Consider the following 72089-nt stretch of genomic DNA (forward strand, 5'->3'; position numbering starts at 1 on the left):
CACTGACGGCGGCGGTGCACAAATGCTGCGCAGCTAGCGCCATTCGACGGCCAACACCGCGGTTCCTGGTGTGTCCGCTGTGCCGTGCGTGTGATCATTGCTTGTACAGCCCTCTCGCAGTGTCCGGAGCAAGTATGGTGGGTCTGAAACACCGGTGTCAATGTGTTCTTTTTTCCATTTCCAGCAGTGTATTTGAAAAATTCTACAATATAAATCTTATTAGCTAAACATATAAAGACAGGAAAAAGACAAATACACAAGGGTACATAAACACATAGAGGGATAATACGAAAGGATAGGACAGGGTTTGTTTTACTGCAGTATTTTGCATAGAGATCTCCCTTAGTTCATCATTATTCCCAAGAAGTCCTATCTAAACCTGCTTTCTGTATTCCGTCACATCCTCTTTCAAAAATTGTTTTTCTGCACTGTACACTGCTTTTTTGGCCAATCCATTTTCTTAAATCTTCTCAATGCTTTTCTTCCAATTCATCATAGTTTCTTATATAGTCTCCCCCCTCTTAAACTAACTTAAATCTACTGAGCTCAGATGCTAAACTAAGGGACGAGGCAATGTAGCAGCACAAAACAATTGACACAAACAGCAATAAAAAAAATGGAAATTGGCCAAAAAAAGGCACCAATATTACAACTAATATAAGGCAATGCGCAGCAAACAAGAAAAAATAAATCCGTAGTAAAACTGGCTTAACAGAGTAATACAAAGTGAAATTCAGTAGCACTATGCCTGGCACACAGTAGAAGCAAATGCAACAGCTTATAACTAAACATGACAAAGCTCAAGCAGAAAAAATATTACAGTAAAGACAACAATGCAGAAAAGGGAGATGTCGATTCACATCTCAATGTCTATATAATTAAAGCGGTGCACCACAACTTATTCTACCATAAATTTACCAAGTACTTGAAAAGAAATTTATGTATGCAGTTCCTGTGAAGGGAAGTCTTTTTGTGCTCCTTCGTTTTTTTTAGGAACATCATAATTATTTACTGGATCTGTAGGCATAAAATATCTATATTAGTACATCCATTAAATTTTATTGTGACCAATGCTGCAGTGCAGCTAGAAACTAGATATTAAACAAAATAGGCAAAGCAAGGCGTGAAACATCATTCGCTAGCCCTAAGTCATTTCATAATGCAGTAAACAATCTTCCAACTAGCAAGACAATAGACATGAAATGTTTCTCATCGTTTCATTTCAGTAAATATCATAAATTAAGAACTCTACAGTGTAATCATGTTTTCAAGTTTGAGGGTGTCGTATTTACGATGCTTTCTATAACGGAATGTCAATAGCGAGGATAATGGCCTCTCTCTCTCTCTCTCTTTTTTTTTCCTGTGCCTCTAAAAGGCACACACTAAAGACTTTTTCTCAAGGCGGCTGGCACACCTGGACGCTCACAACGCATTACGTCACGGTCACTTACCTTTCTTACTGAAAAATTTACGACAGCAGTTTCCGATAGAGTGACAGTCTCATATAAAAATATTTTCACAGGTTCACAATTTGCGTTAGAAATCTGTAGAAGACTTTTCACCAGCATAATGATACATTCACGCATATAGACACATTTCATAACACTTAAAGTACGATTCTCGGTTTCCAACATCCTTTTTCACAAACCAGAGTCCCTAACCACTACTCGTTATTCCTTACCTTTATTACATATACACATATTCGTAGACACTTCTTCAATTTTTCATCATAACAGATACGTAGCATAATCAAATAACTCATACAGCAACAGCTTATTGATCATAAACATACCACAACAGCATAATACACATAGTCATCGTAATAATAACATCATAACACCTCAATTAAATTCTCGAAATCGTCGTAGCTTCCTCCAATAATTTCAAAACCTATAAAAAAATTCTCTGCTCATGTCAAAAGTGTCATCTACCTCAAATGTACCTTAAAAATCACGATCCCATACCAAATACGTCATTCAAAGCTCTCATAGTATCACAATGGTTCCGAAAAAATATGAACAGTGCACAAAGTACAGAAAAAAAAACAATTTCGTAAGCGTGAAGTTATCCAACTGTGTAATTACGTAAACATCTGTCACTGATGTAGTACAATAAATGTTTGTTTCTCTCAGTTAAATGATCAGATAGCTGTGTAATTTATGTGTTACCAATGTGTAGAGTTGTATAAGCAAATACCATATTAGCTAGGGCTCCTTGTGCTTGCCAAACACATGGTACACAAAGTAAGCACGTACCCCCCTGAGGATTAATGTAATTATATCCTCAGGTGTTACAGATTCCAGCAATGGAATGAAATGTATCACGGAAAACCTTTTTATCATTCTACTTCAAATATCTTTAAAAATAAATGTTTTAAGTACAAAATTAATCACTCAAATACGTGTACTGTAGTGCTAAACTGTGCATCGTGTTTTAAGATAATCTCTGTGGAAGAATCATAGTTATCGTCCTCCGAAAGCTAAGTTCTGCAGAAGTCAATGTACTTACCTCATGATAAACACAAGTAAAATGCTTTGCGTATAGATATCGTAGTTACTACGCTTATTGCTGTGATGAAGTAAGTACCGTACTGTAACGTATTGTTGTGCTGCAGAAAAGGCTGTCTCATTGTAGCTCTACCACAAAGTTACTACTAAAACATGTTTTCCTTTTCAGAAGAAATCAGAAAAACTGTGCAGATATAAAACAGATACATCGCAAAAGCACAATGTGAATTGTGTCACACATTAGTAGCGTCGTGATATAATCGTGTAGCTATCAAAGAAACCAAACGCTAAGTCATCTTTAATCTCGCAGAAAGTACTTAAAATAAAGAATGTCTTTTCAACTAAACCAAAATGTTGCATTAAAACCTCATTAACAGTATATGTTCTAAGTATGTAAGCCTTACGTAATAGTGCAACTAACAAGCAAGTATGTACAAATAACAACACTGTGTCGTCTGTTCACTATAACAATGCAATCGTAATTTCTGTTTAATAATGTTCCCTAGGTTCTAGACTGGATAGTGAACGTCAAAACATTGTTGCATGTTAACAGTTTCTAAGTTTGACAAAGCATACTAGTAACGTGAAGTGAAAAATTTTATGGCAAAGACAAAGTTAAAAAGCTGATTATATTTCAGTAAACGGTTTTACGTGTGAAATGTGGTGTAAACCTTTACTCTTCCTAGTACGCAGACTGTCAACTGAAAAACGATTATCATGTGGAATACGTTGGTAAGGAACACTGGAATTTTGCTCAAGGTTAGCTTATGTTATTTTTCTCTGAGCCAGCCGGCGCACGCGGCTGCCTGCGGTGCGAGTCATTGTCTGTTTCTTTGTTGGCGCGCGTCGTTATTGGGGTTAGGAGACCTAACTTCTACAAATTCACCTTGTCGAGAGGGCCCTGCTCTGTTTGAATCCCGCCAGTTCTGCTGCAATTCAGGTCTGTCGTTACGATCATATCGTGTGTCGTCATGTCGGTAGATTCCATAGTTTCTTTCTTGTCGGTCACTTGGTGGAGAATTTCTCTCTCAATCGTAACTCCGCGCTGGACCGTTGCGTCTTAAGTTATTCCGTCTCCCTTGACAATAATTCTTTTGGTTTCCATATTGTCTGTTTCTATGATTGTCTCTGTGATAGTCATTACCGCGGAGATGTGATCTTTCCCTGTAATAACTACTACTTTGCCAGCGGTTGTCATACGGGTGGTGTCTGTTTTGGTCACGATTTACGTTGTACGAATAGCCTTGTCGTGTATTATTTCTGTCATCGCGGAATTGTGACAGGTGTGACCTGTAATTGTTGTGCTCCTGTTTTCGCGTTCCGCGATTGTCAGTGTCAATTTCTAATTCTTGTAAGAGCCCCTGAAAAGCTTCAATGTCGTCTTTGCAACGGCCTGCCAAAATAATATGCCGTAAATGTTCAGGCAATTTGATTAAGCAAATGCGGATGAGTTCTGACGGACTGTATGGGTTTGAAAGACACTGATTCTTATGTAACATGTCTTCAAAATATTTCACAAGACTTGAAAAAGATTGTTCGAAATTTTTCGTCATTATGATGCCATGTTTTACTCGGTCTTGTGTGGCTTGAGACCAATATGCTGAGAGGAAGGCATGGTAAAATTCTCCTTCACTGAGGCAATCGTGAATGACCGATCGCATTCTTACAGCTGGTTCATTCTCTAAATAGCTACACATAAATTCTAATCTGTGCTCTAATGACCAGTTGGGGGGGGGGGGGGGAACAATGAGAGAATTGATGAAGCCACGCTTGTGTATGAATGTCGTTGCCAGAATTCTTAAATGTTTTGAATTTACGTGTAGTAATGAACAGCTTATAGTCAAAATCATCGTGTCGGCGGGTCGCATATCGGTCATTGTTACGTCGTTTCGGCGGTTCCATCTCAAAATTCGGTGTACTTTGCCAATTTCTTTCATAATCTCCAAAGTGCCCTGTGTTATTATTTTGTGGCGGTTCCGTATTTTTATGTCCCTCTTCCCGTATTGGTGTGCGAGAGTCCTCTGAAATACGTAATTCTTGTATTACCTGTGTCAGCTGATCTTGTACTTCCCGGATTTCTCTTCGGCGTTGCGTATTAAATTGATTTTGATTTTGTTTGAATTTCCTAATTTGTTCGAACTCTTCTGTGTCATTAAAGACTACCGGTTTTGTGTCATTCAGATTATCATCTACCTTCGTAGATAAATTATTTAGCTGATCCGAAAGTTCAACTACTTTCTCTGATAATGAACTAATGTCCTCCATGTGTCTTTCTGAACCAATTTTCAGAGTATCTACTGTGTCCTTTAAGTTTTCTTGAGTTTTTGCAAGTTGCGTAATCGAATCGGTAGATGCAACTGAGTCAATTTTAGCTTGCAAGGTCTCATGATTTTCATGAACAATTGTTTGCAGTTCTTTTATGGCTGCTTCGTGATTCTGTAATGCGTTTTCATGCCGCGAAAAAATAGGTTGAAAATGCTCACAAATTTGTGTTTTTACGTCATTACAGATTTTTTGACATTTCGATTCAATGTTATGTAACTCAGTAGTTAAATTTTCACGTGTTTGTTCAAGTGTGGTGTCTAACTTCCGAAGATTTTGTTGCATTGTGTCCAACTGTTGCTGTGTTTGTCTCTGATTTTTTTCCATTGTGTCTAACTTTTGAAGGTTTTGTTCCATTGTGTCTAACTTTTGAAGATTTTGTTCCATTGTGTCTAACTTTTGAAGCTTTTGTCCCGTTTGTTTCTGATTTTGTTCCATTTGTTGCATTAATTGCAATAATAATGTATTAGTGTCTGGAATCTTTTTTCTATGCTTTTTGGCAGTGCATTTTCACTGGCAACATTTACATTTTGATAGGCAGAAAATGTGTCTTGACTTATTTGAGAAAACGGTGAGGACGCAAAACCTGAATGTACAGTATTTGCAAGGTTGTGTCCTGTCATTCCCGATTCCTGAGGCGAGCTGTTGCCGACCGATCGATCGATAATGCTTCCCTGTTCACTACCTGTTTCACTGTCTACACCATTACTTGACGCCCGCTCCATTTCCCTATGCATAGTTACCAAATTACTACTTAGAATGTCTGGTAATTCATTACACAGTGGTGCTGGTAAGCTACGCTCGTCGTCACTATTATTTCTTAGTTTACTTTGGAGCCTAGTGTTACGTTTGTCACACGCCATTATTGTCACAATATTTCACACAACAACACAGAAAAACACAATTTGAAGAGCAAAAATAAGAGAACACATTAACATAGCACTGAAAATAATATGTAGTTAATTGCAAGCGCAGCTGCGAAATACTTGGTGCAAATCTACATGCATGCCACAACTGTTTTACTGTACAACAATGAAAGACTACAACTACAAAGGAGATTCTCTCTAGAATTACGCGCTAGCAATAAACAAAATCTACACTTATTACACAAACTACAAATCAGAAGATTCCAGTGAGGTATCCTTGGCTAAGGGATGACATATGAAACGTCCCCATAGAAAAATTATACGTGACTGTGCTTAAACTGACACACAATATTTTTAGCGCAACGGAATCTGACTTTCAAAAATCCCTACGAAAGAATGGCCCTGACTAACAATAACCTATACGTTTCACAAATCACTTACCTCACAAAAATCTTCGTTACTCAAGCTACTGCAATACAGCGAGCGCCACTACCGTCAGCTAAATAAAAGATTCAAACTACTGAAGGCAATAACTACTGATAGGCATAGTTAGCAAATGAAAGATTTTAATAGAGAACAAGCAATGTATTTACCTTAATAGTCATAATATATATATATATCAGTTCGTGACACCAATTCTTACAAATTTCAAAACTCAGCCATCTCTCTCCCCACGTCCACAACTGCTGGCGGCTCACCTCCAACTGCGCAACGCTACGCGCTGTTAGCATCCAGCTGCCGCTGCCCAACACTACAATGGCGAGTATTACAACAATGCCAACCAGCCACAGACTGCACACGGCACAGCCAGTGATTTTCATACAGAGCGCTACGTGGCGGCGGCGTTACCAATAAAAAAACTTAATCAGCCTACTTACAAGAGGACCGCCAAATTAAATATAAAAATATAATCAACATTATCCATCATAAACTAAAATCCTATGATCAGCTCGCGTGTGTAAACATCTTAGGCGCCAGCTCTTACAGCCAATGACAACCACGTCTGCGGCAGCCGTCCGCTTATCGAATTACAGCCAAGTGATATTCATGGACCATGATTGCCCAAATAGAAGCCTTCGAGCAGAAACTTACACCCCCTGTACCACATGGAAAAAAAGTTTAATGGTGAGAGGAAGAACATTTTCATAAAATCTCAAAACGCATACTTGTGTTATACGACATACATCCCTTATATAAACTAGTGGCACAACAATTGCCGAGTCCTACTTATGCTATCCGCATACTGGAGAATACTGAATTTTTGAGAAACGAAAACAAAAATCTCGCATTTCTTGTTTGACTCATAAGTAAGGAGAAAGATGCTTTTCAAGATGAATCCCGAAACGCCACAGTTGAGGGCTCAAACTGAGATTCATAAAATTGCGAAACCCATCCATCCTATTATCAGTGCTTGTTCAAGCCCAAATTACTATGTGAATAGATTTTGTCACAGTAAACTGAAAGAATATTATACTTTTAAGTAGACATTTAGTGTTTGTAATAGCGTTGAGATGTTAGCCTTCTACAAAATATTAGGGTGCCCAAGGGGACTGTGTTAGCCTCATTTGATATAGTTAATTTGTGTACGAACATCCAGGTCAATGCGACACTGGAGATTATCCACAAAAACTTGCTAAGGTATGGTGAGATGGTTTATAACAGAGTACCTGAGTTTATGGTGTTGTCACGACTGACCTTGTCATTTCATTATTTCACATTTAATGGTAAGACTTATGTGCAACAAGATGGCCTTGCTATGGGGTCAAGTCTCTCAGGCCTTTTATCAGAGATTTTTATGAATTTTCTAGAGGTAAAGCTGTTGAGCTCTCAGAGCGATTTGCTAAATGACATTGAAATTTACAGGAGATATGTTGATCACAAAATTATTTTAATTAATGGGGTGTTGGACAGGATAGATCAGGTAGCTAGCCAGTTTAATAGTATGCAAGGGAAACTTAAGTTCACAGTAGAGGTATAAGTTGAAAATTTCCTCAGCAATCTCGATCTAAAAATTATTAACAATAGGAATGGGTTGGAAATAGGCATATTTGGGAAACCAACGACAACAGACGTAATAATTGTGGTGGATTCATGCCACCCCCCCCCCCCCCGCAGCACTTAAAAGGGCGTTCTTTTCGTCCATGTGTAACAACCTGTTGTTGTTGTTGTCGTCTTCAGTCCTGAGACTGGTTTGATGCAGCTCTCCATGCTACTCTATCTTGTGCAAGCTTCTTCATATCCCAGTACCTCCTGCAAATTACATCCTTCTGAATCTGCTTAGCGTAGTCATCTCTTGGTCTCCCTCTACGATTTTTACCCTCCATGCTGCCCTCCAATACTAAATTGGTGATCCCTTGATACCTCAGAACATGTACTACCAACCGATCCCTTCCTCTGGTGAAGTTGTGCCACAAACTTCTCTTCTCCCCAATCCCGTTCAATACTTCCTCATTAGTTATGTGATCTACCCATCTAATCTTCATCATTCTTCTGTAGCACCACATTTCGAAAGCTTCTATTCTCGTCTTGTCCAAACTATTTGTCGTCCAAGTTTCACTTCCATACATGGCTACACTCCATACAAATACTTTCAGAAATGACTTCCTAACACTTAAAACTATACTCGATGTTAACAAATTTCTCTTCTTCAGAAACACTTTCTTTGCCATTGCCAGTCTACATTTTATATCCTCTCTACTTCGACTATCATCAGTTATTTTGCTCCCCAAATAGCAAAACTTCTTTTCTACTTTAAGTGTCTCATTTCCTAATCTAATTTTCTCAGCATCACCCGATTTAATTTGACTGCATCAGATTTTCCTCGTTTTGCCTTTGTTGATGTTCATCTTATATCCTCCTTTCAAGACACTGTCCATTCCGTTCAACTGCTCTTCCAAGTCCTTTGCTGTCTCTGACAGAATTACGATCTCATCGGCGAACCTCAACATTTTTATTTCTTCTCCATGGATTTTAATACCAACTCCGAATTTTTCTTTTGTTTCCTTCACTGCTTGCTCAATATATAGATTGACTAACATCGGGGAAAGACTTCAACCCTGTCTCACTCCCTTCTCAACCACTGCTTCCCTTTCATGTCCCTCGACTCTTATAACTACCATCTGGTTTCTGTACAAATTGTAAATAGCCTTTCGCTCCCTTTATTTTACCCCTGCCGCCTTCAGAATTTGAAAGAGAGTATTCCAGTCAACATTGTCAAAAGCTTTCTGTAAGTCTACAAATGCTAGAAACGTAGGTTTACCCTATCCTTTATCTAGCTTCTAAGGTAAGTCGTAGAGACAGTATTGCCTCACGTGTTCCAACATTTCTACGGAATCCAAACTGATCTTCCCCGAGGTCGGCTTCTACTAGTTTTTCCATTCGTCTGTAAAGAATTCGCGTTACTATTTTGCTGCTGTGACATATTAAACTGATAGTTCGGTAATTTTCACATCTGTCAACACCTGCTTTCTTTGGTATTGGAATTATTACATTCTTTTTGAAGTCCGAGGGTATTTCGCCTTTCTCATACATCTTGCTCACCAGATGGTAGAGTTTTGTCAGGACTGGCTCTCCCAAGGCCGTCAGTAGTTCCAATGGAATGTTGTCTACTCTGGGTGCCTTGTTTCGACTCAGGTCTTTCAGTGCTCTGTCAAACTCTTCACGCAGTATCGTATCTCCCGTTTCATCTTCATCTACATCCTCTTCCATTTCCCTCTATATACTCATTCCACCCCTCTGCTTTCCCTTCTTTGCTTAGAACTGGGTTTCCATCTGAGACCTTGATGTTCATACAAGTGGTGCTCTTATCTCCAAAGGTCTCTTTAATTTTCCTGTAGGCAGTATTTACCTTATCCCTAGTCAGATAAGCCTCTACATCCTTGCATTTGTCCTCTAGCCATCCCTGCTTAGCCACTTTGCACTTCCTGTCGATCGCATTTTTGAGACGTCTGTATTCCTTTTTGCCTTGTTCATTACTGAATTTTTATATTTTCTCCTTTCATCAATTAAATTCAATATTTCTTCAGTTACCCAAGGATTTCTACTAGCCCTCGTCTTTTTACCTACTTGATCCTCTGCTGCCTTCACTACTTCATCCCTCAAAGCTACCCATTCTTCTTCTACTGTCTTTCTTTCTCCCATTCCCGCCAATTGTTCCCTTATGCTCTCCCTGAAACACTCTACAATCTCTGGTTCTTTCAGTCTATCCAGGTCCCATCTCCTTAATTTAGCACCTTTTTGTAGTTTCTTCAGTTTTAATCTACAGTTCATAACAAATAGATTGTGGTCAGAGTCCACATCTGCCCCTGAAAATGTCTTACAATTTAAAACCTGGTTCCTAAATCTCTGCCTTACCATTATATAATCTACCTCAATCTGTCAGTATCTCCAGGATTCTTCCATGTATACAGCCACCTGTACAGATTTAATTTTATGAAAGAAGCCACTGATAGGGAGATTGAAATGAGTATAAGTATAGGACGAGCTAACGGGTACTCGGAAAAAAATTATACTACAGTTTGGAGCTAAAGTTCTTAGCAAGACCCGGCAGCCGGGCAGCCAAAAATTAAATAACAAGTTGGAGTCAATGGAACATGTTTGACCAAGTTGCCAAAAAATAACTAGAACCTTCAGGAAGGCTGGCGTTCGCGTTGGCTTCTGTACAAGAAAGAGTTTGGGAGACATATTACGACATAAGGAAGATGGGAAAACAGATAAGTTTAAGCAATCCAGTGTATACGAAATTAGATGTGGAGGATGTGTTGCTCAGACATACTTTGGCCAGACGGGTAGGGATTTTGCGACAAGGTTTAGAGAACATAACTATACTAATAACAGTGGGCTGGGCTGCCATATGAGTGAGACTAGCCAAAATCTGGCCCCAATAGAAGATAGCCTAAGAATTCTGCATCTAGAACCAAAAGGGTAGATTTTTGATGACCTTCAAGATCTGGAGGTATATGCGCTTATACAGCACGGTGCCAATCCACTCTTTAATTAATAAGCTTCGGGTGGGAACAACTGGTTTCTTGGCTTGTTTGAACGGATTCTATTTTGAGTTTGGTACCTGTTACCCCTCATAAGAAGTTATGATAGTGTAATTTCTAGGAGCTGGCTGTCGTCTGTGCAGGTACCGTTATGATGGGCTAGGTTTTTTGCTGAGTGGTTGGATAGTTTAACGTCATATGGGGAAAGTTAGATGGGTAGATAGGTTGGCATATACGGATTTGTTCACCACCGCATCGTTTGGGTAGTTCTTGGTGACACAATGGTTTATTTCATTGAATTGAGACTTTGAAGTTTTAACACTTTTAATGTTTTTTTTTTTTTTTTAATCTAGAGCTCTCCATTATCCGGATAGCATATGTAGGACTCCGTCTTCAATTATTTTCTTGACGTATTCCAATCTCTGTCTTCCTCTACAGTTTTTGCCCTCTACAGCTCCCTCTAGTACCATGGAAGTCATTCCCTCATGTCTTAGCAGATGTCCTATCATCCTGTCCCTTCTCCATATCAGTGTTTTCCACATATTCCTTTCCTCTCCGATTCTGCGTAGAACCTCCTCATTCCTTACCTTATAAGTCCACCTAATTTTCAACATTCGTCTATAGCACCACATCTCAAATGCTTCGATTCTCTTCTGTTCCGCTTTTCCCACAGTCCATGTTTCACTACCATACAATGCTGTACTCCAGACGTACATCCTCAAAAATTTCTTCCTCAAATTAAGGCCGGTATTTGATATTAGTAGACTTCTCTTGGCCAGAAATGCCTTTTTTGCCATGGCGAGTCTGCTTTTGATGTCTTCCTTGTTCCGACCGTCATTGGTTATTTTACCTCCTAGGTAGCAGAATTCCTTAACTTCATTGACTTCCTGACCATCAATCCAGATGTTAAGTTTCTCGCTGTTCTCATTTCTACTACTTCTCATTACCTTCGTCTTTCTCCGATTTACTCTCAAACCATACTGAGTACTCATTAGACTGTTCATTCCGTTCAGCAGATCATTTAATTCTTCTTCACTTCCACTCAGGACAGCAATGTCATCAGCGAATCGTATCATTGATATCCTTTCATCTTGTATTTTAATTCCACTCCTGAAGCTTTCCTTTATTTCTATATTTCTATCACTGCTTCCTCTATGTACAGATTGAAGAGTAGGGGCGAAAGGCTACAGCCTTGTCTTACACCCTTATTAACGCGAGCACTTCGTTCTTGATCGTCCACTCTTATTATTCCCTCTTGGTTGTTGTACATATTGTATATGACCCGTCTCTCCCTATAGCTTACCCCTACTTTTGTCAGTATTTCGAACAGCTTGCACCATTTTATATTGTCGAACGCTTTTTCCAGGTCGACAAACCTATGAAGGTGTCTTGATTTTTCTTTAGCCTTGCTTCCATTATTAGCCGTAACGTCAGAATTGCCTCTCTCGTGCCTTTACTTTTCCTAAAGCCAGACTGATCGTCACCTAGCGCATTCTCAATTTTCTTTTCCATTCTTCTGTATATTATTCTTGTAAGCAGCTGTTAAGCTGATAGTGCGATAATTCTCGCACTTGTTAGCTCTTGCCGTCTTGGGAGTTGTGCGGATGATACTTTTCCGAAAGTCGGATGGCATGTCGCCAGACTCATATATTCTACACACCAACGTGAATAGTCGTTTTGTTGCCACTTCCCCTAATGATTTTAGAAATTCTGATGGAATGTTATCTATCCCTTCTGCCTTATTTGACCGTAAATCCTCCAAAGCTCTTTTAAATTCCGATTCTAATACTGGATCCCCTATCTCTTCTAAATCGACTCCTGTTTCTTCTTCTATCACATCAGTCAAATCTTCACCCTCATAGAGGCTTCCAATGTATTCCTTCCACCTATCTGCTCTCTCCTCTGCATTTAACAGTGGAAGTCCCGTTGCACTCTTAATGTTACCACCGTTGCTTTTAATGTCACCAAAGGTTGTTTTGACTTTCCTGTAAGCGACTTGTATTTCTGTATTCCTGATTTTCCCGGAACATATTTGTACTTCCTCCTTTCATCAATCAACTGAAGTATTTCTTCTGTTACCCATGGTTTCTTCGCAGCTACCTTCTTTGTACCTGTGTTTTCCTTCCCAACTTCTGTGATGGCCCTTATTAGAGATGTCCATTCCTCTTCAACTGTACTGCCTACTGCGCTATTCCTTATTGCTGTACCTATAGAACTTCAAACGTATGTCGTCATTCCTTAGAACTTCCGTATCCCACTTCTTTGCGTATTGATTCTTCCTGACTAATGTCTTGAACTTCAGCCTACTCTTCATCACTACTATATTGTGATCTGAGTCTATATCTGCTCCTGGGTACGCCTTACAATCCAATATCTGATTTCGGAATCTCTGTCTGACCATCATGTAATCTAATTGAAATCTTCCCGTATCTCCCGGCCTTTTCCAAGTATACCTCCTCCTCTTGTGATTCTTGAACAGGGTATTCGCTATTACCAGCTGAAACTTGTTACAGAACTCAATTAATCTTTCTCCTCTTTCATTCCTTGTCCAAAGCCCATATTCTCCTGTAACCTTTTCTTCTACTCCTTACCCTACAACTGCATTCCAGTCGCCCATGACTATTAGATTTTCGTCCCCCTTTACATACTGCATTACCCTTTCAATATCCTCATACACTTTCTCTGTCTGTTCATCTTCAGCTTGCGACGTCGGCATGTATAACTGAACTATCGTTTTCGGTGTTGGTCTGCTGTCGATTTTGATTAGAACAACCCGGTCACTGAACTGTTCACAGTAACACACCCTCTGCCCTACCTTCCTATTCATAATGAATCCTACACCTGTTATACCATTTTCTGCTGCTGTTGATATTGCCCGTTACTCATCTGACCAGAAATCCTTGTCATCCTTCCATTTCACTTCACTGACCCCTACTATATCTAGATTGAGCCTTTGCATTTCCCTTTTCAGATTTTCTAGTTTCCCTACCACGTTCAAGCTTCTGACATTCCTCGCCCCGACTCGTAGAACGTTATCCTTTCGTTGATTATTCAATCTTTTTCTGATGGTAACCTCCCCCTTGGCAGTCCCCTCCCGGAGATCCGAATGGGGGACTATTCCGGAATCTTTTGCCAATGGAGTGGTTCCCATTGCCTTCTGCATCCTCATGTCGTTGATCATTGCTGATTCATCCGCCTTTAGGGGCAATTTCCCACCCCTAGGACAATAGAGTGTCCAGAACCTCTATCCGCTCCTCCGCCCTCTTTGACAAGGCCGTTGGCAGAATGAGGCTGACTTCTTATGCAGGAAGTCTTCGGCCGCCAATGCTGATAATTTATCAAACTTTAGGAACTGAAGAGGATCGAACCCGGGACCGAAGACGTTTTGATTATGAATCAAACACGATACCCCTAGACCACGGGTACCCTTCCATGGAGTAGAGGGGTGTAAGTTGCTGTTTGAAGGCTTCTATTTGTGCAGTCATGGCCCATGAATATCACTTGGTTGTAATTCGATAGGCGGATGGCTGCCGCCGACGTGGCTGCCGTTGGCTTTAACAGATGGCGCCTAAGATGTTTGCGCACGCGATGTGGTCACAGGGTTTTAGTTTATGATTTATAATGTTGGTTAAATTTAGTTTGGTGGTATTGTTTCAGAAATTTGGGAGGTTGAAAGGTATATTCATGAAGGATTCCTCCACATTATTTGTTTTATTTAGACATATGGTTTGAGTTGTAGTTAGTGCCAATACTGGCTATAGGTGTGGTATGGCAATGTTGAAATTTTGGAGTTATTAAAAATGTTTTTAAAATATCCTTTATTGATAACGTGTACGGAAGTAACATTCCGGTTGCTAGTTGTAATTAAACCCTGTTAGATGAGTATACTATTATTAAATTGCATGTGAACGGATGGAGCACATGACCATGCAGCGCCGCCTAACGAGGGCGCTTCGCTGCTAGTTGGCTGTTTTGCGTCAGTATACGCTCTGCTTCAAGATTGCTTGTGTCGCTGTTAATGTCATATGTTACTGGACACTCTCTTTGAGCTGTCAAGACTATACACCTGCTTGATTAGGCACGAGTTGAAGTTTGTGGTACGTAACTCGTATGACCCGATGTCATTTCCTGTAACGTTGAGACGTGTTGAGTGTGCTGTTCACTTATGGTTTGTACATTTTTCTAAGAGATATCTGAAGATGGGTGTAATCCCGAAACGCTTAACATGTTATAATAAAAGAGTGAATCGAACATGTCATGACTTTATAGCGACTGTATAGCATTGCTGGCCAATCATTAACGTAAAAATGATCGCAGCTCTCAGACAGGATTTTATGTCCTGTATTTCAGGTTTACTTACGATTTTTAATAATAAATATATAGTGAACGCTGTGCATAATGTCAAAGAGGGTAGCCTACGCCACTGTATTACAAAAACGTTACAGTTTTTCCTAGTAATTCGTTGAGTAAAGTAATGACTGATTAATTAGAAATATTGATCTTAGAATAAGATTCCTGAACACCCAGGGAATTACTATTAATTTTAGACAATAGGTTCTACTACAACCTCTAGAACACGGTGTTTTCTATAAATCCGCAGAGCACTAGTAACTGAAAAATCTATGTTAACTTCGGTGGAAGCATTTAGAGTTAACAGGAGATCTATTCCAATGTTGTACATTTAAACAGAAAAGTCATGAACAAAATCTGTTCAAACAAAAGCATCGTTAACTCGTTACAAATAAAATAAAGAGGACGACAAAATTTTCCTGCTTCTACTGGGTGGTGTACAACTGCAGCCGAGCTTCCTCTTCCTCTGCTGTGATATCCAATATTAGATTATTGGAGTGTTTCAGCTAGAGAAAGAATAACAAACGGAATTCAGTTATCAGAGAAGACTGAAACGTCGTTTCGGGCTGCCCATTTTCCCACGAAAGTTAGTTCGAGATCACGTCAGGATGTACTTGCAAAATACAGTGGAGCGACGACTACATGACTTAAGCGGAAGCTGCACTTCAGTGACAGATGGGAGACTCAGCAAATTTTGGTGCTTACTTCAAAAGCTATTTTTTTATTGACCACTAGAATTTAAGACGTCGTAGCCAGAATTTTTAAACATACGTTAGGCTTTATATACAGGCCACCATCCTGACTGAAATTAATACATACGTTTAAATAGTAAGTACCAAGCTATAAATCAACTGCAACTAGTCACGTGCAATATTGTAAAGTGACGCATGCTCTGAAATGTTCACATTAAACAAATCACGACAACAGTGTATTGTATAAGAGGATCAGTATTAGTATTTAAGATTTATATCTGAATATTGACACTTTATGAGGAATTTTTATAGCACCAAACAAAAATATGAGGTCCAAATGAATATGATTGCCAAATCATTTGCACCGATATGAGTGTAAAGGTAGTGCTTGGAAAGTAGTACTGGCTATCAAATTCAAGTATTGGACATCATTTTTAGCGTTATTCAAATCCAGTCTAATTTCTATGCTGTAAGTACATTGATTTAAACTTACATTAGAGATGGTAGAAATGAAGCATATTTTAAAGTAACATTGAAAGTTTTGTGCCATTACTAACGCACATTTATGGGACAAATTAAATGTCCGATGATCGTTTCACGGTAACAGAATAATAAGCTTTTGATAGCAGGTCAATCGAAAACGATATCACTGTACGTTATCTTCAGGGAGTACGCATCTAGAGTTTCTTGATGTACTCCAAGGTACAATGATTACCAGAGTTGTATCGACGTCTGAGGGTGGAAATGCTTAGCTCCAAAATCGGTAACATAACATAAATATCACAAATGCCGATAGTTGAGTGGTATGTTCCAAACGCAAGTTAACATGTAGTGTGTCCGCAAGCAATATTCGTTAAGTCTTATTTTAATGAACGAACAGAAACCAGACACTAACGAAGTACGTGCTGAAGTACGCAGTCAGCAGCTTAATTAATTATTATTCTCTCTGCCCCCCTGACAAAATAAGCTTACAATTGTATGTTAAAAGCGCAGAATTGTGGACATTGAACAGCAATTATTTATTTATTTCAGCGATTTTCGACTTCAAAGCTCACGAGCAGTTTGGAACTACCGTCATCAAACAGGATACTATGCTGATGAATAATACAGAAAAGGTATTACACGTGATGATCGAGGAGCAAAAGCAGAGTAAATGTCATATTTGTTCTATGGTTTATACATCTTCTCCACAATATGTGAAATTCTTCATATATGCTACTAAACATACAATTTCGCTTATGTATTTCCAAGCATATTACTATTGACAATGTGTAAATAGCCTGTTTATGTGTCTGTATGCTGTCAGCTCGATAGACTGCATTAATAAGTCTGACAGCGCTGTGTCCACTCCGTAAGAGACTCTGTGGCTGGTCGGACTAGCAATTGGAAATTAACAGTCAGCAGTGATGGAAGTTGGGAGTGAGTAGTCAGCAGTGATGGAGGTTAGAGATCAATAATTAGCAGTATTGGAGGTTTGCAGTACTAGGGCGAGCGGACGGTCTTAGTGTATATCTGTCATTGAGATTTATTACTAATGATTATATAATTTATGAACTGGTTGGCACATTATTAAGTTAAATACATTGTTTTCTCTGCAACAGGATCTTTCATTTACAAACCAGAAGCCTGTCAGTAGTTAGAGTCTTCAGTAGTTAGAATCTTTTATTTAGCTGGCAGTTTTGGTGCTTGCGACATTGCTGTAGTTTGGGTAATGAAGATTTTTATGAGGTAAGTGACTTATGAAATATATAGGTTATTGTCAGGATTTCTTCCTATTCAGGGCCATTCTTTTGTATAAATTATTTGAAGTCACGTTATTATTTTTAAAGCAGTCAGATCTCGTTGTCCTTGAATATTGTGAGTAATTAATGAACAGGAAAAGTTTGAGTTCTGTTACTCAGGGCAGATTCTGTAGGTTAGATATGAAATGATAAAGAATAGTAAAGAGACAGTATACAAAAATACACTCAGCAGTTTAAGTAAAAATTTAAATGAAGACGTTTCAAGTGATATACTTTAGTCTGTTTCTTGATAAACGTCCATATGTAATAAATTTTCAAGGTATACGATAGTCCTCTTAAGCTCTATTAATTTTGTTTTAATGAGATTGTTAGTGTCACATAATGTCAGCCATTTCTCTGTCGGACTACACGTAGATATTCTCTTCTGTTGAGTGTAAATATTTGCCTGTTTCCTGTTCCTGCTCTTCTGTGTCATCCCGTCACGCACCCTGGCTCTTTTAACAGTTGCTTTATCTCAGTGTTTTCTATTATGTGCTTTCCCATAAGCATTTTCAGTTATTTTGCTACAGCAATGTCCAATAAGATATTACCTTGTTCTTGTACCTCACTCTTCATGTGTCGTATCGATTTCTGTGACGTTTACAAGTGTTTTATCATCTACGTTTGTGAGGAGGCCTGTAGGGATGGACGCTGGCCTGCTGTGGATATGTCAGCACCTGGATAGCCGGCCACATACGAGACGTACCGGTAATGGTTGAATTACCACCTCATACATGAAGTTAATTAAACTATAGTAGCAGTGAGAAAAACTTAACGACGAAAGTAACTTTTGTATTCAGTGTCATTGCTAAGTAACATAGCTCTATTAAACTTGGACCATAAGTGGAAAGAATTGGTACGATACGGTACAGAATGTAACCGAAACAGATATGTAATGATACCAAGAGAAATAACACTTTTCATCAAAGACATTAAGTACACTTAAGTCACAGTGATTTACGATGATCCCCTGGAATTACAACCTGGGGAACATCGCTCTTAATAGGCTACGTGGTCACTAGGGACGCCAGTAAGCGCGCCCATGCTGGCCACAGTGTTCAAAGGTGTTGTTACACAAGGGCGTTCCATTTCTCCTCCAGTGTGGTTGACAACTGCTGAATGGTCGTTGTGCTTGAGGAAGTGCTGCCACATGTCTCCTCATCGCAGCCTATATGCGCTCAACGGGACAGCTGTCAGGGGAACAGGCAGGCCAGATCATTCGCCGAATATCCTCTCGTTCGATGCGGCAGCACATTTTCTTCCAGAAAACTGTGACCAGGACCCGAGAAAAGACGCAAGTGGGTAAGTAGTACAATTTCAAAATAACATGATCTTTGAGTGTGCCGAGTTCAAAATCTGGAGGTTGGTACACCCCTGCAATATTATGCTTCCCTATACAGTAACACCTGTACCACAAAAACAATCTTGTTCGACAATTTTCTTGGGTGCATACGCGTTCTCACCTCTCTCCATGTTAAGGTTAGGAGGCGTACCCAGCGATGTTTCCTCGGAACACCTGGAGGTTTAAATACAGTTTCGAAGGGGTGCGGAAGAGGCATGTTTCTATTTCACTTGTGGTGCACACAACAGGTCAATGTTGCCAGAGAGTCGAAAGACTGGGCCAAATAAGGAGTGAACATCATTTGTATCTCTATCCTTAGTAACGCTCCTTACTGAAAGTAACTTTACTAATTAAGGCAATAGGACCTTGCCATACTAAAACTGAACCATCCAGTTAAGCGAAACAATTTATCAAAATTATTGATAATCCATAAAACAATTATTGATAATCGATTAAACAATTTCTATAAGTACAAAGTTGTGAATGCCTCAAGTAACATTTGTTCATAACAAAAACAACATAATAAGAAAACAGTCTTAGAAATAGGTGGTTATAAAAGTCTTTAGAATGCGATTGGCTAAAATACAACGAATAATTCAGGTTTACCTAAAAGAAGTTCATTAAAAGGAAATAAAAAGAATTAAAACTGCTAGTTACGAAACCACCACGCTTCTGGCAATGTGGTCAATACGGATAGCGACGAAATTACTTAGGTCAGGCCCGATATGCCGCTCACCACAATCGTCATTTTCTAAGCAGCCGTGGTACACTGCCTGATGGGCAAAGAATGATGTTTCAAGTAAAATGAGTGAAAACTTCAACGTATTTAACTGTGCCAGCGTAGAAAAAAAGAGATGATAACAGGACAATAAAACCACCCTCAGTTATACGAGATTGTAAAGAAGTTCGGAGTCTAACCGAGATTAAACTTCAGATCACGCCACGAGGCAGAAACGGTAAACATTTAAGAGTCACACAGGACGGAAAGCATAGGTGGAAAAGAGCACACGAATCGTTCGTCGATGAACCTCACCTACGTCAAATGCATAACCCACCAATATGAATGCAAATATACACTCCTGGAAATTGAAATAAGAACACCGTGAATTCATTGTCCCAGGAAGGGGAAACTTTATTGATACATTCCTGGGGTCAGATACATCACATGATCACACTGACAGAACCACAGGCACATAGACACAGGCAACAGAGCATGCACAATGTCGGCACTAGTACAGTGTATATCCACCTTTCGCAGCAATGCACGCTGCTATTCTCCCATGGAGACGATCGTAGAGATGCTGGATGTAGTCCTGTGGAACGGCTTGCCATGCCATTTCCACCTGGCGCCTCAGTTAGACCAGCGTTCGTGCTGGACGTGCAGACCGCGTGAGACGATGCCGGGTGTTGGCCCTGTGTGCCTCGGTCGTATGCAGTCCTGATTGTGGCGCTCACCTGCACGGCGCCAAACACGCATCCGACCATCATTGGCACCAAGGCAGAAGCGACTGTCATCGCTGAAGACGACACGTCTCCATTCGTCCCTCCATTCACGCCTGTCGCGACACCACTGGAGGCGGGCTGCACGATGTTGGGGCGTGAGCGGAAGACGGCCTAACGGTGTGCGGGACCGTAGCCCAGCTTCATGGAGACGGTTGCGAATGGTCCTCGCCGATACCCCAGGAGCAACAGTGTCCCTAATTTGCTGGGAAGTGGCGGTGCGGTCCCCTACGGCACTGCGTAGGATCCTACGGTCTTGGCGTGCATCCGTGCGTCGCTGCGGTCCGGTCCCAGGTCGACGGGCACGTGCACCTTCCGCCGACCACTGGCGACAACATCGATGTACTGTGGAGACCTCACGCCCCACGTGTTGAGCAATTCGGCGGTACGTCCACCCGGCCTCCCGCATGCCCACTATACGCCCTCGCTCAACGTCCGTCAACTGCACATACGGTTCACGTCCACGCTGTCGCGGCATGCTACCAGTGTTAAAGACTGCGATGGAGCTCCGTATGCCACGGCAAACTGGCTGACACTGACGGCGGCGGTGCATAAATGCTGCGCAGCTAGCGCCATTCGACGGCCAACACCGCGGTTCCTGGTGTGTCCGCTGTGCCGTGCGTGTGATCATTGCTTGTACAGCCCTCTCGCAGTGTCCGGAGCAAGTATGGTGGGTCTGACACACCGGTGTGAATGTGTTCTTTTTTCCATTTCTAGGAGTGTATTTTTCGCCGTAAGACGCAGAAGCGTGCTTGCTCCATATAACCACAGAAAGAGATTTTGGCGATTTAGTTCACAACGTACCGGACATAAAATTAGCGTGTACAGCACACAGTTTGAATGGTATTTCATAATCGTGTAATTATTGCTCCCAATTTCTGTTTCAGGAAGTTACACAGTATACGAACAGATGATACCAGCATTAACGAGGTACTCTATGGCCAGGCCATTTCAGAATTTTAACAAGTAAATAAGGCAGGAGGAGAACATCCGGAGTTCATTACAGCAATATCTTACGACATTTAAAGAAAGATACAGAGAAAAGTACAAGTTTCCCGCAAGAGCAGCGAATCTTGCTAATATAAATCTCGTGATTGTTTGGTCAGCGCTACTATCTGAGAGATTAAAATACTATATCGACCTTAAAATGAATATGAAATTGATTAATATCGCAATTACTGAAGTCAAAATGCATACGAGGTGGATAGGCATAATAAAAACATAGAGACAGAAATAGCCGTTAATTGTAAGAAAGATTTTTCTAGGTAACAACGCTTAGCCCAGAAGAATGGGGGCACATAGGCACCGTAAATAACCTGAATAAGAACTTCCCACAGGAGACACGAATTGTAACTAAGCCACACAGAATTGTGCAAAATTATGGTTACATCTGCAGGATTTAATAATTTTTCGGAAATAATCGGATCATAGAAATAAAAAAGAAAGGCATTTAATGTATCACGAGCCAAAATAAAAAGGAGATTGGGGCATCCACCTTCTTTGTGTCGGTGACAGGTTAAAAATAGGCTGAAAGTGATGAATCCATCTTTACCAGGACTGTGTTCATAATTAAGCTACATAAGAGTGGTCAACCTCTGAAGCCGATATTGAACAGCAGGTCATCTCCGAATTTTAGAGTTGTTGAGATGTACAACGACTAAATAAAAATGGTGTACGCCTTCCAAAAATCCTTCAGTGTTAAGAACAGCTACGGCTTTGCAGCATTTGCAAGTGAAATTGAAATCCCGGGAGAAGCAATGCTACCACCATTTGACAACGTAAACCTTCATACAAGTTAATGATTCCTTTCGAGTTATTAGTGAAAATTCATTGAAGTATCAGAAGATTACGACAGAAAAATCCGTTGAATTAATAGAACTTCTGGAATTAGTGCTGCATTTTAACGGCTTTAAGTTTATGTATCTTCAGATAGACAGGTTAGTAAGGGGCAGTAGTTAACCTGGGACGATAGCTGAGGTTTTTATAGATGATCTGGACAGACTATTCTTTCTAGCGAACCAGGACATAGAACAGAAAATAGTGTCTTATATGAGATAGGGGCAGTAGTTAATCTGGGACAATGGTTGAGGTTTTTATAAATGATCTGGACAGCGTATTCTTTCTAGCGAACCAGGACATAGAACCGAAAATCGTGTGTTATATGAGACAGGGGCAGTAGTTAATCTGGGACAATAGCTGAGGTTTTTATAAATGATCGGGAGAGCCTATTCTTTCTACCGAACCAGGACATAGAACAGAAAATCGTGTGTTAAATGAGATAACTGGATAACATTACTTTATTTTACAGAGATAATGTCGACGAAATACAGAAAATCGATAGGAAGATTAAGACCATGCACCCTAAAATTTGCTTGCCAAGATAGAAGATGATAAAAGCGCACGGTCTCCGGACCTTGTAATTACTAACAATGATGGGAAGTGGAAAACACATTATTACAGGAAACTAGCCAACACTGATGTCATAATAAACGCGCAATGAAGTCATCCCCAAAGGTATGTGTTCTTCAGGCCTATGGTACATAGAAACACGAATAGTGACATCGTCAAGATGTAGAAGAAAATCAGAGGAAAGCAGTCGACCAATGATGTGTGAGAGTAATAAATTAAACCAGAGGCAGCCTGGGAAATACGTTATGCCGCAAAATTGGAAATAAACTCTACGACTAATGTGACTCAGACATGTACAAAATAAACTGCAACGATTGTTGCAAGTCCTATACAGGACAAACAAGGAAGACGTTCATGACACAGTTTAGGAATCATTCCTACGATGGGCGCGATTAGGCCGTGACGACGCACTTACGTGTAGAGAAGCGTAAGTTAGGCCAGATCAGTGAAAGTATGGGATCTTTGTATAGTAACCCGAACAGACGTCCTCTGGACATATTGGATGATCTAGAAATTTTCATCCAACAAGTTAAGATTCACGGACAGAGAGTTTAGCTCTAAGTGTTTTTACTAGGGTGAGTCAACTCAAAAAATTAAATCTTTAATAACAAATTGAAATTTCTAGCCGTTATCCTATAAGTTGATACGCGTCGTACAAACTGTGTGCAGAATGGCCTGTAGGTGGCAGAATAGTGCAGATGGACACATACCATCGCAGTATCAGAATTAATACGGCCGCCCACTTGCGACTGGCACCAGGGAAGAACAGCGTTCTGTTGTTCGGTTTTTGCGTAGTGAGGTGTGAAACCTACTGAAATTCATCGACGAATGAAGGTTCAGTACGGTGATGCATGTATGTCACAGCAGACAAGAAGATGCTCCTCGTCCAGGTGAGGCACAGCCAGTTGTTATTCCACAGAACATTGCAGCAGTTGAAGACATAGTGAAGTAAAACCGCCGAGTGACACTGAATGACACTGCAGCATGTTAAAAGATTAGTCATGGTTCAGCACACAACATTGTGCATGATGTGCTCCAGTTTCACAAAGTGTCTGCAAGATGGGTGCCACAGCAGCTGACTCCTGAAATGAGAGAATGACGTGTTGATGCTTGTAAAGAACTTCTTCGACGCTTTGAAGGAGTAGGTGATGGCTTCCTTGCAAGAATCGTTACTGGGGATGAAACCTAGGTTCACCTCCACCAACCGGAAACGAAGACAGCGACCAAGAAATGGCACCATTCCTCATCACGAAAACCAAAGAAGTTTAGAACAGAACCAGCAGCAGGGAAGGTTATGCTAACTCTCTTTTGGGACGAGAAAGGCGTCAATTTGGAGCATTACATTCCTAGGGGGACCACTGTCACCAGTGCATCATCTCCTAAAAAATCATCAGCGGCCTGCAATAGAATCAAATCGACGTGGATTAAGTCCACAGGTGTCCTTTTGCAACATGACAATGCAAGGCCCTACACTGCCCGTACAACAGTTGCAACAATCACTGACCTGAATTTTGAGTGTCTTCCTCATCCACCATACTCACCAGAATTTGCCCCAAGTGATTTCCATATGTTTGTACCACTCAAAGACGCAATGAGAGGACAAAAGTTCTGTTCTGATGAAGGGGTACGCCACGCGGTGCATGAGTGGTTGCGCGGACTAGCAAAAGAATTGTTTTCTAAAGGAATTTATGTACTTTGTAAGCGCTGGAGGACTTGCATTGAGGGTGGGGGCGATTATATTGAAAAGTTATACAGCTTTGTACCACTTCTGCACAATGAATAATTTTTAAAAAATATTTAAGGTTTTTATTTGACTCACCCTCCTATTTATTTATTTACTTTTTAGAGAATTGATAGTGTGACGTCTGATGACTCTGGCGCACACTCCCGCTGTTGAGTGGGTCGCTGATCCTGTCACATCTGGTGGGCTAGTGCTATCGCAGGATGCGCAGCAAATGGCCTGCCTCCGGAGGCAAGTTGATTGTTCTCCCGCAAGTCAGTTATATGGTAATCAAATTGTTCCATATTTTGGTAATAAATTTTACATGCGTACATATTTCAGTGTATCCTTTGGCAGAGTTTTAGTTCATAAAGCTCAATTCCTTATTACTCACGTGTAATTATAACAGCAAATACTAGTATTGTAATCGCATATTTCTGCTAATGTGAAACTTATTTAATATTAAAGTTTCTTGCAGCTGTTGTAATGTGTTATTATGAAATTCAATAATACTTGTTGTGAAGTTCAGCTGAGCTCCAAATGGACTAAGTATTCCCACCAGAAACGTTAATGTTGTTAGAATCTAAATATATACGGATGTTAATATCGTTTTATAATTTGCCTTTGTATCTTTGTAATTCAAACTATGTCTTCTTATAAATCCAAGGGGAAGGGAAAAAGACTAATAATGAAATTAGTGTAAAATTTCAAGTAATATCCCCTACGATAACACCAGCTGTCGACTAGACCTGACATCTTTGTATAAATTTTTAAACCATGTTAGCTGACGCCAAGATTACATATTGATTTTAATATTTACACAGAACCTTATTTCGCTAGTTCAAAGTTTCTGATGACTGAAACCTTCAAAATATTTTTAATTTTTTTTACATTTTTGATGCTTGTTGCTGGATAACAAACACCTGTCACTGTTTACGTTCCTTTCGTCTTAACTGCTGATATCTGATTATGGCAGATGCAAAACGTCGCAATAAATAATGGCATTTTGTTTAGAGATCTGTAAGGTTTGTCATAAAATATCCATGATGACTGCGGATTCATACGAGTATTTACTAACTTTATTAGTAAAAAAAATTAATTACATTTATTGTGTCTTTCAGGGCTGCAGAAAAATCTGGAGAGATCTACAGAGTTTACCCTTAATCAAGGCGAGATGACACCAAGAGGTAACTTAATCATTAGGTACAGGGCAGTTGTAACATGAACTATTCTAAACAGAACCGTCAGCAACACCACTGTCACTCCCTTCACTATGCGTGAACATTATTACAATGTACAGAAGTCGAAGTGTGATATTTAATACCGAGATTCCTGACTCAATGGATTACGTAACAGTAACCAAAAATTATAAATTATGCTTCTTATGTCATTTGAGAAGATAATGGCTGACGTAATCTGTAAATATATGTACAGGTCTACTATCCTGAGATGTAAGTTAAAGTCAGTCATAGGAATTACGGAAACTATAATCTGGCGTCCACCCTTCGAACCTTTTAAGGGTAAATGACAAATGGCCTTCTCGCTCGCCAGGACGCTACCACCCTTCTCAGAAATCTGGACAGAACTCTTACAAGTAAGTGATTAATACTGATCACTGAAACTAGATTACTTGTACATGGCGTAGCTAACTCGTACATAACAGAAGTGAGAATAACCATCAAGACTACTCGAAACGAATAAATTGTTCCCATGAATCGTTAAGGAATTATAGCAATTGGGCTGCATTGGGGTGCAACCTACATGAGTCCATTTCGGTCAAAAATGAACTGTTACCCATGATTTTAGTGAAATTGCGAAGCTTGTACAAATTTGTTGGAACAATACGCAACTATTTTCAAACCTACATATACTTATTTTCAGAATGAATCCTTCACTCTGTATGTAATCTACTTTGAAACTTCTGGGCGAGTTAGAACCGTGTGCCAGACAGTGTCTCAAAGCCGAAACCTTGCCTATCTCAGGCAGGGGTTTTAACGACTGAGCCACACATACGCGGCTCATGATTTGCCCGTAAAGTTTCTGAATTCGAGTCCCGGTCTGGCACTAATTTTTAGGCATATATTGTTGTTAAGTTTGGGACTTAACGGATGTCGCATAAAAAGTGACGAGTGTCGAGAAGTGGGCCTACAGCCATACGTGCAGTTCGATAGCTGCAAAACATATTAAAGACAATAGAATCTTCTCGGTTTTCGAGCTGCATCAATTCCAATTAAATTCTCGAGCTTTCGATGGCTAGCTCCGCCATCATCGTCAGGAATAAGACACTGTCTGCAGCGACTGGCAGCATTTCCCTCTTATATACCTACGACTACGGCCGCTGGCACACATCAAAGAGGGCCGAAACGATGCGTGCGCGCTGTGTGAGTTGGGCACCCCTTAACAGCTCTGGCCAGCTACGGGACACAGTGGGTGGTGCTAGAGGCAGGAGCGACGTTTGAAACCGCCATTCCCGCCTCCCTACAAGCGTTAAGCGTCCGCCGTGGCTTCCTTTCGACTCCTGACGACGATGGAGGAACTAGCCATCGAAAGCTCGAGAATTTTATTCGAATTGATGCGACCTGAAAACCGAGAAGATTTTATTTAGTCATACCAACGTGAAAGACTCCGAGGACACATGTCAATGAGAACACTACATTCAGCACGGCAGTTTATATGATGCCGTCAATTAGTTATACACCGCTTGTGTAAGAGTTGCCTATATTGTACCGGTTCATAATATGAACCACTGCTGTACATATCGTTTGCGCTAACCGATGTTTAGTGACGCCAATGCTAACTACGTGCTCCTAGGATAGATACCGTCAGTTATGAGTTATGTGTGTCGTTTTCATCTGACTTTTCAAGCAAGTAGACAAGACAATAACTGTTATACGTAAGTGGCAACATAATGATTTGTTTCTGGGTGAATATACCAGAAATAGTGTTAGTTTTCAGACAGTCAACGATCTGTCTTTTTAGCCATTAATTTGTAGGAAACTGATAAAGAGAAATCTCTGATGTCTTCTATAATATACCGTTACAGGTTTCGATATTGCACCCATAAAATTCCAGGATCTCACTCATAGCATTATAAAATTGTTTAGCATTATTTGCACAACGTTATGTTTGGAAATGATGTAGTGAATTTTCGGATGTCTTCTTTACCCGAAGTTATTACTTAAATAAATATATATGTTAATATAAACTTATTATGGAACTTGAAGCATAAATAAATTGCTGTTAGCTGGGACATTGCATGTAAATGGGGATCGTTGGTTAAATGATTATGCACACATATGAAATATGCCTGCGCCAAAAACTGAGAGTACTGCTGATAACAAAAACGAGCACGTAAACTAGAAAGTAAAAATTTTGGTTCGTAGTAAATTTTTTTGCAACTAAGTTAAAAATGCATGGGAAAGAACGTGTTGTTAAATTTGAAGAAACGATATTGGCGTTCCCAGTTCGGGTCTATATGATAGGTAACGCTTATAAATTTCGTTTCTTATTTTTGAAATAACAAGAAAACTATGATATTTCGTGACTATCTAAAATGTATAAGCAATACAGGTATAAAGATGATTTAAATACTTTGATCATAAACCATAATAGTTACGTAACTAACTTTCAGCTCATAGTGACCCAACACAAACACGATTACTCTAATGTCCAATATTTCGTTTTATTTTTCTGTAATGTTTCGTGGTAACAATGATTTTTGTCGTTCAGACTTCGTGTGAATCTCCAATGACGCCCCTTCTTCATTTAAATTAATTTTCATATTTCTTCCTTTTTCCAAGAAACAGTTTGGAATTCTCAGTTATTTGAATCTGTATTGTTTCCGCTCAATTTTAATTGCGAGTTGACGACAATTAGATCACTGGCTGATATTCGATTTGGAAGAGTTAATAAACTATCCAACATATGAAGGAACGATTTCCAAAATTGAAGATCATGGAATTAATGCATCTAAAAGCATCTGATGATAATGAGAACAGTTCACAGCCCGTACAAGTTAGTGTACAATCTTTCCTCCTGCCTTTGGAAATATAGAGTGACAGCTACACACACCAGCACAGCATGGCCACCTATAAACTTCAAATATCATCAAGAGTACGCTAGGAGGTACTAGGTAAGCAACCAGTACAACAAGTGACGTAAAACATTTATTTGATATCGTGTTTTGTAGAGCGCTTCTAAATTAAAAATACTGAGTGGAAGAATATTCTTCTGGAAACTTGGAAAGCCGCTAATAGCATAGCACATAGCATCAAGGAAGCATTTCCCAAGAACAGAACCTTTTCTGAGAATGGTCATATGCATCCAAAATTCTTAAGGTGCAATGACTTTATTAGAATTAGTGACAATAACAAGATATATTAAAATGCATGCTATAAGCTGAGTACAGAAAGCAACACCAATAAAAAAACGCATATTGTATGGGAAATGTAATAAAGATGTTTTCAAAACACATATCACCTACATGTGTCCAAACTATAATGAGTAACAATAAAAGTTAGAAAATAAATGTTACTGTTCTCAAAAATAATTCTTTGTAATGAAAACTCTTGTTTTGTATTTATGATTTCATCGATATTTGTGTGATTACTTGTGTCACAAGTGCAATTAGTAAAGTAAAAATAAAGTACTAGAAGAAAAATAACGCAATGCTTTCTAAGAAGAGCTCCATACTGAAAATTGTCTGTTGTAGCAAATTAACCAGATTTACCAAATTTTCTTAAATTGAGGGGTGAATATTATTATTATTATGATTTCAAGAATTCTAAAAATTAATGTTCTGATTATTATTATTATTATTATTATCACTATTTTCAAAAATATATTGGTATATAACAATTTCATCAACTATGTGAAAAATGTGTTTGTATATATTTCTGGAGTACTTTAATGTCATGTCGTAACGACCTGAAAAGGAAATTTGTAGAGCAAAAGTGAGCAGAACAACAGGGTTAAGCACGTTGGACGTAAAAAAACCTGCGTTCTGTATTGACGAAAGGGACGGTTTGTCAGTGTAGAAGAAGCCATGGCAACAAAGAAACATCTCCGAATCCGAAGGAAATAGTAAAAGCACTTAACGAAACATCCAAGCCGTCATTAAATTATTCATTTGTGTGGCCATGTTATCCGTGGTTGCTTTACAATTCTTGAGGGTATTTTAGTTCTGTCGTTGCAACTACAATAAATGCGTGTTTTTTTTCACCAGACGCGTTCCACTTCTTTGAGATAAAGCATAATCAGTGGTGGTGATAGAATTATGAGAACAAACAGAAAACAGATATGTACGAAAAATTATGCAGTGCAAAATATAAAAAAATGAATAGCGCTGCAGATAAACTAAAACTTAGACCACAACTATCATTTTCTAAAGAAGAAAAACATCAGCGATGTTCTAGCAGACGGTGTTTTCCTATGTAGGCGAGGAATGAAGTGGAGATCACCACCAATGATGATGGTTTACCTCAGAGAAGCGAAACACGAATGTGAAAAAGCACCCGTTGTTCGTATTTGCAACGACAGAGCGAAAATACCCTGAAGAAAAAACATCCAAGGCCTAGCAAAGAAGTCTATGAGCTGAGGAAGAGTACATGCTAAATAAAGAAAAAAAGAAGGGACAGAGAGGAGAAGGAATTTAGAACTACAGCTCCATTTGTGTAAGGGAAGTGTTTTGGAGACTCTGATGGAAGGTAACCACTTAAATCGATTCGTAAAACAGAGGAATGGAAAAGTGAGCTATACGTGGAAGACCGAATGGAAGACATGTTCAGATACACAAAATGTTCACTTATGCAGAGTGTGCAGGGCTCAGGAAAGGAGGGAAAAGTTATATTGCAATGACTGCGAATAGTGATATCAGAACTAAAGTAGGGAACATATTTGTAAACTTTGAGTAGTAGATACCTTTAAAATGAGGGACATAGTTTACAGAAGTGTACAATTTCTGCATCCACTGGTATAAACTACGAAGTCAGATTCTTAATATGTACTACTTGCAGCTGTTTCGGAAACTAAGGGTAATGTGTTTACTTTTCGCTGAATTTCCAGTCTTAAAATCGGATACCATGAACAAATCCGGAATTTAAGGATACCATTGGCTAAATATTTCTGTAGCTTACTGTTTGGGCTACAATAAGAAAATCTCAAAAGAGCAACAATTTAGACAACTCTCTCCTGTAGCTTATCACATGCTCTTTACATCAGAATTTAATGTGAAATGGCAACTGATGTTTATACAGACCACAATATTTCACGATTGTATTTCACTCCTGGAAATTGAAATAAGAACACCGTGAATTCATTGTCCCAGGAAGGGGAAACTTTATTGACACATTCCTGGAGTCAAATACATCACATGATCACACTGACAACCACAGGCACATAGACACAGGCTACAGAGCATGCACAATGTCGGCACTAATACAGTGTATATCCACCTTTCGCAGCAATGCAGGCTGCTATTCTCCCATGGAGACGATCGTAGAGATGCTGGATGTAGTCCTGTGGAACGGCTTGCCATGGCATTTCCACCTGGCGCCTCATTTGGACCAGCGTTCGTGCTGGACGTACAGACCTAGTGAGACGACGCTTCATCCAGTCCCAAACATGCTCAATGGGGGACAGATCCGGAGATCTTGCTGGCCAGGGTAGTTGACTTACACCTTGTAGAGAACGTTGGGTGGTACAGGATACATGCGGACGTGCATTGTCCTGTTGGAACAGCAAGTTCCCTTGCCGGTCTAGGAATGGTAGAACGATGGGTTCGATGACGGTTTGGATGTACCGTGCACTATTCAGTGTCCCCTCGACGATCACCAGAGGTGTACGGTCAGTGTAGGAGATCGCTCCCCACACCATGATGCCGGGTGTTGGACTTGTGTGCCTCGGTCGTATGCAGTCCTGATTGTGGCGCTCACCTGCACGGCGCCAAACACGCATCCGACCATCATTGGCACCAAGGCAGAAGCGACTGTCATCGCTGAAGACGACACGTCTCCATTCGTCCCTCCATTCACACCTGTCGCGACACCACTGGAGGCGGGCTGCACGATGTTGGGGCGTGAGCGGAAGACGGCCTAAAGGTGTGCGAGACCGTAGCCCAGCTTCATGGAGACGGTTGCGAATGGTCCTCGCCGATACCCCAGGAGCAACAGTGTCCCTAATTTGCTGGGAAGCGGCGGTGCGGTACCCTACGGCAGTGCGTAGGATCCTACGGTCTTGGCGTGCATCCGTGCGTCGCTGCGGTCCAGTCCCAGGTCGACGGGCACGTGCACCTTCCGCCGACCACTGGCGACAACATCAATGTACTGTGGAGACCTCACGCCCCACGTGTTGAGCAATTCGGCGGTACGTCCACCCGGCCTCCCGCATGCCCACTATACGCCCTCGCTCAAAGTCCGTCAACTGCACATACGGTTCACGTCCACGCTCTCGCGGCATGCTACCAGTATTAAACACTGCGATGGAGCTCCGTATGCCACGGCAAACGGGCTGACACTGACGGCGGCGGTGCACAAATGCTGCACAGCTAGTGCCATTCGACGGCCAACACAGCAGTTCCTGGTGTGTCCGCTGTGCCGGGCTTGTGATCATTGCTTGTACAGCCCTCTCGCAGTGTCCGGAGCAAGTATGGTGTCAATGTGTCAATGTGTTCTTTTTTCCATTTCCAGGAGTGTATTTATGTTAGATTCCTTAGATTTTTTTTGAGAACTCGTCGTTTAGGACTGGTTTACACACGAAGTCCCTCAATCGACAAAACTAGAGAAAAAATACACTGACGGAAAGAAACGTGACACCAAAATATAATTATTATAGAGTAATAACATTTCGGAAATGCATTTGTCTAGGTAACATATTTAGTGATGAACATTGGATGATCACATGTTAATGTAAGCGCCGGATAGGCCATTGCAAATGTGAAATACTAGTACATTAGGAAAAAGTGATATCACCAGAAAGTTGAATACAAGTTTGCAAACTTGCTTGTATTGTATTGTACAGATGCTGAGTTTCAGTTTGTGGGATAGAGCTCTAGGCCTGTGTCACTTTTTCGGTCAATAAACCGACAGTTAAAGTTAGTTGTGGATGACGCTGGAGTTATCGTCCGATGATGTGCCATATGCACTCTATTGGAGACAGATCTGATGATCGAGCAGGCGAAGGCAACATGTTGAGATTCTGCAGATGATGTTACGCTGTGACATACGTATGTGAGCGAGCTTTATACAATTGGAAAACATCCCCTGGAATGCTCTCCCTGGACGTGAATACAACATGTCGAATCACCAGATTAATGTTCAGATTTGCAGGCGTGAGATAACCACGCGAGTGCTCCTGCGGTCATACGAAATCGCACCCGGACCTTATCTCCAGGTGTATGTCCAGTGTGCCTAGCACGCAGACGGGTTGGTTTGCAAGCCCTCAAAGGGTCTCCTCGTAGAAAACTGAAGATCATCTCCGATACAGAGGCAGAACCGGCTGTCATCAGAGAAAACAACAGACCTCCACCCTGTCCTCCAACGACACCTCTGAGGTCGCAAATGGCGTGGTTTATGGTCAGTGGAATGAGTGCTAGAGGGCTTCCGGCTCAAAGCTGACTTGAAGTTCGTTGTGTCCTTGTGGTGCCAGCAGCTGCCCTTATTGGTGCTGTAGAGGCAGTACAATGCGACAGAGCCATACTCCGAAGACAGTCGTCTTCCGTTTCGATAGTGCCACATGGGTGTTCGGAGTCCGGTCTTCTTGCGACCGTACATTCTCGCGACCTTCCAGCAGTCCTGTACCGTGGCTACATTCCTGCCAAGTCTTTCTGCAATATCACAGGAGGAACAGTCAGCTTCTATTGGATCCATTACACGATCTTGTTTTAACCGAGTGAGGTGTTGATAATGAGCTCATTGTTGCCTTAAAGGCACTCTAGACTAACATCAACCCACCACGTCCAGTCTCAAAGGTAACTAACGCTCACGACCGTCACAACGTGTGTTTAAAGCAAACCTGATAAAAATGCGTCTTTATAGTGGCACAACTAGTGCCACTCTTTGATTGGCACGAAGTCTGAATAGACATCATATCTGAGATTTAGAAACACGCCTACCAACTTTCGTTTACGTCGCACAACTCCTTCTTGCTGTTGCGATTTTTTTCCGCCAATGAAAATGTAAACAAATCCGCTACTGGGGGGTACGAGCGAAGCAGTAAGCTGTCACCGTGCAGCGACGAGTCCCTGATCGTCGTTTAGGCCTGTACAACATGCGCCAATTCAGCTGCACTGACAAGCAGCAAGCCAGCAGCCCTGCTGTTGACAGACAACATCGGCTGCTCCCTGTGCAAATGACGCCGGCCTGGGACCTCTAATCAGCATTGCCGACCAACGCAGCGTGCGGCTCTGCCACAGAGAGTGCAGCCCCTCACAGCCACCAGCAGTAAAAGCTCGCCCATTGTTAACACCTTATGAACAATGTTTTTAAGAGGGGAGCACATCTTTCTGGCGGAATGTGTGTCTGAGCTATGTGTAGGATACTGGTGTACCTGTAGAAAGTTAATTTGAAACACATTTCAAAAATTTATCCAGAAAGTCAGAGTGTGAATCAGCGTAACCACCGTTGCCTTATTTTATGTAAGATACGATACATTTTACCATCAGTTAGCTGAAGCCTTCTGCTCGAAAAGTAACTGGAACATAACCACATCCAATACAGAAGAAACGAATGAGGTTCCACTTCTCGGCAAGAAACAATTTACTAGGCGCTGAGCACTAGCAGTGTTGATTATGGGTAGCTTAGCTGTTTTCACAGCAGGCGGTTCGTGGAAGCAAAGGGATTCCTAGACCCCCGCTTTCCTCAAATGCACCGCTTTCGCCTAGCAACAGCTATACCCAACTCAAGATCTCGATTGTAAATTCCGCCGAGTGTGGAGTTCATCTCCTGACAGACCAAGGAGATCGGATGATGGATCGTTCGGTGACAGGCAGCGGAACTTCGATGTTTCACCATATGTCTGTCGCTCATATAAATAAGTTCAACGTAAAAAAGATAGTCAGAACGCTACCTTCTAACTGATCAATAATGCTGACTATTTTGCGATACATACAGAGGTGCGTCTTGTCTTTTGACTAGTGTGAAACGCTGCAAAAAATTACGAAGAAATATAGAAACACGACAACGCTCGTCCTCGACACAAGTGTACAGCACGGTAGTTGTTGCAGTTTTCAGAACGAGCTTTGTGTCAGATCGCCAACGGCCTTGCCGCAGTGGTAATAACGGTTAGCGTCAGATCACCGAAGTTAAGCGCTGTCGGGCTAGGCTATCTCTCGGATTGGTGTTGGCAAACGGGGTGCATTCAGCCCTTGTTAGGCAAACTGAGGCGCTACTTGATTGAAAACTAGCGGCTCCGGTCTTGGAAACTGACATTCGGCCGGGAGAGCGGTGTGCTGACCGCATGCCGCACCGTATCCGTATCCAGTGACGCCTATAAGCCGAGGATGGCCCAGCGGCCGGCAGTACCGTTGGGCCTTCTGGCCTGTTCGAGAGGAGTTTTTTGTGTTATATCTCGTCCAAACTCTCTGTAATACACTTTCAGTCTTTTTTTCAGTAGATTTTCATTAAAGGCAGGGTAGTAAAGCTGGAGGAATATTTGTAGGACGTTCAAACAAATAAGTTACGTTTACAAAATGTAGTGAGATTGATAGTCATTGAATTGAAAAACGGCAAAAAATATCTCCCACACGTAAATCACCCAAATACTAAGGTGTGTAGCACGTCAAAAGTATATCTCATCGCTTCATCTCTTTCATTTCAAGTAAGATTTGTATATATTTGAAATTTGAAGCTTGTGTTGAGAGGTGAGTCCATTCAAGCAATACGATTAAGAAGTGAGGTGAAATGTTCACTAAAATTGTGATAAGATTTCGTAGGTAAAAGCTACACTGCAGGCGGCAAGACGCTGACTTTCTTCCACAATGACCCATTCTCACCCTCGGGGTGGACTATGTGCAGCAATGTTTTGCCAACAGTGAAGGAGAAGAAGGTCGGTATTCTAAAAGCCAGCGTAGTACACTTTTCCACACAAGCAGAGAACAAAAGAACTTGTATCAACCATGTCTGTCTTTCGTAGCAAATGTTAAAAGCGTTTGAACCTGTCTGAAATTTGATCAGGATATCATACTTCTTCCGATGATGTTAATGAAAAACTAATGATCTTGTAACCAGAACAAATATACACTTCTCTCCAAATATTACTTTAAATTTTAGTTTTGATGATTAATGTTTTCCACTATAGTCAAGAGGCAGTATTTCCCCATGAGCAAGGAATCAGTACTGACTCACTTCGAGAACTCTCCTCCTGAAAGTGAGTAACTCTGGCTTCTAATACAGGTCACCGGTTCTGAAGGGAAGAATTTTGAAAATAAGTCTGCTAATTAAACTTGGAACTGTCAATGAATTTACAGTTAAATAAATACACTTTTTACATCTAGTACCAGAATGAAACTAACAACATCTTAAATGCCTCACTTGTCAAACATTACGTTACGAAAGTTGCAAGCAAAAATAAAGTTAGTTATTGCCATCAAACTGAATTTATTAAGGTCTTGAGAATTTTAGTAAATTAATTTAATGGAATGCTTTTAAGCACGTATTGTATACTGCAAACTATCCAAGTTACGGGTCTAGACTTTCTTGAGGTAATTAAGCTCGCAAACCTTGGACGAAATACGTTACTTTCCCATTTACATAGTAGTAAAATTAATATAGGATAAAGCAAAATAAAAGATAGTTGCTTAAAATAAGTTTCTAACTCGTTTCCGAATTAACTATTAATTACCTGTTAATGTATGCAAAAGCGCTTTTCATCACCGTTTATGTTGACCCAAGTTCTGCTTTCCTTTAAGATATTAGTAAATTGTAATTAGTAAATTGTCTGTAGCTTGGATTGTCAAAAACTGAGCAGATGAGAATATAGTGCACAAATGTTTCTGCAGATTCTTCATGTCTCGTATTATTTAGATAGGCCAGATATACTATCTTCTTGAATAATTCACTAAGAATATAGTGTATTTCTAGCAGTATGGTATTTTATCATGGGAAGTCTTACATATGCCGATTCATTATTTCAGAAGAACTAGTTATCGCCATCCTCCATAAAATGCACAAAATATAAAAAGCTTGAAGATTTATGAACCAAACTCAATCACTGCTAGATCTGGCTACCTTTCTCACTTCAGTCTATCAGCTGTACACATCGCTCCATAGTTTAGGCCTTCTGAAAATACAGACGTGGCCAATCTCCCAACCCTAGATCAACACTGTACCTTCGGTCAATCTACTGCTCATTCTTCCTGTAGAATGACAAGTAACGAAATTTGGCACTCCTCAGATCTAATGGTCTTCACATTTCATTCACTGAATACAATTCCTTTCATAATACTGAGTTATAGGATCGTCAGGAAGACACAGTTTATACGAGTATGATTTTTTTAAAATCATTAAGTGTAAAATAATGTAGTACTGAGTCAAACATGGGCATTATACGGCTAACCGGTTGCAGATATCTGTTTGGTACACTGACCTAGGTTTCTACACCTATTAAAGGTGCCTTCGTCAAAATAAATTTCGAGGAACCCTATAAAATAATACATAGAAAATTAAGTATAACAAATAAATACATTAACCAAGATGACAGTTGTCATGACGTGCAAGGGTTACTTAAGTAGCAGCACATTGCGAGAAAGCAATGGTCAGAATTTAGAGCAGCTATGCTCAAGTCAAAACTAAAATAAAGACACATTACAGACCTGTCACGTATGCCTACGTAGGAACGACACCTGACTGCTCGGCCAAGTGGTTTACATGTCTGACACGAATACAAGTTGGGCCACCTATCGGGCCCGGGCAGTGAAATATACACATTTGAAACAGTATAATAGAAATATCTGAAAAAACGACAGATAATTTCACAAACATATTAAAAAGGAGAAGAGCGTAATTTATTTTTGAAAATATACAGTATGACGTATAACAGCCATGTATTAGGCTTTACAGAGATTACTACCACGTGAAGGACAGAATAATAGAGAAAATTGATACAGACAGCTGTACAATGCAAAAAATGTCCACATGAAGGTCGCTGTAGTACTAGACAACTATAAGATTCGAAGAAAACGCTGCTTCGGACCTAGAGGCAGGAAACATATTTAAAAAATCGAGGAATCCAAATTCGGCGAATAATAGATTAAAACTACTGAATTTTTTTACGTTATTGTAACTTTCCATTGAGGATGAGACCATTGTTCTTGGAAGCCTATTACATTTCTTTCCTCCATGTAAAATGGAAAGTTCTCCAATGCTTTTCGGTTTGTGACCTGAAGCTAGCAGATTATAACCAAGAGTGGAATTATGTACATTAGTGCCCCTTTTTCTCAACTAAATCTTCTTTGTACCTGGCACTTAAAGATTTTCCAGTTTGTCCTATATAATGAACGGATCACGTATCCCACATAATTTTATACATTCCTGAACTGTGTATAGAAACAGATGTGGACTTGAGAATGTGAATGAGATATTTTTGCAATTTACTGATTGCGTAAAATGTAACTTTATAGTTTGCAATAAGAAGACGTCTGTCGTTGTCAATAGCAATACTGGGGTCTAAGTAATTAATCTGACTATCGATATTGCTTAATTCACAAGTGAAATTGATTTATTCATGAAGACTTTTGAAAATTTGAAACAGTTGCTGAATTCATTTCCAGGAACCACTGTATATGATCAACATGTCATCCACATACCGACTACATTAGAAAATACCCATTTCAGCAGCAAAAAAAAAAGTTACAGAAAAATATCTCTGCTAGGGAACCGATGAAAATTTCGGCAACGATGCCTGCCTTTGGGTTACCCATTGCCAGACCTTCAGGCCGATGGTAAAGTTTGCCATTGAAAATGAAATAATTGTATTTTACTTTTGGTCTTAGCAAACGAACTAGGTAAGTGATTTGCTCGTCAGAAATACCTTTCTTAGAAATACGCAGGTTTCTTTCAACGACATTAATGGTCGTGTGAACACGTATGTTGGTATAACGGTTAGTAATATGTAATTAAAACTATTTTGTATGTTAATCACACTGCAGATTTTTGTTTTTACTAATACATTTTGGCTATTGACAACAGAGTAATTATATGTGAAACAAAGATTTTTGTATTTTATCGTGAAGCATTTCTGTTATAAAGTTTGAAATGGCACATGTCACAGTCCGCGACCGATAGGCGGTGCGACTTGTATGCTATTCGTGGTAATAATATAAGCCACCGGGCCGATTAGTCAGATGTTGTTCCTAGCTGGGAATATGTGACAAGGCTGGAATGTGTTTTTATTTTATCTTTACTTGAGCATAGCTGCTCTAAATTCTGGTCATTGCTTACTCACTATGTAATATTACGTACGTGCCCTTGCTACTCGTACATCATGACAGTTGTCACCTTAGTTAATGTGTTTCTCCGTCACGCTTAATTTTCTATGTATTATTTCATAAGGATTCTCTAAATTTCTTTCTCATGAAGACACACTTAGTAGGTGTCGAATACTAGGTCAATGTACTGAATAGTTATTTGCAAACGGTTTTCTTGCCTATTTGAAAGTTGCTGAGAAAAGCCATGTTCAAAACTGTAATATTTCTTTCGGCTCAGATATCTAAGGCTGTGTCAAGTACAAAGACATAACAAAACAATATTGTTCATCACAGGCATGGCTATTAATTCGAATAAGCATTGTGAAGAAAACGGACTTTTGCAGAGTTGCGTTAAATCCTGTTTTGACATCAGACACTGCATAAAGAACTCCAAAACTTTTCAGTTCCTAGTTCCTAATATTAAAATTGAAATTAGTGCTTTACACAAGAAAAAGTACAGAGTGAATCAAGATACCTATGTTATCTTGAGCTCAATAAAAATTTTCATTTCATTTTTAAATTGATTCATTTTCGGATTTTGGTAATGACGAAGTAGATAACTACAAGAAGTGTATTACAAAAAGGCACGAGAAGAAACTGGTTAATCTTAAGAGTATTTACCTTTAAAGGATCCTGTTGTTAGTAGGTTTCAAAAGAATGAACAAAAAAATTTCAAGAGAATTCTGAATAAGACTGAAATATATTTATTTTATTTCTGACTTGAGCAGAGCTTCTCTGAATTGCTTTCTAGCAATGTAGTTTTACGTAAGTAACCCCTGTACGTAATGACAGCTGTCATCTTGATTAATGTTTTTTTTTCTTACTTAGGTTTCTATGCATTATCTTATAGGGTTTTTCAGAATTTCATTTTGGTGTGGCTACCTTAATAGGTGTAGAAACCTAGGTCAGTGTATCAAACAGTTATTTGCATGTGGTTGGCTGTTTATTTCCTATGTTTAAAAATTATGTAAGGTTGTACGGAGGTATGTTTCAAACTGTGACAGAGTGTTTAATTACTAATCACAATACCCTTTTCTCATTATTTGTAACAGCACTTTCCCAATATTCCTCTTTAAATAATCACTAATAAGTTAGATAAAAAATTGACAACCCTCAACGGAAATGTAAAAGTATCGTTGCTCCGCTAAAGACAGTCGCAACAAAAAGCTCTCAAATCTGTAAATTGCAGCCGCAGTATCATCAGTATCATTATCAAAATCAGTGTCATGAACATTGCGTGTATTCAGATTGTTCCGTCCCTGTTTCTTTCGATGTCTCTTTGTGTTAGTAGCATTGATGCAGACAAGCCGGAATTTCTGAAAAGGCAAAAACTTACTCTCGGTAACTTACTCGCAATCTATCGGAATGAGAATGTGATCAATCTGAAATAGGGACGCATATAGTCGTTTTGTACCTGGTTATCTCCCTTACATCTACCCTTAGGGTCTGAAATAAAACACAGTAAATACCTCGACACAAATTTCACTGTTTATATTGCAACGACAGAAAATCGCTGAGCATACGTATTTCATCCCTCGCTAAATGGCTATCAGTTCTCAAGCGCAGACTCCCTACTACACTGATGTGAACCACAGTTGCTTCTAACATGTTTACTTGTTTGAGTACATAAGTCTCTAAATAATATTAAATCCAAGAAACCCACCAAAACCTAAATACTTCATTCTCTTACACTTCAGGATGAGGTGATTTTATTTTACATCAGCACGTATTCTGACTCTCCACTCACACAAAACTAAACCTATATCTCACAGTCGGTATCTCAGACATATAAATGAACATATATAATATACTGGCCAAGTTTTATCTCAGAGAACAATTTTTTTTTTGTCCGCACAGGTAGCGGCTGCTGCTCTTCTTATGTTCATTTAAAAATTGTCAATAGTTTATGTACTCGAAATTACATTCGTTTACAGATACAACTGAGAACTAGTTGACCTTCAGCAAAAGAATACCATTTGTCATGCTTTGTTCTTTAACGAATCTTTTCAATGTAGTTTAGCAATAATCTACTGTCCATAGCAATCTTTTCAAATGCTTACTGTCTTCCGCTTGGAATGTAACTGTTTTTTGTACTATAGACTGCACTGTGCCATCGATCGGTGAAGACAATTTTTCTCCTTTTTCCCGAATGCATGTATCTTTTCAAGATTTTGTGAAAGCATCTTCGCATCTATCCAGAGTATGCGAACGCTTCATAGGTAGCAAATTTCCAATTTCGAATTGGGCTTTGTATCTTTCTTGCCATACAGGCGGTGTCTTATTCCTAGATTAATAGGACAAGCAGATAATAAGATAAAAGCAAGCAAGCTCAGAGCTTATTTCCAATAATTTTTTATTACAGCGATGCTGTCCTGCATGGTTTTTCTCAGCCCCCGGGAACTTTTTACGAATGCCTGTGTTCGCTGTATCTGTGAAGTTCGAAACTTTTATCGTATTTCACCACCATGTGAACAGCTATCCATACTGCGAGAAAACAAGCGTGGGGACTTCCGTACTCTCTGTCTTCTCCACTGTCTTATCAATGTGCACGATTCATCATATCCCTCCTCTACTTTAATGCTCCACATGACACAAACATCGGTTCTCATCAGAGCAAAACCTTTTCTATACAACTTCATAGTTAAGCAACTTTCTCGAAGTCCCTCTCAGTAGCAGGAATCCAACTCTAGAATAACTACATGCATTATATTAGGGAAATGAATAACCTTGGCAGCTTCAGAAGACAGTAAATGACACATGTGCTAAAGCATCAATAATGATTACCGTAGCCCTGTACGCATTCGTTACTCTACTATATCTTCCTTTCCAACCAAATCTTTCTCATTTCCCATTATCCCTAGCAGCTCCAGTCTCCTTAAATTTTCTCTCCACAGAAATCACTATATCGGAAAATATTTATTTTGTACAATTGTAAATTCTGTTTATACCTGCCTTACAAGTACTGTTGTCATTGTCAATATTTTTATTATTATCATTACAACTATTATCACTGCTAGTGGCATCAGAAGCATTAGCACAACTACTTCGGCTATTGACTTTATTAGTTCATAGTCAGTATTATTTACTCACGTAACCTCTATACCCACTGAAATTAGTTTAATATTATTTGTTATATTAAAATGGATTCATCGCTAAAGTCAGTCACCAGTTTTAGGTAACTAGGAGATACCCTTCAGTCACAGGGAACATTATTCACACACCACATAAACTACAGAGCCAGCGCCGCAACGAGGGCCATAAATGATATCAAGTTGATAGGCAAACTCTCTCTGGAAACAGTCTTACCACTGTTTGAACTCAAAGTTGAACCTGTTGCAATTTACGGATCTGGAAACATATGGATTCATCTGAAGAAGACTGATCTCGAAAACATAGAGAAGCTGAAGACTACTTACTTAAAAAACATGCTATATCTCACGAATAAACACACTCTCGCGGCATGTGAATGAATTGGCCCGGCAACCCTTATTTATAAAAGAGCTGCAACTGAAGCACTTGCTTCCAGTGACGACAGCCCACCAGGTCTTATTGACTGAACTGGATGAGAAGAAGCCTAAGATATGGAATGATTTCTATGATATAGACGCCATGAGAAGCTGTGAATGGACCCAGACACGATACAAACTCCACCACGAATTGACAGGACTCTCCGCGAATGGATTTCACCACAAACTGTGAATTACCCAGAGTTTTCACGAGCCCAGCACTGTATATGTGCGAGGTCTGGCGACCAGTGAGAGAGATATGACGTGTTAATCTGAAATAAGAGAACAGAATGGCTGGTGAAATACTGTTGTGACTAAGATTTATAATAGTGAATAGAGAATAATTCCTGTACTTCACCCACTAAATGGCCAGTTTGGCTGCAATAAATCTATTATTATAATATTAAAATTGTGTTTCTTAGGTAAATCTGATGTAAGAAGATACTATACGTGTGAAATCTTGGTCCAGTGTAAGAGATGGCCTAACAGCCCTGATCAGATCCGGTTATATAAATAAATGATCCTTGATAATATATGTTCCACGTTTTACGGGAATAGTGGAAAATGCAGAAACAGAGGCGTGCACGGGGATTTGCACCACGGCCCTCGTTAATGCACCATCTCGCTAAATAACAGTAGGAGAGTCCCTAAGGATGACTGCCATTCATGCTGGCGATAATTCAGAGTGGTAATACCTGTTAGCAGATGCCGCTATTACAGTGAAAACAATGAGAATGAGCAGTTGGGTTGGGTTGGGTTGTTTGGGGAAGGAGACCAAACAGCGAGGTCATCGGTCTCATCGGATTAGGGAAGGACGGGGAAGGAAGTCAGCCGTGCCCTTTGAAAGGAACCATCCCGGCATTTGCCTGGAGTGATTTAGGGAAATCACGGAAAACCTAAATCAGGATGGCCGGACGCGGAATTGAACGGTCGTCCTTCCGAATGCGAGTCCAGTGTGCTAACCACTGCGCAACCTCGCTCGGTAAATGAGCAGTTATCAGTCAACATAATTCAATATTACATTCACTCATTCGTAACTAGAAATGATTTTTTCGAAGTGAGAACATTGACTCAATATCAACTGAAGTATGAAATGTGGAAAGTGGGCCGGACGGGGTGGTGGAGCGGTCGCACGTTCGAATCCTTCCTAGGGCATGGATGTTTGTGATGTCCTTAGGTTAGTTAGGAATAAGTAGGTCTAAGGTCTAAGGAACTGATGACCTCAACAGCTAAGTCCCATAGTGCTCAGAACCATTTGTACCATTTGTGGAAACTGGCATCATATATCATACGCGATCAAATTATACAGTTTAGTCCACAACACTTAAAAATATGCTAACTATACGTTAGTGCCTCGTTGTCAATCAAGAATTAAAATTAGTCTAAGAATTAAGATTAGTCTTAATTTACTTTCCTAAAGAATTGCGTATCCTTGACCGTAGTATTTATTCTGGAGGAGCCACTGTGCGTTGTCCTGATCTTTTCCTAGGACAGTTTTACGCACTGCGACAGTATTACGGCTTAGGAGAGCAGCTGGCACGAGTGTGGACTGTAGCCCTAATGGGGGAGTGAGGTAACCGGATAAGGTGAGCTCCTGCGCCGTCATGCAATTAGGCAGCCTCTCGGCTTCCGTTTCCAGCCTTATTGGCTTTCGGAGTAACTTGCGTATTTTTCCAGCTAACACTCTGAAAATGTTATCTCTCTACTACCACTGCATGTAATCTGACTGAGGATCAACTTGCGTTCATTGCTTTACCCAGAATACAGCGATTTTAAGTTAACCTGGAGATTTCTTAAGATAATCTCGGGAATTGCGAAGTACTGTGTGCTTCCCAGTACAACGAGAAAATGAAATAAAACTTTGAAACCAGTGAGACATGTATAGTAGTGATGAAATAGGACTCAAAATCGGGCAATGAGGGTGCTTAAATCCCCTTTCAGCCATCTTGACTCAGGTATAGTGTCCACAAAATAACTTAGCCCGTTTCTTCTCTGATGGTATGGAAGCGGAGCGACACCTATAGAGGCTATAGCTTGCGAGTCTCCAAATTATAGTGATAGTCAGTTACGCCACTGTGACTAATAATTTAATAAGTCAGTAATCCATCGCTATAGCACCAAAAAATGAAGTTAGCACATAAATAACTGAGATGGCCGCTTAAAAAGCACGGAACACATAGAGCAGTCGACAGCAAACTAGTGCTGCTGTCCCTTCCTAGAAAATTGAACGACTTGTTCAGTTCTGAATATTGAATATAAAATTCATCGCAGAAGCGCCATCTAACTCTAAAGAAAATTTTTGTGTTAACTTTAAACGATAATTTCTTTAAAAATGTGATTATGGTGGAATAATTCATTAAAAACAATAAATATTTTTCGAAGGTATTAAATTATAAAGTAAATGATTAGAGTAAAATATTTTCAATGGGGGCACATAAAGTAGCCCCTCCCCTTCCCCCTCAACCGATGGTCTTGTGAGGACTAAATCACTAGATTTCACAATAAGTAAAATCAGTTATAGGTCTGCCCCATATGCTGGTAGTTCTGACTCAATAATGGCAGGCTTTACTGTTGTAAATTAGCTGCGTTAGTCCTGTGAACACCCACGTTTTTCGTCATCTCAAGGCATTTTATTGCAAGTTTCGAGTGGTCCGTATGAATGTAGGAGGAAAAAAGCTATATTTCAAACAGACCAAGGGTGTGGAGATTATACGTCGTATGTCACTGAGTATGATCACAGCTGCGTTAACGAACGACAGAATGTATTTCTCAGCTACAAAGAGCATTCAGGTAGACCATCCACTTCAAAAACTACATCGAAAGCGAGACAGCTACGTGAATGATGCGTGATGACCGTTTCACCCTAGTTGATGAAACTGCAAACGAGTTCAACATAAAAAGCTGTTAAGCATGTGAAACTGTCTAAGAATCTCTAAGTTTTCGCAACGTTAATTGTATACCAAGTCAGCTAACATAAAAAGGCAAACAAAATGTTGAGAAATGCTTAACGCAAATTCTTCTCAGTCCATATTCTGTACTCATCTCACTGTTCATTCCATCCACCAGATCGTTTTATTCTTGCCACAGTCACGAAGGATAACAGTGTCATGAGAGAATCTTACATTATTGTGTGGGTCAAGAGCGTTAATGGAATCGTTCACTCATAGGCCTGGAAGAGGAGATACTTCCTCACTGGGAGGTAACTTTAGAGGTGGTGGTAGCTGGAATCTCTTAGGGAGTCATTATTGAAATGTTGGAAATTTGTGGTAAGGTCTTATGGGACCAGACTGCTGAGATCAGCGGTCACTAAGCCTACACACTACTTAATGTAACTGAAACTAACTTACGCTATGACCGAGGGAGGACTCGAACCTCCAAAGGGGAGTGCCGCACAGACCTTGACAAGGTGTCTCAAAGCGCACGGCTGCCCCGTGCGGCCATTATTGAAACATTTCTGTTCACAGTAGTCCTTTATTCAATTTAGTACAGAGTCACGATTACAGAAGAGAGGTGGTTGTTCCCACTCGATGACGTCAGTCAGCAGCTGAAACCTCGGGAGTCAGCTCAGCACACCTTCGCAACCAAATGCAGTGGCATCAGCAGGGATGCCACCGAAGTGAGACAGACATAGCTCCTCACAGCTTGACTAATTCGTGATAGCCGTGTACCACACTGGGATAGGATTGGAAAAGGGCACAGATCATCCCCGTTTTCAAGAAGGGAGAACTATAGACCTATATCTCTAACGTCGATCAGTTGTAGAATTTTGGAACACGTATTATGTTCGAGTATAATGACTTTTCTGGAGACTAGAAATCTAGTCTGTAGGAATCAGCACGGGTATCGAAAAAGACGGTCGTGTGAAACCCAGTTGGCGCTATCCGTCCACGAGACTCAGAGGGCCATAGACACATTTCTTGACTTCCGCAAGGCGTTTGACACAGTTCTCCACAGTCGTTTAATGAACAAAGTAAGAGCATACGGACTATCAGACCAATTGTGTGATTGAATTGAGGAGTTCGTAGATAACAGAACACAGCATGTCATTCTCAATGGAGAGAAGTCTTCCGAAGTAAGAGTGATTTCAGGTGTGCTGCAGAGGAGTGTCATAGGACCGTTGCTATTCACAATATACATAAATGACCTGGTGGATGACATCGGAAGATCACTGAGGCTTTTTTAGATGATGCTGTGGTGTATCGAGAGGTTGCAACAATGTAAAACTGTACTGAAATGCAGGAGGATCTGCAGCGAATTGACGCATGGTGCAGGGAATGACAATTGAATCTCAATGTAGACAAGTGTAATGTGCTGCGAATACATAGAAAGATAGATCCCTTATCATTTAGCTACAAAATAGCAGGTCAGCAACTGAAAGCAATTAATTCCATAAATTATCTGGGAGTACGCATTAGCAGTGATTTAAAATGGAATGATCATATAAAGTTGATCGTCGGTAAAGCAGATGCCAAACTGTAATTCATTGGAAGAATCCTAAGGAAATGCAATCCGAAAACAAAGCAAGTAGGTTACAGTACGCTTGTTCGCCCACTGCTTGAATACTGCTCAACAGTGTGGGATCCGTACCAGATAGGGTTGATAGAAGAGATAGAGAAGATCCAATGGAGAGCAGAGCGCTTCGTTACAGTATCATTTGGTAATCGCGAAAGCGTTACGGAGATGATAGATAAACTCCATACCTGCACCGAAGAGTCAAGGAGTATATTGCTCCCTCCTACGTATATCTCGCGAAGAGACCATGAGGATAAAATCAGAGAGACTAGAGCCCACACAGAAGCATACCGACAATCCTTCTTTCCACGAACAATACGAGACTGGAATAGAAGGGAGAACCGATAGAGGTACTCAGGGTACCCTCCGCCACACACCGTCAGGTGGCTTGTGGAGTATGGATGTAGATGTAGATGTAATCTGTAACATCCTGCACATTGGAATTCGAAGTCCTTTGGTTGCACTGGATGGTGATCAGCGGCGACAAAGGGCCTCAGCATTCGGTGTAAAACAATAGAAAGGCCAGGCTGCCTCTATCCCAGGCTTCAACATACGTCCCACCAAGGACGTGACCATTGGCAGGAGATAACTGTGCGAAGGCACCAAGTGTAGCGCACCCAGGGGATGGGGCACCCATAGAACAGTTCTTGCTTTGACCGTGCGCCCTGTCCACGCCACGTACCTGGTACTCCCGCGGCGGTCGTATTTTTTCTGCTCCACTCAGCTCCTGGCGTGGCTGATATTAAGTATATAAATGTGCAAGCAGGTTCAGGGGAGCCCCTCAACATGAAACACAACACTGCCCAACTTCTGGTATGAATAATTATATTCTGAGCCGGTAAGAAACTCGCAGATTCCACTGTTTACACTCTAATTTGTAAGTGTTGGTACCAATGAACATTCTTGCTGATTTCATTAGAGGTCATAATTATCATTCCGTTATTACTGTAAAGCACTCCTGACTATTTTAATGTCTGTCGCTATTGTACTTCACGCCATCACATGTATTTCATAGTCTTACTCTGGCAGAACCTTCGGCGATAGATAAACAGACAATAATAATGATTATCTGTCAGTTATCACTTTGACGAGCGTACGCGTAACCGACACTACGCGGGTGATTATTGATGATACGGAAACGCGATGACCTTACGCATGTTCTCACGCTCGCAACAAGTTAGTGGCGCTTGATTACTCTCCTTTGTCGTAAACTATTTTACTGATTTACTTAGTTCATTCTGGGAGACCGAACACGACGTGATGGTTGATGTTGTACTATACGGCACGCAACGAGTGGATACTCAAATACCTTGTCGGCGGCACTGTTCATTTCTAAGTACTTCTTTACGCACTTTTCACTGAACCCACTTGGCGTATCTCGTTATTTCACAATAATAGCACTTGCAGCCACACATGAACTTCCATAATAATGCCTTTTCCATGCAAGCTACTCACAACACAACATAGCAGCTCCGTGTCCCGTGCTCGACTCCGAGAAAATGCAGCCGCTCGCAAAGATATGATACAACCAAGCCAGCGATATGACAATACGCTTACACAAATAATCTCATCACGGTCCCCGGCTCAGGCGGTAGCCTGTTGCTGCTGGAGATGAAACGCTTAGTAGGTGACTAGATACTTCATCTGGCACAGCAATGGCCTTTACATCGAACTCCGCAGCTGGTGGAGATGCCGGTGCTCGAAGTTATGTACACTCCTCCATATAGTCATGTACAGAGGAGGTCGGCGAGCACCTAAAAATATCTGAGAGTGATCTCAGGGTGTAATTACGAGAGTCTGATGACCATTACTTCTCCAGCATTGCCACCACTACCTCGGAAGAGACAGCAGGCAATATAGGTTGGTTGTCGCTATCGGACCTGCTTTTCTTGTACAAGTATAGTTTACATCTTAAGGAACCATAGCTGAGGTTCACCTTCAGATGATGGCTAGCTTCTTCCACTTCACCAGCTTGCTGGATTAGCACTCTTTTGCTCTTGTGAAATAAGCTTGAGCATGATGCCGTCTTCCCGCTGTATGACGTTGTGTCACTGAGCATCACAAGAGTAGTTCATGGAGGTCGATGGAGTCACTATGCAGCTCTCCTCGTTCCTTGAATAAATCTGGTCTATGAAATGGGAATTGTCTACATTTCTCAACAAGAATAACTTATCACATGGCTCACATATTCCCATACATACAACTTTCACGCCTTCTTACTCTGTCCCTTGTCATTTGCTACAATCAGTCCAGTCCATTGGCAACTTTTGAACTTGGAGCGCGACAAGTCGGGCAGTTTCCGTTTGAGGTAAACATACGTTACACGAAGCAAGGTCGAAATGACTGTGGTATCTGAAATCGTGACACTCGTCGTCACAATCTCAATGAGCTGTTCAGCGTGGCTCTGGTGGAATATTTTCTTAGCCGTAGTATGAATTTTCTGTGGAGATATCAGTTTATCCATAGAGTTTTAGTCTATTATTTAAGTGGGTTAGGTTCTGAATAGGCAACACATCATTTAAGCCACTAAATGAGCGCTGGGTCTGATTCATCATAGTAGTCAGGGTGATAGTAACTGGAGAACAGAGTGTAGTCGCTGCTATATCACAGGTTGTACCTTTGATTACTATCCCAGTACCTTGAAAGTGCACCCTCCGCACAGCAATGATTCAAACTGCTACATAATAATTAACAATCTGCGTCTCTGAAGCAAATCTGTAGTTATGTCCAATCCATTCCAATCCCTTGGAAGTAACGGTTGGTTGTCTAAAAGTTTCTGTTACATCCTGCCACATCTATTTTACCTAAGAGTAACTGTACTTCATATGCTTGCATGTTGGTCTGGACCATCTAGGTTGGGCATAACATATTCCTTCCTTCCCCCTTTCTCAAGGACAGATGTACATGACTCATCAAAACACAGGGCACCCCTTGCAATAGCATGCAACTATTGATATTACACTATGAATGTGAAATAGATCAGCCTGCACTAACAAATTATAATAACCCAACAAATTAGGGAAATAATATAGTCATAACATGTGCAATGACAAAGCTGTCTCGTGTACCCCATGAGACTCGATACTCAATGGTGCGACCTGACTGCACGTGGAGTTTCACAGTGTGATAGATTCTTTGTCCTTTCTCCCCATATTATCTACCACCTCCATTGTAGGTAACTTGAGGAAATGTGTCTATGGAATACGTAAAAGGTTTAATACATCCAGTGTGCACAATGGAACTTCACATCAGTAAATGCACCTTCAAATTCATATGCTTTGGTATCTAACTTGGCATGGCCCCAGTAGCACTTAGGAAAGTTCTTCATTTTGCTCTTAGGTGTATAGGAACTTGGTGGCATAACCAGTTGCCCAACCCTACGCTCAGGTAACTCAATAATATATTGTCCCATTATTTTCCTCAATCTGAGGACGTTAGAATTTGTTTTTTCCACATCTTTTTGAAGATCCTTTGACGTTTTTGAAATATTTCATATTCATTCCTTATTTTTAGCAATTTTTGGTTTAGTAACTTCGAAAGATAGTGGTATCTTTCTACTATAAGTCCCCTTGGTTGGAAATAGTCCACTATAGTGCAGTTTTGAGTTGTAAGTAGTTACAAGGTTGGACAGATACATATTCCAGTCCATTTAGTGTCTATTCACATAACAACGTTGAATTGATAATACGGTGAATTCTCTCAGCTCTGTCGTTTGCCTGAGGGTGGCAGGGACTAGTTCTTAGCTTCTACATTCACAACAGATAATATAATTGCTTAATTAATTCAGATATGAAGTTGGTGCTCCCATCCATAATTACTGCATCAGCTACGCCCAATTTCCATAACTTATTCTTGACCATTGCTTCTGCTACTATACACAATTGATCATTCAGGACGACAACCATCTCAATGAAACGTGAAAAGTGGTTTATGATAGTTAACACGTATTTATTACCAAACATGTCCATCCGAAACATTTCAAATGGCTTACACGCGCTTTGTAATTCATCAGTGACTCAAATAAGGAACTGTGGTTGTGTTTTCAATAACTCTCAGCCTGCATCAGCAGCCAGTGCTCGCTGCCACTCCACATGGTTTCGCTAAGCACTTTTATGACCCAGATTTTCCAGTTCAACCTCTCTACATCCCCACCCTTTATTGCATTATAATTCGAGTCAATTTATTTTTTTTATTTCCTTAATGTCTATGATAATGTGGCTCATTACTATCTACATCCTGACTCAAAACACAAGGCACTGAAATGGTGTTCTTGGCACAAGACAAGATACACTCTTTTTCAATCCCTCAAATATTGTTTGACAGTCAGCCGTCCACTGAAATTCCTAATACCTCTTCAACAAATGCATTTAAGGTTTAGTAGCAATGGCAAATCCTTCGACTAATTTTGTGTAGTAGTTATGTAGCCCTCTACATGATTGTAGTAATTTCTCAGTTTGTGGTCACAAAAAACCAAAGACTGCACATACCATTCTTGGGTCAGTCTCCATACCATCATGGCTAATTTCATGGTATAAGTGGTACACTTCTGCCAATACAAAGTAAATTTTTCAGTAATTAATTAAGGACACTAAAAGCAATCGCTTAAACACTTCTTGTAACTTCTTCATGTGCTACTTCACATCCGCAAAGAAAGCGATAATATAATGTGAGTAGACCACACACTGGCATCTTTTTAATCCTCTCAGCACTTAATCTAACAATCGATGAAAAGAGGTCAGAACACTCTAAAGTCACAAGTATTGGTAATGCTCCCACGGGACTGTAAATGCTGCCTTCAGTCGGTCCTCTGTCACTATTTCTAAATGATGATAACTACTTTGCAGATCCGTTGTTGAAGAATATTGGAATTGACATTGATTGTTCAGTTTTTCGTGATATTTGGTACTGGATACGCGTACGTCACAATTTTGGTATTAAAGTAGTGGTAGGGGCACAACAATCTGTATTTCCTCGTTGTTTTCGATGATTTTTTGGGCATAATGACAATGGTTGCTTTGTAGGGTCTATGACATTCAGTAATTCCTTCATGCATTAGCTGAACGGTTGCAGCTGACGACACTTGAACCTCCTAATAGACAGATGGATCATCCCCCATTGCGATCCTATGTTGCACGATGTGTCACTAGTAGTCATCCACTAGTGCTCAACAAATCTGCAAACTTGCAAACTATATCAACAGTGTCAGGATGGTTACCCTCTCACTCCCTTTCACAAGTTGTAATCTTTCACGTAAGGCTGATGGAATGATATTTTGTTAATGGCAAAGCTCCGTACAAGACATAAAGCTGATTATCAACAGCCACTTGAGCAAAACCATTCTGTAAACACCAAAGTGATCCACAGTAACTAGAATAATGTGTTGTTCATTCATTTACTGCAGGCAAACCAATTTTCTACATATAAAACTACATGATGTACTGGAATCGTCATTGTGCTTCAGTGGGTCTGTAATACACAATATCACTCGGTATGTCAATACATAGGCTTCCACAAGGAGGATATCCTGCCTCTTTCTGCCGTTTATGATGTGAATTGAATCTTTCTGACCACATGTGCATTTTCCCAGTTTCCAGCTTGGGTTCGCTGGTTGGTGGTGAGTGTTTAATGTCCCGTCAACAACGACGTCATTAGAGACGGAGCGCAAGCTCGGGTTAGGGAAGGATTGGGAAGGAAATGGGCCGTGCCCTTTCAAAGGAACCACCCCGGCATTTGCCTGAAACGATTTAGGGAAATCACGGAAAACCTAAATCAGGATGGCTGCTTCCAGCTTGGTGCTAGGACAACCTTGTGCCACCATATCATTTGCTGGGGTCTCTCGCAATTGGAAAAGTGTTCCACTGAGTTCGACAATATGCTGCAAAAGATCGGGTTTTGCATGAATCCTCCTCAAGATACCCAACCTTACGATCGTATTTTACTCTTCAGCAAACATGCGGCAACAGTTCCAAATGTTCCAGAAAATTCCTCGCCCCACCACAACATTTTAGGTATGTTGATCACAATTATGCCGTTTCATTGTCACCATACTTATACCGTACATTACAATGTGTGAAATTCTTTCTCCACCGAAGAGGGCCAGACTTACGACAAACACTAGAGGTCATGTGCACCAGAAAGAAACATTCCACCTCTGCATACGTCTTTGTAGCTTTAAATTTCACTAGGAACGCCGTTCAGCTGTTGCGGGATTGCCGTTTGTGTTTAAAGACGTTCTCCGACGCTTTCACATTCCTACACTCCCGCCTACAAACCTACCTGCTGCCATATCATTACATAGCACTTTGGTTGACGGGAAAGTGGCCCGCAGACTGTGTAAGACACAGTTCCTCACTGTCTGACTAAGTAGTAGTCACATTGTACCACATCAGGATTGACAGTGATAGAACTATATCCAGCACAGCCGAAATAGAGAATGTGTACCCATACAGGATGGTGATCAGCGATGACGGAGGCCCTCCCCAGTCTCGGATATTCGTCCCAGTATAGAGGTTGCCCCAGCAGCAGGTAGTTGATTAGCCGAGACAAAGGGGGTCAGAAGGTCTCGTCTGCATATGGTCCCAAAGTTCAGGCGGTTGTTATTGCTACTGGAGACAAAGTCTTTGGTAGGTGACAAGGTATTTCATCTGGTGCTACAGTGGCCTCCCCCTCGAACTCAGCAGCTGATGTTGATGGCAGTGGTTGTCATCATGTGCACACCTCGATGCCATCGTGTACAGCATCTGATAAACATTTGAGGTTGAGGCTCTGATTTTGGGGAGTATTTATCAGAGTCTACTGACCAGTACTTCCCCCCACAGAAGCACCCCGGCCTGAAAAGAGACAGCAGGCTGTCGTGGCTGCGTGTCGCCGTTGGGTGACTTATTCTTTACTGCTTTTCTTGTTTTTCAGCTCCTGCAGGGGTCTTACTGGACCTGTAGTGTTGCCAAACTCTCCTTTCAGAGACACAGGCTAGCATCTCCTCTTCCTAATTTTCTGAAACAGGGTTCTTTCATTCTGTTATATCCTCTTGTGAAACAGTTCCAGGACTTTAGGCTGACGCTCGCTTCCCTCTGCCTGACGTCGAGTTACTGAACTTCACAAGAGCAGTTCATCACTCCCAATGGAGACATAGAGCAAGTTGTTATCCTTTCAGTCTAATTTTAATCCCAGTTCTGAAATTTTCTTGTATGTTCTTAACTGGTTCTTCGACCCAGATGTTGAACAATAGGGGAGAAATACTTGCCTTGCGACCTCTACACCGGGGATATCTATTTTAAAATTTCATTCTTATTAGTTTCCTTTGGTTCTTGTACATACTGTACTTAAGAACTTAAGAAAATAAATTACACTAGTTGTCCCACATTCAGACCATTGCACAAGAGTGAGTGAGAAGAGAGTACATGGCTTGCGATCCTCAACTGCATTTCAGATAACAGGTTGATCACAGTGTGCCACTGAAGTGCAGTGACAAGTGAAAAAGTAACCCATAGCTGAAGTACGAGGGTCAGTAAGATTCGTGGTGGAAGTCTAAATTGTACACAGAATCACCGTGAAATTGTGGTAGTATATAGATGTAATATATCCTTTCACTCTGGTGTGAATTTGTGTGATTTTAAGTGTAAACAAGAAACTAAAACGTTAATGAAGGAAGGACACATCAGATTGCCAACAAGAGTGGAGAGAAGGGATTGAAATTTTCACTGTCCCTGCGGCATTAAATGATTCTGAAAAAGATCATTTCTTTACTCTTACTATTTCTTATGCAAGTTCAGAAGCCATCGTTCGAAAGCAGCAAACTTCGTGACGCAAAACTGTTACTGTTAATTGTTAATGCAAAGAAATAGTTCGTGTAAAAATAATAATTCGAATTGGATCTAGACTAGAACCATAGGCAGCAGGTTCGAGTTACAAATGTTGAAACATGAAAACGATTGCGCCCTAATGGCCAGCGATCGTTGCGTCGCCTACTGTCAAATTAGTTCAAAAAACAGAATAAAATATATAGAATGCTTAATTTCAAAGGGAATTACAGGCTAATGCATTCAGATACCAAAATAAATTCGTAGATGACTTTCAAAAAATCGAAAATTTCACATATAACCAACAAAACTAAATAAATTTCAAATTCTACCACATAATCTTATTTTTATTACCGTTCAAATACAATGATGTGCTGCTTGGGCCAAATACAGTGTCACACGCAGTTGTAGTCAAGTGGTGCCAACAATATGACTGAGATCACACAGGCGCGGGTGATATCGACCTGGACGTACAGAACTTCCGATTTCTGACTTCCGAGTAATCTGAAAGAACGTCTGAGGCCAAAGAGATTTTTCAAGAATGTGGATGTTGGCGTAGCGCTGCTAGAATGACTCAGTGACCAAGGAGCGGCGTGGAACTGAATGATTAATGGAAAGTTCCGACCATTGGTAACAGAATTTTTAACTATGTCGAAAAACAGTGTGTTGACTCTGTGTCAGTTTCAAGTGCATTGCAGCATTCAATAAAAGCTACTTGGCCTGCCATAATAATGTGTAGTTTACTTTCGGAAATCTCGTATATTACCCATCCATCTATGTAGCGTACACCCATTTTTCTGAGGATTTCAAACGTACTCAACCAATTTAGATTGTCAGACGCCTTTTCTACGTGAGTAAATTTTGTGAGGTGGTACTGATTTAACTTGTCTCGTTTTAATGTTAATCGCAATGTCATGTGTGCCTCTCTGGTCCTACCACTTTTTCTAGAGCCAAATAAATAGTATCATCTCCCCAGTTTTCTTTGTCATTATTCTGTATATTATTACTAACTATATAACTAAAATTTAATGAATCATCTGTCAAGTCGATTGCGTTATATATATAGCAGTTACAAGCTCAACTAACGTCTAGATTATTATTTCAGAAGTTCGATAGTAGGTTTCCAGGTTGAGATACTACGTGCTGACAAAGCATAGGTAGCGGTAATCACAGCGTGGAAGGATCAAGGTTATAAATTGAAAAATATGTATTCGTGAACTAATATTTTCTTTTATGCAATACCCATTTATGCTTTTAAGATTCCCGACGAAGTTACCTTACAACTGCTAATTAGCTCCAGTGTTTTTATACTATCTAATACAATACGTACGCAATAATAGAAAAGACTCTTATATACATGGAGGTATGAAAGAGATACACGTAATGTATGTCGCAAAGTGCGGTAGAGAAATATAGTGGTACGACGGTGTTGTCGGTCTGTGATACGCGTAGTTCAATACGTCAGCGTTTTCCCTTATTATCAATGTTTTAATATTTTGACCTTCAACTTAGGTCAACTGGTTGCCTTATAGACATTTTAGAAAACATGAAATTGGTTGATGAGAGGAGATAGATTTTCGTTTTCCAACATTAAAATGATTTTTTTGGCGAATTCGCATAAGCGCGGAACTACTTATGAATTTCCTTCCTGAATGTGTAAGTTGTAGATTTCCCGTAAATCTGAAATTTCATTACAGATGTAAGATAGTGTCACGTGTAGTAAGAGGAGATTTATTTCTGCCAATGGTAGGTTATAGCTGGAAAATAATGTATCCAGTTGCCATTGAATGACACATGAATGCAGATAACTTTAAATGTCACAACTACAGAAAGTTGCTCTCATTGGTGTAGAGCATTCTCATAGAAACTTGACAGAACAGTGAATGTAAGTCGTTGCAAAAACTTGATATTTAAGAACATTTACAATTCTAATACTCTTCATGATTAGTTATTTATATGCTTTGAACATAAGAAAATTTAAATATATATTATCGAAGTTCGTACTATCCAGTATCCAGTAATGGTCCAGCAAATCAGGGGAAGTCAGGCGTGGCCCCATTTACCAGTTGCTAACACTTCGAGTTTAAAATATTTATTCTTCTTCGGAGCGAGCCATAAAGAATGACTGCAAAGCGCTCCCGTCCTCATATTCCGGTATGGCGAGCCAATCGCGGATGCGTTCGCAGATAATCACGACGCAAGAAATACTATTATATTCACGGGTACCACCCATATATGGTGCCGTGACGCTCTCCGTGAAAGATGTGTCACAAATTATGTTCGTCAGGGAAACAGTGACGAGCTTCATGAGTGATATGTATTCCCATCGCAGTATCCAACATTTTCTCAAGGTTAAAACGATCATCGCGACTAAATAAATAACTTCTGTAACTCTTGAGAAACGAATCCCAAAACGACGATAATGATGTTAAAACCTGGACGTTCTCGTATTCCGTACGAGAATAGAGTGGTCACCTATGACTGATTTCTTTTCAGACCAGCGTTTACGATTGTCCTATAAAATAAATTAACGCGTTACAGTGCTTCGAATATGATCACCCCCCCAACATGGAAATCCCGCTTACTAACCATTCAACAGAAAGCTTACAACAGAATAAAGCTACTAAGTGTACTGTGACGTCTCCTGGCAAGACATTTACAAAATCATTGTAATGCATAATATCCGTATTATTATTATTTCATTCCTGTGTGAATGGTTGTAGATTATGCAAAAAAAGGAATAACAACTTTTAATTTTTATGTTTGTGCAATATTTATGTATTTATATTTCACAAATAACGTCTGTGGTCGGCGAATGTGTGTATTGAAGCAGACAATGATAATTCAAAGAGATAAAATAGATGCATTTTAAATCGCCTATAAATAGTGGAGGTTACAACATTACTCTGTCCTCTTATAGCCATTAAAGCTGTGAGAGCCTGTGACGCTCGCTTGTATACTTGGTTAGCCTTCGTTTGTTCTTTGATCGAGAAAGACGCCATTGGAGGCTGATATTTGTAAAAGGTGTGTACGTTCAATTTATGTCGATTTTTTGGATATAGAAATTGTTAAAATTATTACCAGTAATAATTTATTGCTAGCTTGCCCAAGATTTCATTCCACATTCTTAGCGGTTTTCAGCATATTATGAATTTTTCATGACGGCGAGCGGTGCAACGGTCGCGGGAGCCGCTGCCGCGGCAAATTCGAATTAAACAGAATAAAAAACAGTTTCCCCGCAATATAGCAGGCAGGTAATGCTACGTTAAAATTATCTCTTTCAGCTTCCTGGAGACTTCAGAGGGAAATTGTGGATTTTATTGGTTCTTTTTCACGTGGACATGGGCAGCTGCTATTGTTTTCTACGTAAACAGTTCATGAGTGATAAAATTTTACTTTTGTGTGATCAAAGACTGCTGTGCAAGACCTGTTCTGGCTAATAACATAAAAATCAAGCTACATCTTATTTTAGTTTCCTGCTCTCATGTTAGTCGTGGCAGTTCGTAGTGCTCGTATATTTTTAAAAAATCCACTGCAGCTTTTACGTTTAGTGAACATAACATAATGTAACTTCCGTACAGGTAATAAGAGTAATTTTTTGTGCATTCAAAAGACGAAAGTAGCGAAGGGCATTTTTATTCCATAATTAGTTACAGTAATGATACCATGTTCCATATCTAATAAGCCAGATCAGTGTTATATAAAGGCAGTTTTCAAATTAAAGGTCGTACGTCCTCAACACATAACAGGTCAAAGTGCATAGAGTTAAAATATTTTCAACTGCAGAACCTAATAGTGAGAATCGCATTTTATCTGTCGTGATCGCAACAATAATCAATATAAAATTAATTACAATTTTACACCGTATAAACTGCATATAAAGTAAAAAGAGTGTGCGGTGGGGATTAAACGACAGTGCTAAACAGTCGGATATTGGAGTGGCGTCCTTAACAGCCGTCCTTACCTGTATATCCTTGATTGGCTTTGGAAATGTTGCATGGTTTTCCGCTCCTCCAACTTACTCTCTGTACATCCTGTTACATCACGTTCTCCAACTAGCCTGTCGGACACACTTACACTCCTATATACGAACCTCTATTAACTTGTAATGTACCCAACTTAACTCTTCCATGCTGAAAACCTACGAATATCATACATCAACCGCAAATTTGATGCTAAACACGTTTCATATTCCGCCTGCTTTTCGATCCTTACATACCGCCACGCCTATACTGATTCTTCCATCGCTACTCCTACACACTTCCACATCCTCACCTGCCCTTACGAGACCAATATAAGTACCAATCTTGCCATGTCTCCTCCAGTTTTCCGGGCTCCTCTCCTCATCAATCCTCTCCACTCACACGCAGAGATTTTGTTCGGAACCTCACCCCTCGTCACTCACAACAAACATCCACCCCATCAACGGTCTAACCACTGAAAGCCCTTTAAGGGGCATGGCTGATTTTTTTCCCCATTCTGAAAACAGTACGAGCTTCTGCTCCGTCTCTAACGACCTCAGTGTCGAGGGGACTTTAATCTTCTCTACTTCCTCTTCAAACCTTCCTCTTCAGCACAAAATCACCTTCGGATTCAACTGCAAAGCCTTGCGGACCTTCTATAGTGAACAGCCATTACTTTCAAAGACTCTACAGAGTTGTTCGAACTCTTCTTGTAGATGACACTTATCAGCTGTCATCTGGGCCCTGTGCAGGTGGATGACAGAAGCCCAATAGCACGTATAGACTCGTAAGTATAGTAGTGTGAAAGATACCATGTCTGAGATTGTCATCAGTATTACGGTGAACCAAGATAACCAACAGAGGGATGCTTCATCCTTTTCAACTTCCTAATAAATCGTAGCTCCACATCAAGACAAAACAGAATCAGTAAAAAATGATACATTTTCTCTTCGTCAGAGGTCATACTAGAAAACTGTCATCCACATACATTCAGAAGTTGCCGGGACCAAAATTTGTTCAGTCCAACTTGTTCTCAGAATCTACATAACGTAGGTCTCAAAGGGAGACGAAGGAATTCCGATCGAAACCTTCACAATTTTTTCATAAAATTTTTATTAAGAAAACATGTTGAGGATAGCCCATAATGAAACGAGGTTAGGATCATTATTTCTTTAAAAACAGCTTTTCAGTGAAGGAGAGGACTCAGCTAGTGGTACACATAAAGGTTCATATCTATCAATTAGTTGTTAGTTCACATGCCTCATTTGTAACTACAAAGTTGATAACGAAGGGTTATGGAACTCCAGTTCGAGAAGATGTTTTAGTTCGTACTGGCTCTTTCAGAAGACGTTTAAGTTGAGGAATGAAACAGTGAGCAGAAAAAAGTAATAGCATAAAGCATATCCTCAAACTGGTGACCACTTCGTAACATCAAACTGCCTGAAGTGGCTACTAAACGTTTGTCTCATCACAGACATTTCCTTTTGACATGAATTCTATAAACGTGAAATTATAAAATACGTGCAAATAAGGAAAACGTTTCTTATTTTTCACTTATTTGTGATTGAAGACCTACCAGTGTAAATTTGCTGTATTTGTTATTCACACGCTACAAAAGAAAGTGTACTACTTCTTCAACTCGCGCTACGGTTGCAATTGCGAAATGAATGCGGGAATAAAGTTATATACATAATACATTTCTGCCCCGACAGTACTAACGAACATCCCAGCATTCACCTGAAGTGTTTTATGGGAACCACTAGAAGATTGGGTCAGAATAACGTGAATCGAGCTGATCCTGATTTAGTGTATCCACCAGGTCGCTTCACGCTGCAAACGTCATTATGTTTTCCGTACTACCTCCCTGTTTCAGAGTATATCCGATATGTAGATTACGTTCGAGGTAGAATTATATAGGACTTGTAATTAATATTATAGAACATTAGCAAAGTTTACTCACTGTCTGAGACAATCGTGATTTGTCCTTGTATCTGGTTATGTGAAGAGGGGATGTGTGTAGAGAAATATACTTTTAACAACTGGCATAGACATAGTATCATTTCAGATTCTTTCGTATTTAAATATCCTCAAAACAATAAGAAGTCTATGTTTTATGTTAAATGTTCTAATTTGTACACAGTAAATTATTCATTCAACAGGACCGCCAACATGGCAATGAATTTATAAAATGCAACAGCCGGTCACATAATAACAACGTCTAGATGAAATAAAATGTATTGTTTAAATAAGCTCTGTTGTATTCATGGCTAACAAGCAAGAAATAAGTGTGTTTGTGAGCCCCAATTCTACACTAAGAGCGAATAAAGTTAATTTAGAAGTAAAGTGCACTTATTTCTTTCAAAGACCCTAACACCATTCACACCAAATCTGTTGAATGAACCTTATTAAGACTCGTGTCTGAATTCGTGACTTCTGAAAACTAAATTCGTGTTTGTTCAGTGAGTTGTTTTCATCAAGCATTAACTTCTTACTTGATTTCTTCAGTTCCACCTTCCTGGCCGTTGGAAAATGCTGTTTCCTAAAATTAATCTTGTGCTAGCGCGCAATGAGGAAAAATCCTTTGCTTACGATTAAGACGGCAAGGGATATATATATAGTGCGTGTACAATATTCGACAAGTTACATGATAGCTGTTGATCTTTGTTGGACTGTAACTAAAAGAAGAATCTGGATGAACGAATTATTTTTCCAAACGGAATTAATAAAAGGCTGCATGTTCTACCTATCGTTTACTACCTCTTGCTTCTTGAGATCGTAATGTAGCTGACTGTGAAACTTTCAGAGATGCAGAATTTCCTTATTTAAGATTGACATTGACACATGCTTTTTATAAATAACAATTCATTCTTCAGTAATTTAAGAACAGACCATGGACGTTGCCTTGATTAGTTTCTTAATTCTCTGTCCACTTGCGAAGTTTTTCATAGAATGTTATTCACGTTTAGAATAGGGTACTTCTACAACAATCAGTTATCGTAAGCTAGTCATCCAAACAGAGCTCCGTCTCCAAGAGCAAGTAATTATGTATTAAATTTATTTCGCAGAACTGTCCTAACTATCTCTCCACAACAAGCTGAGGCTAATCAGATATAGAAAGATTCGTCACAATCATTAGTCAGAGATTAATGTTCATTTCTATAAAATTTGTGAATTCATTAACGTCTTGTATAGTTATAACAGCTGACTGAAACTATAGTTATAACAGCTGACTGAAACTAAAGTATTAATTCTTACAATTTACTTAAGAATTATTTTTCTGCTGAAGTAGAGGCTTGTAGATGATGTATCTAGCTTTTGGTAGCAATTAATGATGGCTACTTACTCAGTACCAAGGTTGACCTGGATTTACGTAATAGCTTTTTTTCATCGGGGCGACTGGTTCAACCATGGATCATGTTACTGTTTTGAGTTATCATGTTCGGAAGAAGGTCCATTCGGAAACCATGGAAAGCGTAAACAAAACTCCTTCGAACATGGTTTTCAGACACAATATCAGGAAATAACTCTTGACAAACAGTGACTGATCGGCATTATCAGAGATTAGTTACAGTCATTACAACTCTATTTGTTTTTCGAAACAAATTTGATTAGCAGATTGCATATCAAGTTTATGTCAACTATAATAACGTTTGCTGATTAGAGAGTGGCCAAAACATTTGCATGCGTTGATATCATCCGGTTTATGGAACTCAATACGTACAATTATTTGTAAAGCACAAAATATAGTATTTTCACTTAGGAAACACTGTCCATATGGCCAGAGATTAATGTTCGTTGTGTTAAAAATCAAAAGTTAGCCATTGCACGAGACTGATAACTTCCAAATTGTTTCAGTTGGATTAAACGTCTTCTAAGTCGTGAAGTTACAAGAGGTTCTCCAGTCTGTAAATTTGTTTTTGCTGACTGATAGGAGTTTCTGACGAATATTATTAGGAATAGAGTCAGGCTTTCCTTAAAATAATTCCTATACTATTGGAGGAAAACTTGCGGGTGTAAATCCTGCTGCCTTCGGCACAACGTCTAGTAGATGCTGGAGGGTAGATGGTGATGAATCTCAGGGTGTTGGCCATGGTCTTCCAAAGGATCTTTGTTAAATCCAGTCTAATCGTCACAAACTGAGTGTCCAGGAAAACTGATTTCTTAGATCGCCAGACAACATTCCAAATAACCCTGTTAATGAGTTTTATTACAAAAGGAAGCAAAAGTTAACTTATTGTTACACACATGTGTCGCAAGCAAAGGGCGACAGACAAAATAAAAAATCTCTTCAGTATCACAATTCCCAAAATGGTGCTACATGGATATTTACACGGAAAGTAACGAGCGTGGGGCACGGTGCTTATGTCCTCACTACATAGTGGTCGCTGCTGTCACGTTGTCGTCCTGGAGAGGGGTCGGCCAGCGTGCGATAGGCTTACGTCGTCTCACTGCCATCTCTTCGCTGTCATTCCCGAAAAGTGTGCAGCACTTGACTTTGCGCCGTAACAGTCTTGACCACGGAATGAAATGACCATAAGGAGGTCATATGGATGAATGCTAAAAGGAACCCGTAAAGCGCCATGCCTTTGGAGATGACATAAATATAAAACATATTCAAAGAAAATCACTGGCACAGAAAAAGAAATACTGCTGAAATAAAAAGGGTTAGTACGAAACAACTGTTTTAATAAATCACTCCACAATTGTAATGCGTTCAATGGACTCGAACGAGGTTGTTTACAAAAGACTCAGCTGATTCGAAGTTTATCGAGTTGAACCTTCATCTTTGGTCAGTTGGTGAACAGCGCAATGTACACTTCACACTCATACTGTATATTGTGTCCATACATAACTAAATTCGTACATTTAAGTAGTACATTAGGTGCATAAATATTCACTGGTTAGTTCACTGTCAAGCTGAATTTTTGCATAATACCATGGTGTTCGGCTAGTAATTACTCTGAAAATAGGGATTATTCCCTCAACGGTTCTGCTGCAGGTATTGTATCTATGAATTACTCACTGTCTCTTAAATACAAAGTGTTACAAAAAGGTACGGTCAAACGTTCAAGAAACATGCCTCACACACAAATAAAGAAAAGATGTTATGTGGACATGTGTCCGGAAACGCTTAATTTCCATGTTAGAGCTCATTTTAGTTTCGTCAGTATATCAAGCACATCACTACGTAGCATTAACAAGTTAGTATTCATCACGAACGTGGTTTTGCAGTCAGTGCAATGTTTACAAATGCGGAGTTGGCAGATGCCCATTTGATGTATGGATTAGCACGGGGCAGTAGCCGTGGCGCGGTACGTTTGTATCGAGACAGATTTCCAGAACGAAAGTGTCCCGACAGGAAGACGTTCGAAGCAATTGATCGGCGTCTTAGGGAGCACGGAACATTCCAGCCTATGATTCGCGACTGGGGAAAACCTAGAACGACGAGGACATCTGCAATGGACGACGCAATTCTTCGTACAGTTGACGATAACCGTAATGTCAGCGTCGGAGAAGTTGCTGCTGTACAAGGTAACGTTGACCCCGTCACTGTATGGAGAGTGCTACGGGAGAACCAGTTGTTTCCGTGCCATGTGCATCGTGTCCAGGCACTATCAGCAGCTGATTGACCTCCACGGGTACACTTCTGCGAATGGTTCATCCAACAATGTGTCAATTGTTCTCTTTACGGATGAGGCTTCATTCCAACATGATCAAATTGTAAATTTTCACAATCAACACGTGTAGGCTGACGAAAATCCGCACACAATTGTGCAATCACGTCATCAACACAGATTTTCTGTGAACGTTTGGGCAGGCATTATTGGTGATGTCTTGATTGGGCCCCATGTTCTTCCACCTACGCTCAATGGAGCACGTTATCATGATTTCATACGGGATACTCTACCTGTGCTGCTAGAACATGTGCCTTTACAAGTACGACACAACATGTGGTTCATGCACGATGGAGCTCCTGCACATTTCAGTCGAAGTGTTCGTACACTTCTCAACAACAGATTCGGTGACCGATGGATTGGTAGAGGCGGACCAATTCCATGGCTTCCACGCTCTCCTGACTTTCATTTATGGGGGCATTTGAAAGCTCTTCCCTACGCAACCCCGATACCAAATGTAGAGATTCTTTGTGCTCGTATTGTGGACGGCTGTGGTTCAATACGCCATTCTCCAGGGCTACATTAGCGCATCAGGTATTCCATGCGATGGAGGTTGGATACATGTATCCTCGCTAACGGAGAACTTTTTGAACATTCCTGTAACAACGTGTTTGAAGTCACGCTGGTACATTCTGTTGCTGTGTGTTTCCATTCCATGTTAATGTGATTTGAAGAGAAGTAATAAAATGAGTTCTCACATGGAAAGTAAGCGTTTCCGTGCACATGTCCACATGACATATTTTCTTTCTTTGTGTGTGAGGAATGTTTGCTGAAAGTTTGGCTGTACTTTTTTGTAACATCCCGGATATCAGCAACACCTGAAAATGAGTTTAGTTGCGTTTTGCGTTGACCGTCTCTTGGATTCTATTTATTCCTCTCGCTTGGATTTCTTTCATACAAAGATACGCAAGATAATATATTACATAAGTGAAAGGACTACCGCATCAGAATCAGTGAATTCAGCGCAACGCAGCTTCACCGTGACACTCAACGTTTATGCAATAGAAACGTGTGTAAGCTGGGAATCGGAGTGCAAGCCATCATACCAGAACCTGAACCATTCATCTCGCCATTACTAGCTAGCTCAGCTCGTAGCACACGTGTCCGAGGCAAGACTGCGATTACCTGTCCGACATTAAAGGTACCCCTCCTAGAGAAAACTAAATCAGGACACAAAACGTTACATGTCAGGAAAGAGTGATGAATCTGTAGTAATCTGAAGTTTTGTCATCAAGTGCTTTCAAATGCATAACTCAAGGCCAGAAACAATACAGAGCGATTTTTAAAACTGAACATTTAGATTTTCTTAGTTGCAAAACAAGCTTCTTTCCTTGCACGACCTATGGAAATTTTTTTGCCAAAAGCCGATATAACTGTAAAAAAGTAAAGTTCTTGTAAAATTCGATACTCCCCCTCAGGTAGTTAAAGCAAAAGTCGATAAACGCAAACTGTGCTTTGGTTCTGAGAGACGAGAAGGGAGAGAATTTTATACAAACAGAAACCACAACCAGGAGGCAAGCACTTGTTGATAGTCTGAAAACTGTTCTCGGGGCAAAACGAGACAAATTACATTAAAATTACATAGCTTACTGTTTTCAACTTTTGATGAGCAACGAAATACCACCAGTGACACAGAAGGTTGTATTTTTGTAACAACAGATGTACATGCACATGTACGGCTGCAGGTTTACTTTTGCATCTACATTTATTTCTATATCTATGTACTCCAGATCACTGTGAAATGCATGACAGAGAATCTCTTACATTTTACCAGTTATGTGGGCCTCTTCCCGCTGCGTTCACGCATGGAGCGCGAGTAAAGTGGTAGTTTAAAATGACCGCATGTGAGCTCTAAGTAATATAATCTTGTCTTCACGATCCCTTCGGAAGCGATACGAGGGAGTTGTATTTTTTTTTTTTTTTGTAGGTGATTCACATAAAGTTGGCTTATGAAACTACAAAAAGAGACTTTCTCGGGACGGTTTGCATGTATCTTCAAGTGTTTGCCAGTTCAGTATCTATAGCATCAGCTTCATAAGTTTCCATGGGTCGAACGTACTTTTCATCATTCTTGCTGCCCTCCTCCGTGCACAACCTCGTATTGTCCTAATATTATAACCGTAGTTTGTCACTTGCTTTACCTACAGGTGAGCCAATGTGATCATTCCATTTTATACCCCTATAAAGCGGTACTGTGAGGCATTTGTAACAGTTGCCTAATTCGTGATCAGTGAGACTGTAGTCATATCACACTATATATTTTCGTTTTGTGATGTTTACAATTTAACACTTCTGAACTTTTAAGGCGCGTTATCAATATTTGCCTAACTCTGTGCCTTGACAAGAGCTAGCTGTCTGGATACTTGTACAGTGCTGTGTGTGTGTGGGGGGGGGGGGGGGGGGGGGCAGGGACTGGGAGCGTAAATGCTGTACCAAGAAAATTTTTATAACAAAGACAAAACATATTTTATTTTTTAAAGCTGGTACTGCGCTATAAATTTTTAACCATAAGGTTCAACTATAAATATAATGAATCAATAACATGCCAAGACGACTTTTAGATAATTTACAACAATAAGTCCAGTAATCTGCAATCAGGAGCAGGCCTTTGCAGTGCAGGAAAACACCGTCTGGCAAACTCGAAAACATCACGCAGCAAACTGACTTTATGTTAACTACAGTACACAAAAGGCAATCCCCATTGAACTTAGTACTGAAGAAAATATAAACCACCCTAAAATATATTAAGAAGGGTGACTTTAAACCTCATGAAGAACACGTAAAGCCCAAAGTTTTCTGAGCTTAGAATAAATATTCGTAAGAAAAAGCCTGATAATGCTAAATAGGAACACTGCAGACATTCAGAAACCAAAGGAAAAGGACAAGCAACGAGTGACGCCAGTTCAGAATAAGCATTATAATAACTCATAATCTTGAGTAGATACACATTTATGAAACAGAATGACAATGATTCATTAGTTTATAGTCCAAATACAACTAGACCTTGATTCCACTACAGTGACACAAGGAAGCCGAGGAAATTTGAAAGTTCAATAAATTGAACTACAATTCATCAGATGCAATGCACCAGGCGAAATATAGGGAACATCGAATAGCTGAAATATAGTGTTTTGAGACTCATCTCCCCAAAATAATTGTCTTCGGTGGTCTGCTGGCTAGGTGGAGGACGTAGTCGCCAACAGCTAGTTCATCAGATGCAGACAGACTCGGTCTGCACCCTTCGGACTGCACAACATCTTCACAAATACTGTACTAACTACATCTTTCAACAGATCCAAAGATTAAACGACACTGAGGATCGCTTTTTCAACAGTCTGCAAAATCTCAGTTATGTATGTTTGACACTGCATCAGTCGTTGGGGGCGTTCTGAAAGTTATATTATTGAAGAATCAAGTTTGCCAAGATCACTAGCAATTCTTTTTATTACTGTGACCGGTTTTGACAGATCTATGTTGTCATCATCGGATCTAGAAGTTACAAAAACAAACATCCCAAGGGAAGGCGGCTCGAAATTATAAGATGTCATGTAGGCACTGTGTACACTATTTCAATGTTAGAACGTAACCTGTAACGTTATTAGACATATTTCTTACAGCACTGAGAGGCACGTAGCGACGAGGCGTCAAATTGTAATATAAAGGGGCAGGGAGATTCAGCATGTCACAAATAAAATAACACACAGTTACATCACACAATGTGTTGCGCTGATGTCCTGACGTGAACTGATCTCTTGACAGTACATTGATGACTTAGCTAGTATAATATTTACACAAATAAGTAAGAATACAGTTGTTTTCAACTAGGTTTCCTGTAACCGATAAATTTCAATATACCGCGGTTGTAAATGAAGCCCTGTCCTAACACTGATATTTTTCATCAGCCATGAACACAATGTTAACAGTACATATGCAGCACTACAATCACCTCCACTCCCTTCTTGTCATCCCCGACTATTCCTTGATGTTTTCTTTTTCGTTCTATCGATATGATTGTACCTCGCTCATACACCTCGCTTCACATGAGACTTTGTAAGCTTCTGTTTACATCGATTTAGAGTTCCTTACAAAATCACCATTTCAAACCACCCTGTTCATAGCAAATGAATTCAAATAACATGTTAACAAATAAGGACTTACACAACATCTAAGTAATTGAGAATGGCAATTACATTCATAAGAACTACATTATGTAAACAGTAAGATAATTATAACAAGGATTAAATTTACTAAACTTATACTGAAATAATCTTTTCAATGTATGACGAATATAAAGCAGGAAAGATGTAAAAGAAAGAATATTGAAAGGAAAAAGTCTGATATAAGCCTGCAGTGTTCTCTTCAGATATGCCTCCCATTTTATCACCTAATGCTCTCTCAAACCTCTCATGATAATATGTCTCAAATACAAATGAAATAAGTTCTTTATGTACTATTTGCCAATATAAAATACTATATTCATCTTTTGAGTTAGACCAGCATCATATACAAATTCTCATTATGAGACCTACATATAGCAGTTACCTTTCTGATTACTCTTAAATTCCTAAATTATCCCATCAGTGATAGGTGTAACATGATACAGCCTGCAAAGAACTACTTCCATCTAGCCATATTAGCATACAACAAAATATAATGTAACTGATAATTTACATAGAAACCCAAAGAATCACATATTTTATTTTAATTGTTTTTGTCCTTTTATATAAGTTTTCATTTCTTAAGTCGTCAGATACAAAGTTGCTGTTTTTGTACACTTACTCCTCTAGCTAGAAGTGTGGTTACTTTGTGTCTTGATATTAGTCTTTCAATAGATATCTTATTAGTAACCTGCGCAATCTACTGAAAAGTGAATAATTTTCAAATTCGGAGTCTATTTACAATTTGATGTAACTCTTGGCTAATGCTACGTTTCCTAGTGCTATTTCTCCAATTTCAGGTTATAAACAAATTTAGAAAAATTGGAACAGAGAAATCAGAGCTTGCACATAAAGATATAGGTGTCCGTTTTTTTTCACGTAATGTTCGAAACTGCAATAACAGAGTATTATTGTGATGATGGTTTGATAAACCCTCTAGTAGGCATGTAAGTGTGATTTGCAGAGTGTGAATGTACATCTAGATGAATTACCATTAAACTGACACTCATTATGTTATGAAAATCCTCTGGTCTATATGGCCTCTTAAACATTAAAAAAACAATTTTTTTCACATTTATACTCAAAAAAAGACAAAATCTTCATATCTCCTCCTGGGTCCAAGGTGTTACACGTAAAATTTATTGCACGAATTGCATTTATTTATATGGTTTCAGATCCACTATGTTCATAAGACCAAATTCCTTCTTTGACTCTAGTTAAACTAAATAGCATTCACTGCGTTGTGGGATACTCATTACCTCAAATGGTCCTCTGTGTACATCAAAAAAATCTGATTTATCATTATTTATCTCTCTGGATATTTCATACATCTTAACTAAAACTAAATCTCCCACTTTCATATCAGATTTCTTTATTTTCTCATCATGCCTTCTCTTTCTCTTCTCCAGTTTCCTTTACACCAACTCCATTACTCAGTTTTTCTTCTCATTTCAACTTCATTCCTCTCTAAGAAGGAAAGCCAGCCGGCCGCGGTGGCCGAGCGGTTCTAGGCGCTTCAGTCCGGAACCGCGACCGCTACGGTCGCAGGTTCGAATCCTGCCTCGGGTCTGGATGTGTGTGATGTCCTTAGGTTAGTTAAGTTTAAGTAGTTAGGAGTTCTAGATGACTGATCACCTCAGATGTTAAGTCCCATAGTGCTGAGAGCCATTTGAACTATTTGAGAATAGTTAGTTTCCCCTCTACAAAATTCAGAGGTCTCTCTCTCTTCATAATCTCATAAGGAGTAAATCCGGCTCTACCGTATATTAATTTATTAATTACATCTTGAACATTTTCTACAATATTTTCCCATGAGCTATGATTGTTGTAATGGTATGTATGGCATAACCATCCAGTTTCCCTGATACAACACCCTGCAGGATTTACTGGTGGATGATATGTTGATGTACAGAGCGGTCCAGAAAAATGTAGACCCTCTTTGATAGTCAATTCTAAATAGACGAAGTGACATTCTTCCAAGGGGCGAACGCTGTTTTATATATTCAAAGTATTCTCACTCCCACTGGCAGCCAAAGAACGACGATGCCACTGAACTGTTGACAAAACTATAGCTGTTAGTGTTGCCAGTGGGCTATCCACTCAGGACGCGTAGGTGGTTTCACATAGATCGTTCAGTGTAGCGGGCTTCTGTTGATAAACTTCTTTTTTCGAGGTCCCTTATAGGTAGACGTAAGAGGCACAAGGTCTGGAGACCATGGGTTCTCAACTGCTCCTCTTCAACCTATCGATCATCCTGGTACACTTCCATCCAAGTAGTATCTGACACATCTGGGGTAGTGAGGCACAGTGCCACTTTATAGCAGATAAAACATGTCATTTCCCTACACCTCTCGGGTGGCATGCAAAATCGATGGTTGCAGCATGTGAAGATACACCTCACTAGTTACAGTACTTTCAAAAATTGAATGGGCCAATCAAACTGTGTGTGGCGGACCATACACTAACATCCATTAGATTAACTCGTTTGTCCATGTGAAGGAGATGATTTTAATGAACATAGGACATGTAGTTATGGTGGTTCACAGTACCGTTCACTTTGAATTTCACCTCGTCATTTCAGGAAACTACCTCTGAAAACCATTCATTCTCAGGAAGCTATCCTTCAAACCACTCATAATATTCCATCTTTCGATCTTGGTCGTCCTCATTCGTAGCACGGAGCGACTGGTGACGTAAACTTCCCACTTCACAGTGCTGCTTTCACGTGCACCCTGCTTCACGGATCTTTCACGGGACATAGTAAGATGTTGCAACACAGTAGCACTAGAAGCTGGACTTCTTGATCCACATTTGCTGAGCCACGCCCTGAACAGTACCACCATCTTCAAATTTATCCTGAATGTGACAAATTTTTGTGTTTATGGCTGCGTTCTGTACATATTATGTTATTATGCTATGTTTTCGTACTTCCAGTACCGCTTCAATATGGTCATGTGTTGTTCAAACGACGATCTTATTTCATTCGTTGCTGTACTGTCATCTGCTGGAAAACGCACACAAAGATCTGTTGAGAAAAAATGCTCTGTACTGCTGTGCAGAGTTGCAGTGATATGTCACTTTTTTTCCAAATATATTAACTGTCAAATAGCGTCTACATTTTCTGGGCAATTCTGTATATATTTCTGTTATTCTGTGGCTGGCAAGACCCACCTTCAATGTTTTATATGTAAACAGTAACCTGTTATCCCCAAGTATGGCTTTTGGTTTACCAAATTTCACAACGTAGTCCATTTCTAACTAAGTGAAAATAGCTTAGCCAGTTACTTTGAACAAAAGATAGAGTTTTATAAACTGAGAGAGTACTTGCAACATTGTAGAGATATAGGCAAAACCCTCTTTTGTCTGTGGCAAAGGATCATAAAAATCCACTGCTAACAATTCCATCAAAGAATATGGTTTAATACTTTACATGGAAAGCCTATACATTTGCTTAGTAGTTTTGAATCCCTGATCTCTGTCAACCGTTTTAGTATGTCTATTTCCCCACCTTACCATATTGTCAAAGATTACACACTCTCTTAGTTT

This window comes from Schistocerca gregaria, chromosome 4 (genome assembly GCF_023897955.1).
Source record: "Schistocerca gregaria isolate iqSchGreg1 chromosome 4, iqSchGreg1.2, whole genome shotgun sequence".
NCBI lineage: Eukaryota > Metazoa > Arthropoda > Insecta > Orthoptera > Acrididae > Schistocerca > Schistocerca gregaria.